General features: G+C 41.4%; 1 long non-coding RNA gene across 1 annotated transcript; it reads right to left on the reverse strand.

The window, feature by feature from the left end:
- Window positions 1-8157: 8157 nt before the first annotated feature.
- LOC116972835 lies at window positions 8158-21327 on the reverse strand. Its single transcript, XR_004411908.1, has 3 exons — window positions 21317-21327; window positions 17372-17375; window positions 8158-8270 (listed from the first exon to the last, which is right to left on the reverse strand). It is a non-coding gene; the product is annotated as an uncharacterized LOC116972835 (long non-coding RNA).
- Between the last annotated feature and the right edge of the window lie 50762 nt (window positions 21328-72089).

A 72089-nucleotide genomic window follows, 5' to 3' on the forward strand; every position in this document is an offset into this window, starting at 1 on the left:
CTTTACATTAAGTTAAAAGCTATCTACTGCCAACCTTTTACAGTATATGCAACTCAATGTATTATATTTATTACAAAAACCTAACAATTCACGAAGGATAGCTGGCAATAGTTTGTGAGCATATTCCTCCATCTGCTGCGTTCTTTCAAAGTTTAGAATAAGTTCTTTCACATGTTATGGATTAGTAAAGGAATTATGTCGTGGTATTAAAGGGATCAGTATAAAGTCTAGGTCAATGTTTCTTCTACTCAAAACAGGAAAGTTATGTTATCATTAGGTATTTCATATTTAATACAAAACAACCCTTCACATGAATTGACTTGATCTTTTGGCGGAATTGTTTGTTTAAGTTATGGAGGTATATTTGATCAGTTTGTCCCTAAAGACATTCCCTGTGATGTTTGCCATGTAGTATATTATAAAGAAAAGTGTTTTCATTTTTCTTATCTTAAACATGTTTCTTACTAAACAAAATCAGGACTGTTGGAATGTTTAATGTTTTCTATTTTCTATGTAATTTTTTACTAAGTATAACCACAAGTGAAAATCTTTCTTGGGCTACCGGTAGTTTGTCATCATAGCAATGTTCAATAACTAAATCCTAACTTGTGCCAAATAGTGAGGTCTACTGACAAAGAAGAGTCCCGACCTGAAAAATCACCGGTCCATTCCCTCCACACGCACTGCTTGATCTGCTGAGTTCCTCCTGCACTTTGTGTTTTGCAGTGAGATCTACTCTCTTTGTATCATCATGAGGAGATTCTGCTATTGATTCGTGCAAAGCAAATATCAGTAAATAATCTGTTTCAACTTCCACTTTCAAACATTCAATGATTCAAAGTTTGTGGAAGTTGTAGCATTTGCTTATCTCAATTGCCGTGATATTTATATAAAGAGGGATTGAGACTGAATAAGATAATCTGTTGATTTTCTATCAGCCAAAGACTGCAATTGTTGTAAATCTGAAATAATAACCTAGCATTTTGGAACTTCTCACAATCAGCATCTGTAGATGAAGAAACAGAGTTAATGTTTTGAGTTAATAACCTTTATGAAGGCAGGAACGGGGTACTGATTGTGGATGATCAGCCATGATCACATTGAATGGCGGCGCTGGCTCGAAGGGCCGAATGACCTACTCCTGCACCTATTGTCTATTGTCTATCACAGTAGCACCTCATCTTTAGACTAGGTATGATTAATTACCAAATTCAGCAATTCCAGACAATAAGCCATTCAGTTTGCAGATTTGTAACTCAGAATAGGTCATCTATGACTAAACAGAAATTAACAATTGAATATAAAGCACATTCACAAAAAAGACGGGTCCTCTGCTCCTTTCTTGGATGCAGTTTCTTGGTCACTCATGCTCACTGCTTTTTTTTCAGATTTCATTAGTCTCCTCCTCCAGACACACTATTACCACCCCCTTTCAGCAAGCACAGCCACTACTTGCCTAATTTCATGTCTCCTTGGCACTGAACTTCCATTTTATTCTCCCTGTATCTCCCTTCTCTGTCTGCAACTTGAAACTAGTTTCATTTCTAACATAAACACAAAATGCTGGAGTAAGTCAGCGGGTCAAGCAGCATCCAGCAATTTGTGTCTATCTTCGGTGTAAACCAGCATCTGCAGATCCTGCCTACACTATTAATTTCTAACATACTCCTCTAGATATGTATCTTTCTTTCTCATATTCTTCAGCATTTGGGGGGAGACAAATAATGCAACCATCCATACATGTTTGATGCCATACTTCCAACATAATTGTCCCATCTGCATCTTAACCACATCGCATACAAATAACTTCCTGGCATTGCTTAGAATCCAAGCTCGCTGATAACACTTGAAAACAAATTTTAAATACTTCAACTCAAGTCAAGCCAAGACTGTTTGATTGTCACATATACTGACAAGGGAACAATGTAATTCTTACGCATCAGTATAGCAGGCCTGCAAACACAATACACGTAGAAAATATACAAACAAATAAATAAATTAATTAATGACCACAATACTAGTGCAAGAAATATAACCCAATGTCCTTAGTGCAACTAAAGACAGTTCATTGACATTCATAGATGAGGTTAGTGTGGTGTAGTGTTCAAGAGCCTGATAGTTGTTGGGAAGAAGCTATTCTTGAACCTGGTGGTCATCAGAACTTGGTCATAAAATACCTCTGATATTTTTTTACTTCCTTGTACATGAACCTAAGTGACTCAAATCTTTCTTCATATGTCAGTCAAAAAATATCAGAGGAGAAACCTATACATTTTACACAGGATGTGATGCAGAAAGGATGTTCCAAGTGGTGGATGAATGCAAGATCAGGGATCAGGAATTTCAGCCATTAAAGACTAAGACAAAGGGAAGTTATGTGTTGAACCTGTAGAATCCTATACCACAGTTACAATTAAAACCAAGTTAAATATATTCTACAAGAAATAGTTCTAATAGCTGAAGGGATATGAGGAGAAGGTTGGAAAGGGGGACTGAATGTGGATGATCAACCAGGATTGATCAGGATTCAAGGGATGTATAAAATATGTTTTACAATGAAAGAAGATACATTTATCAATTCCAAGTAACTTTCACAGAATATCTGGGCTAGAAAAGAAGAGAGCATGATCGGTAGCTAAAACAGCAAGTAGCTAAACTTTCTCACATAGAATAATTTTGTGAGGGAATCATTGTCACTAAAGTACATTTAAAGTGAAATAGTCTAGGAGGGGATTAGTTTAATTTCTGTTTCAGCAAAGAGTAGAAGAATAATGGTTGAGTAGAAAAATAAGAAACAGATTAAATTGGGAAAACAGGAACTACAGTAGATGGTGAAGTAGGAATAAGGTGGGTTAAGTTTCATTAGTAGGACTAGATGTTACAATCCCTAAGATTTCACTACAATTGGCATTCTTGGGTATGACCACTAGGTGAATTTGCTAACAATCAGACACATCTTCAGTTGTGTACCTCAACGTCACTGGGTGTTTCGGCCTTTTATCACAAGACACCCTCAGTCGAGGCAGGCCCACCGCAGGTTGATCAGACCTGGGTGTGTGTCTTATTGTTAGCCTCTAGATGGTCACATGGCAGTCCAGACACCATCTTTCCTCTTCAGCCACAGCCAGTGACTGCTCCATTCGGCGGCAATGGCAAGTTCTTTTATTACCATCCTTTGTGCCTGCCCTTTGACTCCTACTTCCCTCAGGAGCCTTGCGGTAGAACTGGCTACAAAGCCCCTGCACCCCACCTCCACTGGACACACCCTTACACTCCAACCTCTCTCCTCTGCCTCTGCTGCAAGGTTTGAATATCGAAGCTTTTTCCTTTCATAAGCCTCGTCCACAGCCTCCTCCCATGGGACCGTCAGCTCAATGATGAAAACACGCCAACAGGAGTTGGACCAGAGAACGAGGTCTGGTCGCAGGTTGGTAACTGCGATTTCAACCAGGAACGAAAGCCTCTGGCCTAGGTCAACACGCATTTCCCAGTCCCTGGCTGCGTTCAGTGGGCATGAGTTGAGAGGCGAGGGGCTAGTCCTCTGTTTCTCTCCTTCCCGGATGAAGGATGGTATTTGCGGAATGTTATCTGGGCATTGATAGGCATGGCGTTGGTGGTAACTCACCTGCACTCGAGTTCAGCTGCCAAACACCTCAGCACCTGATTGTGTTGCCAGGTGTATCTGCCGTGTGTTAGGCTGGTCTTACAACCGACCAGGATGTGCTTGAGGTTTGCTGGAACTGCACACAGGGGGCAGGCTGGATCCTCTCCCAGCCAAATATTTAGGTTTGTGGGAGAGGGAAGGACGTCATATGTGGCTCTGATAATGAAGCTCAACTTATTTGACTCCATGGTCCACAGCTCTCTCCATGTGATCTTTCTCCTTTCAACACCATCCCACGTCATGCTGCTGGAGTCCATTTCTTCCCTGTTGCTAGGGTTGGAGCGACACCTCTTATTATTGGGTCCCGGGATTCTGTTAGTGTCATGTCCAGCCTCACTTTGGCACATTTGTATTCCTCCATCAGGCTTGAGTGGCAGTGAGAGGGCTCCATTCCCATAGAGCCCTATGCTGCTGAGGCATCTTGGTAGCCCAAGCCACTTCCTCACTTGTGAGTTCACCAGTCTCTCCAGCTGGTTGACATGGGATAAAGTGACCTCGTAGATGGTAATTGGCTACATGAGTCGGGGCACTAGACCAAATTGAAGGCACCAAAGCTTCAGCTTCCCTGGGAGAGCAGTGTTGTTGATTTGCTTGAGGCCACTGATTGTATCATAGAAACATAGAAACATAGAAAATAGGTGCAGGAGTAGGCCATTCGGCCCTTTGAGCCTGCACCACCATTCAATATGATCATGGCTGATCATCCAACTCAGTATCCTGTACCTGCCTTCTCTCCATACCCCCTGATCCCTTTAGCCACAAGGGCCACATCTAACTCCCTCTTAAATATAGCCAATGAACTGGCCTCAACTACCTTCTGTGGCAGAGAATTCCAGAGATTCACCACTCTCTGTGTGAAAAATGTTTTCCTCATCTCGGTCCTAAAAGATTTCCCCGTTATCCTTAAACTGTGACCCCTTGTTCTGGACTTCCCCAACATCGGGAACAATCTTCCTGCATCTAGCCTGTCCAACCCCTTAAGAATTTTGTAAGTTTCGATAAGATCCCCCCTCAATCTTCTAAATTCTAGCAAGTACAAACCGAGTCTATCCAGTCTTTCTTCATATGAAAGTCCTGCCATCCCAGGAATCAGTCTGGTGAACCTTCTCTGTACTCCCTCTATGGCAAGAATGTCTTTCCTCAGATTAGGAGACCAAAACTGTACGCAATACTCCAGGTGTGGTCTCACCAAGACCCTGTACAACTGCAGTAGAACCTCCCTGCTCCTATACTCAAATCCTTTTGCTATGAATGCTAACATGCCATTCGCCTTCTTCACTGCCTGCTGCACCTGCATGCCTACTTTTAATGACTGGTGTACCATGACACCCAGGTCTCGTTGCATCCCCCCCTTTCCTAATCGGCCACCATTCAGATAATAGTCTACTTTCCTATTTTTGCCACCAAAGTGGATAACCTCACATTTATCCACATTATACTGCATCTGCCATGCATTTGCCCACTCACCCAGCCTATCCAAGTCGCCTTGCTGCCTCCTAGCATCCTCCACACAGCTAACACTGCCCCCCAGCTTCGTGTCATCCGCAAACTTGGAGATATTGCATTCAATTCCCTCGTCCAAATCATTAATATATATCGTAAATAGCTGGGGTCCCAGCACTGAGCCTTGCGGTACCCCACTAGTCACTGCCTGCCATTCTGAAAAGGACCCGTTTACGCCTACTCTTTGCTTCCTGTCTGCCAGCCAGTTCTCTATCCACATCAATAGTGAACCCCCAATACCGTGTGCTTTAAGTTTGTATACTAATCTCTTATGTGGGACCTTGTCGAAAGCCTTCTGAAAGTCCAGATACAACACATCCACTGGTTCTCCCCTATCCACTCTACTAGTTACATCCTCGAAAAATTCTATAAGATTCGTCAGACATGATTTACCTTTCATAAATCCATGCTGACTTTGTCCAATGATTTCACCACTTTCCAAATGTGCTGCTATCCCATCTTTAATAACTGACTCTAGCAGTTTCCCCACTACCGATGTTAGACTAACTGGTCTGTAATTCCCTGTTTTCTCTCTCCCTCCCTTTTTAAAAAGTGGGGTTACATTAGCTACCCTCCAATCCTCAGGAACTACTCCAGAATCTAAAGAGTTTTGAAAAATTATCACTAATGCATCCACTATTTCTGGGGCTACTTCCTTAAGTACTCTGGGATGCAGCCTATCTGGCCCTGGGGATTTATCGGCCTTTAATCCATTCAATTTACCTAACACCACTTCCCGGCTAACCTGGATTTCACTCAGTTCCTCCATCTCATTTGACCCCCGGTCCCCTGCTATTTCCGGCAGATTATTTATGTCTTCCTTAGTGAAGACAGAACCAAAGTAGTTATTCAAGTGGTCTGCCATGCCCTTGTTCCCCATGATCAATTCACCTGTTTCTGACTGCAAGGGGCCTACATTTGTTTTAACTAATCTTTTTCTCTTCACATATCTATAAAACCTTTTGCAGTCAGTTTTTATGTTCCCTGACAGTTTTCTTTCATAATCTATTTTCCCTTTCCTAATTAAGCCCTTTGTCCTCCTCTGCTGGACTCTGAATTTCTCCCAGTCCTCTGGTAGGCTGCTTTTTCTGGCTAATTTGTACGCTTCATCTTTTGTTTTGATACTATCCCTGATTTCCCTTGTTATCCACAGATGCACTACCTTCCCTGATTTATTTTTTTGCCAAACTGGGATGAACAATTGTTGTAGTTCATCCATGCAGTCTTTAAATGCCTTCCATTGCATATCCACCGTCAACCCATTAAGAATCAATTGCCAGTCTATCTTGGCCAATTCACGTCTCATACCCTCAAAGTTACCTTTCTTTAAGTTCAGGACCCTTGTTTCTGAATTAACAACGTCACTCTCCATCCTAATGAAGAACTCAACCATATTATGGTCACTCTTGCCCAAGGGTGTCCTGCCTGAGTTGTTCCACCTGCTCTGCATACCATCGACCGAGGCTTTTGACAGGCTTCTCCAGGACAGTTGGTTTTGTCTCGTTATTGATGCGGAACCTTTCGTCAGTGAGCCGGCGATGGAAATACTGCAGAATTTTCTGGGTATAATCTCCATTCGTGCCCATTTGATGTTTTCCTGGAGTTTATCCAGCAGGTGTTTGGTGCATGCTTTTGTTGTTGTTATTGTGGTCATGTCATCCATGTACGCCCTGATTGGAGGAAGACGCAGCCCACTCTTCAAGCGTTCCCCTCCGACCACCCATCGTGATGCTCGAATGATGAGCTCCATTGCCATGGTGAAAACCAGAGGAGAAACGGTACAGCCTGCCATTATGCCTACCTCAAGGTGCTGCCAGGCGGTGGTGTTGTCCTGTGTTGTGACGCAGAACTGGAGGTCCTGGAAGTAAGCTTTTACCAGCTTTGTGATGGCCATTGGGACCTGGAAGAAATTAAAAACTGCCCAAAGAGTCTCATGGGGCACCGAACCAAAGGCATTGGCAAGATCTAAGAAAATCACATGCAGCTCTATCTTTTCCTTCTTGGCAGTTTTTATCTGGTGCCAGATGACATTTGCATGTTCCAGTCATCCTGAGAAACCACGTACCCCTGCTTTCTGCACTGACGTGTCAATGAAGTTGTTGCTCTGCAAAAATGCTGAGAATCTTTGGGCCACCACTCCAAAGAACATCTTTCCTTCCACGTTCAGAAGGCTGATCTGGCGGAATTGGCTAATGGTTGAGGAGTTCTTTTCTTTGGGAATTAAGATCCCTCCTGCCCTTCGCCATGCCATAGGTATGATTCCTTTCCCCCATGCCACTTTCATTAACTTCCAAAGGTATTTCAGGGCACCAGGGGTGTTCTTATAGAGCCTGTATGGAATGCCATTGGGCCCTGGGGCTGATGCTGTTCTTGCCCGTTTGACTGTGTTCTCCACCTCCTTCCTTGTAGGAGGCCTTATGTCCATCTGGTGCTCAGGTGGGTGGATAGGTGGTTTGTCATCTAGAATGGTGACTGGCTCATGCCTCCGGTTGTCAGAGTACGTCTTCCTCAGGTGCTCCTCCAGTTCCCTTACAGGTACTCTCAGGATCCCGCTCTTCTTGACAAAGAGGCTTTTGACAAACTTATACGGATCTCTGTAGAAACTTGTCCTCACCCGTTCTTTCTTCTTGTGTTGCTTTCTCAAGCATTCTGCTCTTCGCAGGATTGCCAGGCGCTGCTTTATTTCTGCCTCGAGTGCCTCGAGTCCTTTCCTTTTTTAGCCTCTGTGGCCTTCCTCCACTGTTTTCTCAGCTCCATTCTTTCACCAGTCTTTTGATCTCCTGCTACCTCCTGGACTTGTACTGGAGTGCTGGTTCCTTCTGTGTCTTCTGTTTCATGACCTTCACCCCAAATCATAGTTGTATATGGTGTCTCCCATCTTCTCCAGTTTTCTTTCCACACATCCCTTCAATCCTTCCAGAAGATGAACGAGGTCAGTGTTAATGGTCTCCCACTCTTTCCTCTGGCAGGATTTAGGCCACAAGATTTGAGGCTTTTTTCCTTCCATTTTCTTCTCTACCGCTGACTGTGGCTGGTTGGGCTCTGGACTCGTGTCCGTTGGTGGTACTGTACCTGGTTGAGCTTCGCCTGGGGTGCTGATACCCTGTGGACTGTGGTGGTTATCCTGCCAGTGGGCTTCACTCGACTGATTTGGCCTACCTCTTAGAAAGTAATGGTCAATGCGAGGCCCCAAACCAAGCTCTCTCAGGCACTTTTTCCTGCCCTGGTGGATCTTGAGACCCTTCTCTGATGTTATCTTTTCCCAGCCACAGATACAACTTCGTAGCTTTTGTCCTGCCGGTGCTGCTGCTCTGTCAATTGCTGTGCTAGTTCTAATAGTCATAGTCGATTCCGTTCCTAGGTTTGTTGCCGTGTGGTCTGTCGATGAGTCATCTTGCGCCCCGCTCTCGCAAACTCAAGGGGTATTCTTCATCTTGTCTTTTTCGTAGCAATATACGAGTGAATCCAAAACGCTGATTAGCGATGGATCCTGCTGGCATGAGGAGCTAGCCTATGCCAGCCCCGGTGGGGTCTGTTCCCTCCGGTTGGCAGTCTCTCCAGGCCGTCACTAGGTCTTTCCCTGGTTGTCAGCTGTCCTTTCGCAGCGGTCACTGATTTGATCCAGATGTTCAGATTAATTAGTAGGATTGGGTGTTACAATCCCTAATATTTCACTACACTTGAAAAGGGATAAAGCTCCTACGATATGATTTTACTGAAAAGGTTAATTTAAGTTCAAAATGACAAATCTTGACATATAATCATGATATCTTTTTGCTAAATTACCAACTGGGGAAATTTCACCCCCTAGATGGCAGACTGTTAACATGCTGCTTCCACCTCTTGACTTTGTTTAGTTTTAATTGATTTATTTTGCACAATATCTTTTTGCTACATAAGCAACTTAATTTTTTTTTAGAAAACCCTGTGACTTCTGCTGGTGCACAACTTTACTCCTCTGTTCTGGGTTTCATAATTGCTGACTACTGTTTCGTATCTTCTTTCATTGTATTTTTGTTACAACCTTCAACATACTGCACCGTCTTTGGTCTCACCGTCTTGTCAACTTCTATCCACTGTTTAAAATTATATAGATCATGATTCTCTATATACAGAATGATTATTTGCCCTTGGAATTGATGCCCCATGACTTGATAGTTAATTTGCCTTTGAATTATATTCTTAAGTTCATTTTTATCACGTTGAACTCTTTTTGTTCCTGAAAATAGAATGTTTGCCTTACTTCAGAGTCCACAATCAGAACCTTCCAATCAGCTACATGTGGATTAACCAACGGAAATAAAATATTGCAGGTTTTGGAATAACCTGAAATAAAAACAGGAAAAACCCAGAAAATGCTAGAAAAACTCAGTAGATTAGGCAGCAGAAACAATGGGCGGAGGAACAATGATAACCTTTCAAGTCAATAATATGTCAGGAGAATAATTAGAAATTAAAGGAGATTTCAGCTGCAGGACGAAGTGGGATGATTGAAGAGAATAAAAATGAAGATCTGTGATGGAGTAGAGACCAAAAGAGATTGCGTGATACAAGTTGTCATGGTTCCTTAACCTCCAACCTGTCAAAGCTCCCTCATATGCAGTATAACCCAACAATGAAACATACATTCTTCTGACATTAGTTGCTTTGTTGCATGACTTGAGGAGCAGTTGACCTGGTAAAGCAGTTTGAAAATATCTTTGCTTGCTCTTGTCAAGAAGGGATTCCCAACAGGCTCTATGTCAGATGACTTGGAGTGAGTGAAGCTTGGGACAGAAGATTCCCAAGATCATAACAAATTTTATAACAAATATTGGAGGCTGGTGTAACTAGTTTACAAAATGGTGAATGTGGTCCTATAGTGAGTGACACTGAGAAGGGGAACTTTTGCAGTAGAGGGAGACAGATTGCTTGAGATTGCTAGCCTTCAGAATGTAAGGATTGAACTAAATCATGGGATTACTCCCTTTACATGGGGGAAACAAGTACAGGAGAATTGTGTAGGAAGGAACTGCAGATGCTGGTTTAAACCGAAGATAGACACAAAAAGCTGGAGTAACTCAGCGGGTCAGGCAGACTAGAGATTGTAATGGGTCCAATAAGACACAGGACATCAAATCTGAAGAAGGGTCCTGACCCAAAACATCACCTCAACATGTTCTCAAGGGATGCTGCCAAACCCACTGAATTACTCCAACATTTTGTGTCTTTCCTTGGTAAATCAGCATCCGCAGTTCCTTATTTCTACACCAGGCCATCAGTTCACTGTTGACGGCTTAGATACTTAGTCAGGTAAGAATGTGTCTGAGGTGAACTACGTGGTTCAACAGAGGGTGTGATTTTGGAAAGAAAACTGCTGGGAACTCTATTATGACATTTTGGGGATCCAAAAGCATTAAATTGTCTTTTTAGACTTGTTCAGCAGGAGCAAATACAGGGATGTGCAGGACTGGTGAGATATTCCCTGTTAAAATTAAAAGATGAAAATCCAAGTGCAATAACGTGCAATATTCTGCCATGTAAGATTCGCTAGCCAGCGGAGTCTAGATTTACAGCAGCTCACTTGACACATGAATGATGGCTCTCACCATCAACACACCAGAATCGACGGGAAGTTCTTCAATCTAGCAAGGTTGAAAGCCAAGACAAAAGTAAGAACTGTGCTTATAAGGGAATTCCTGTATGCTGATGATGCTGCACTCATCACCACAATGGCAGGAGGACGTCAGGGACTGATGGACAGACTCATGCTTGAAACGAATACCGATTAAAGGGCCTGTCCCACTTCGGCGACCTAATCCGCGAGTTCTGGCGAGTTTGCCCTCGACTCATACTCGCAGCATGGTCGACACGAGGTCGTAGGAGGTCTTCGTAACTCTCCTTCATGCTCGAGAGTGGTCTCCGCGTACTCGAGGCCTCAGCTAGGTCCCGGCGTTTTTTTTCAATATGTTAAAAAATGCCCGCATGTAAAAAAAGGTCGCCATGGAAAAAATGGATACTTTTTTTACTCGTAGGTTTAGTCGTAGTAGGTCGTAGTAGGTCGGCATGTTAGTAGTAGGTAATCGAGGGTAGTCGAAGATAGTCATAGATAGTCTTCATCATAGTCGAAGGGATGTCGAAGGAGATCGAAGGAGGTTGTTTTCATTCTCCACTATTCTGTGTCCAATTTTCCCGAAGTTAGTCGAAGCTAGTCTTCAACATTGTCGTAGGAGATTGAAGGAGGTCTTCTACATAGTCGAAGGATGTCTTCAACATGTCATTTTTTTAAACTCTTCTAAACTCGCCAGTTAGGTCACCCAAGTGGGATAGCCCCTTAATAATCAGCATTCAGAAGATTGTTGTCATGGGTCAGGGCACTCCATTCCACCTAGAAATCACCTTAAATAACACACTGCTGAAAATTGGCAACTAATTTGGGTGGCACTGTGGTGAACGGGCATCACAGTGGTAGAGTTGCTGCCATACAGCGCAATAGACCTGGGTTTGATCCTGACTGCGGGTATTGTCTGCATGGAGTTTGTACGTTCTCCCCATGACCTGCGTAGGTTTTCTCCAAGAAGCTCCAGTTTCCTCCCACACCCCAAAGACGTACAGGTTTGTAGGTTAATTGGCTTGCTATAAATATAAATTGTCCCGAGTGTGTGTAGGATAGTGTTATGTGTGGGGATCGCTGGACGGCATGGACTCAGTGGGCTGATGGGCCTATTTCTGCGCTGTATCTCTAAACTAAACTAAACGAAAATCCATCGACCTATGATCTACGGTGACAGATAGCCATTCTCTGGTTGAGGAAATCACTTCACGTACACGAAAGGCAGCAACCACCTTCGGAGGTTAACCAATCAGACTTGGAAGAACAGGAAACTCACAATCAAGATCATGATAACCAAAGCATGTGTCCTCAGCACATTAATGTGGCAGTGAAGATTGGATGACTAACCGACATCAACAATGGAAACGGAATAATTTTCATTCCCGTTGTCTTTGTCACACCCTGGCAGTTTCTTGGCAGGACAAAACCCAAATAAATTTGTCCTCTCCCTGACCAACATGCTGAGCATCCCTGCAATTCTCAAGCAGAAGCGTCTCCACTGGCTTGGACATGTACACAGGATGGAAAATGGTGTGCTCTACGGGGTGGTCGCCAATGCATGCTGGCCATGAGGAGGGCCAAAGCTTCAACTACAAGGATACGATTAAAAGAGATATGACATTTTAATATTGATGCTGACATCTGGGAAGTGGCTGCTGAGGACCAAGGAAGGTAGAGGAAGGACCTCCAGGAGGGTGTGAAGCACCACAACATGACCCTGGAGGCCAGGAACCAATGTCACAAAATGATTAACAATCAACAGAAACACACTCCCCAATCCAATGGCCAGGGATTACTTCACCTGTTGAAACTGTGGGAGGGACTTCCTGTCAAGGATAGGCCTAGTCAGCCACAGCAGACAATGCAACCCAGATGAAGCATTCCCCTCTCCAAACCGGACAACATCAAAGCCACACTATCATCACTAGCAGATGGATGAATGCTAACTATTCTACTATGTAAAATTTACTGGATAAATGATGGTTCGTTCAGTTTTTATGAAACCTTTTGACCTTTCAGGAAGGACAGGTATTAGCTACAGCAAATATTTTACCAGCTCATTCAAAAGATTGTCGCCTAGCTGTGGTCTAACCCTCATTTAATGAACTCTAGTTATAGAAGATCACTCCATATTAAATTATAGAATGTTTCAACTTCCCGGACTCTTCAACCTGCAGAGTAATGGGTTGCTGCCGTTTAGCACAAAGAAAGTTCTCTTTGAGTGTTTAATGCAAAGATGACATTCTTTCCATTAGTGTGAAATGATGTTGTTCTTCTTACACACCAGTTAATTCTTGTAGATGCAATGTGCGGTTGTTTACCAATTCTAGCAAAATTTTAAAAATAGGAATACTTTACTGTCACATGTGACTAGGCACAGTGAAATTCTTTGCTTGTATACCCAATGTATACAAATAGCGGCCACCTATGGCGCAGACAAAGTTACAAAGCACGCCGGCTCATCTTTTTGTTCTCCACCTACCCCCTCCCCCCCCACCCCCCGCCACAGCAGTTCCCCCACGTTGGGTCCCCAATGTCCTTTGTCGTCGTCCCCCCTATTGTCCAGTGTTTTTCCCCCACCTCAAAATTAGAGCTAATGTGGTTTAAAATTCTGAAGTGAAACCTTCCGTGGCTCAAATGGTCCAGACATTTGACCAGAAGCCTCTGAGCAAATTTCCCAGGGCTGACTGTTCTCATGGTAACTGTTCAAAAATGACAGCCTACTTCAAAAGATGATGAAAATGAGCAATCACATCACTGGTGGTATTCTATTTCTTGTCAATTGTTACTGGACTGAGATGTGATAGATTTCTTGACAAACTAATGTGACATAGAGTACCATGATATGGGCACCAACAAATACAGTTCCCAGTGAGAGTGGAATTTAGGATAAAAGTAGATAATGGATCATGTGCAATCTTATTTTGGATCAAAGATGAAATTTAAAGGAATGAAACATATTACCTATTGATTTAATTTAATTTTTAGTTCAATTGCAGTGTAAAATTGATTAAAATATACACTTGAGATGTTGAAATGTTGGATTAGTTATTTCCCTACATGTAGTGTGTATACATATAAGAAGGATGTCTGGGCACTCAACTGTGACACCAATTGTAATGAAGTGAACCTTTGACCTAGTTGTTGCCACATATGTCTGTGTAAATGCAACAATGAACCAGTGTGAGACATGAACAGAAAAGCAAGCTCTGACAGACGGAAGGAATTCTGCTGAAGCTTGACTTAAAGAGATGCAGCTCTACTCACATTTTAATTTTGGTTTTAGTTTATTTAATTTAGTTTAGAGATACAATGCGGAACCAGACCCTTTGGCCCACTTAATCCGCACCAACCAGCGATCCCCCGCACATTAACACTATTCTACACACACTAGGGACAATTTACACTTATAATAAGCCAATTAACATACAAACCTGTGTGTCTTTGGAGTGTGGGTGGAAACCGAAGATCACAGAGAAAACCCACGCGGTCACGGGGAGAACGTAAACTCCGTATCAACTGCGTCGGTAGTCAGGATTGAACCCGGGTCTCCGGCTCTGCACTACCGTTGCGCCACCATGCCTTATTCTGAGGTCCATTTGAATAGAAAGCATTGGAATATAATCAGCTGTAGTGAAGTGTTCTGCTACTGTAAGAGGTCCAGACATTACATCACATGGCGCACATACGTTTATTGTGGGACTGATGATTAATGTGTACTGCTGCGGATATGACCATGAGCTGCACATATAGTATGCATAGAGCCTTGCATGTGCCACACTGGAACAAACTAGCATGAGCCCCTCTCGCACCACCATTTTAGTGCATTTTTTCAAACAGGAATTTCAAACTAGGATGGTAGAACTTGGAGCAAAAAGCTGCTGATGGTGTTAATCTGAAACAAAAATAGAACATACTGGAAGGGCTGGCAGCATCTATGGAGAAAGGAACCGAGAAATAGTCAATGGTTTATTGGAATAGCGTTGACGTGAAACATTAACTATTTCTAACTCCACATATGTTGAGTTCCCTCATTATATTTTCATTAGGGTGGTTGAACAATGTCTTATAAAATGCAATCTTGGCCATTGATGAAGGTGATGCTTCTCGGCAATGCATAAAATAATAGGATGGTTCATCCTGGAATTGCCCACATAGCCTCATTTGATAGGATTTGATAATTGCTATGAATTTCCTTTTCAGTCTTCTCTTTACTAATAATTAGTATCTCAGCAAAGACTGAGGGATCTCGCCATCTCCATCATAACCTAGACCAAGGAAATAATGTACACACTCATCTTTGGCAAGTATATGATCACACCAGACCAATAGAGGGCTGAACCGAGCTGACTAATCGACAATGGTTGTGAAGGGAATCTAATCGATCAGCCATTTACACTTCTGATAACCTCAGATTCTATGCATACACATTGAAGTCTGGGTTGAGATGAGATGAGATATCCACTGATGGACTCGGCATTAAGTCCAAAATGAAAGCATGACATCCCAAATAGACTGTTCGATGGACTACGCATCAACTTGTACCTTAAACTAGGTAGAGGTAGTGTGCAATTGATAACGCCACTTATTTGACGCATAAATAAATATAACTGTTTGGGGTATTTTACTTTATTGTTTAATGTTTATTATTATTTGCGCTAAAGGCCAGGAGAACACGGAAATTTCATGAACATCTTTTGGAGAAAGGATGAGGAGAGGAAAATATTTGAAGAAATAATGTTAAAATTACTTGCGATCTTTTTAAAATTTAAAATCGTCACTAATTGGGAGATAGTGTTTCTAACTTTTGCTGCATTTCTGTTCCGACCCCATTATTCTTTACTAACGTTTTTATCATGTCCTGAAACTTCAGTCTATCGAGCTATTAGTCACAAGGAACTGCAGGACATGGGTGGTGGAGCACCAGAACAAACCCAACCAGGGGTTAGTTTAATCTCTGCTTGGTATAACATCGTCTGTCTGACCCTTGGCCTGCTGTATTAGATCCTGAGAAAAAAGCATTATCTGTACTAATGTAGAGGTTGTTTATTTCTGATAAAACAGCGGGAATCTTGATCCATGGATATCGCTTTTAGTTCTTTTGCAACTCTGTGTTGGGAACACTGGACAGAAGCAAAGAGAATATCACTCCAGGATACTCTTGCACACCTCCCAATTACAACTTCAGGAGCTCCATGAATAGAAGCCTGGGAACAGATTATTTTCTCATCATCACAGCTGGGTAATAGTATCCATTCTGAAAAACATCCATGAAAACATTTTTTTTAATGATGTTATCCCTTTTAATTTATTACATTCTGTAGGAAATAACACCAATTACATATTGAGTGGGACATTTTCAGCACTTAGCAGCAGTGATCACAAAAAGGCTGCAATCAGGTTGGATAAATATATTTTTTGTGTTGCCAATTATATTTGCCGTCAAAGCATGATGTATAACATCTAAAATAAGTTGCGTTCAGAAGAAAGCCATTTTAAACATCTCTCAGGTGGATCCGTAATGGTACATTTTGTATTTGAGGCCATGGTCTTCACTATTGCAATAAACTAACCAATTGTGAATCTAAACTTTTGCTATCATCTTTTGTGGTAAAAATATTGCATTAACATGTTTAAAGTTTGAGTAAAACCAATAATTACAGATCATACATTGGGAAACTGAAACCCGTCTCTGCTCTTTGCTTTTTCTTATTTGAAATATTGTAAGATTAATGTTTGTTATACTATTCTGTAATGTTTTGCTCTTAAATTTCTTGATTGTTGCATGAATTTGGAAATTGGGCCACTTGCAATTAAAATGGAATCCGTTTCTATAATTTTCTGTTATTGCCCATGAGAAATTCTGCTCAAGGAAGTGTGTATATTTCTAAGCTAAATCAGGTGTCTGGCCAGTTTGCCCCTGACTCATGCCCACATTGTCTGGCCTGCTTTATGTGCTAAAGGACAGAAGAATGATGGTCTGAGGTGGAGGGAAAGAAAGACAGTAATTATGGGAAGTGCCTGATTAATGTGGTAGCCAGAGCAATTAAACCAGCAGCCATAAGAATCCTTCTAGCTGTATGCTACCTGGGGAGGAGTGAGAATAGATGCTCACCGCAGTGTTCGGCTGGAATCCACTCCCCACCAGTTTGGCTTGATTGCTTTTTTGGATACCCACTGTGGGCTTGAGCTCCTCGATCCCCCTCCTAGTATTATGAACACATTGTCTCATAATGAGGAAAGGATAGATCTGGAATTTACCCAAAATCCCTTTGTCAGGGACATTTGACAGGAGTCGAGGTTATCCTAATTTATCACACATTTTCTTGGCTTTTATCCAGGTTTTCTCAAATTTAGTTGACTTGTATGTAAAATGTTAACCAGTGCTTCACTAACTGGATGTCATTGAGAATTTTCCCAAAGAATACAGACAGCTTTAAGACTTCTCTGGGGTGGCAATAGGACTTGTCAGGAATAATTTATCAAGTTTGCAAGTAGCTACATAAAACAACACCATACTGGAATTATCCAGTGGATATAACCCAGCTTACCCTTTACTAAACTTTCACAGTAATCCTTCAAAGAAATGTTATACTAAACTCTGTATGCACAAAACTCTGAGTAGAAGCTACAGTAATAATGCAAATATGTATGAGAGCTTGTTAACATAAGGAGCTGAAAAAGTAATTGTTATAAGAAGTGACCAAAGTATATTTAGGTAAAATCCACCAGCATTAAGAAAAAGTGTGAGTAGCAACTGGAATTTCGATAAAATTGTCCAGAAGGAAATATGATGGGTTGAATAAACATTATTGAACATTTTCAGTTCATTTCTGCTAGAAAATTTTGGTTACTCTCTCAGCATCTCCTGATGATTTGAAGATTTCTCAGCAGCAGGAGTTGGCTTAAAAGTCTGCAAACTAATTTGTGTCTTCGCTAATTATTTATGTTGCTTTTTTTAATATTTATATTTAAACTGTGATTGCTAATGAGATCTTCAGGGAAACTGGCTTGGAGGAATTATTGATCCCAGTGGTGCAAGTAAAATGAATTAACATGCAGGGTTGAACTGAAAAGAAAGCATACTGGGTTAATGACTATGGGAAGAAATGTATTTTCCAAGAACACTTTGGCACTGGAACAGATAGATTGTGCTATTCAGTACACCAAGGTACAGTTATGACAATTTAATTTATTCATTGACACCAAGAGCTCTTTTGCATTGCTCCAACAACAATAGAATACACAAGTACTCCTTTATAAAGTGCTTTTGACATGCGTTTGCACAGGTGCACTGGAATTCCAATGATATAAATTGTCTCACGAGTTTAAATCAAAATAAGGACTCAATTTCTACCACAGGAAAAGATAATACAACTGGAAGATTTGAAAAATCCCAAGATTTTCGATTCCTGAAAATCTTTTTGAATTCATTGAATTAACAAAAAATTAATTTGCTACATATTTCCCATAACTGGATGAAGTATATATGCAGCACAATGATTCTCCCAGAGCAAAGGACGAACAGTTCAGTTTGACTATCATTCAGTGCTCTGGATTTGCAGTGATATAGGCATGTAATTTGGTATTAACAATATCTGCCGAGAGAATTGGTACAGAATAAAACCCAAATTGCATTAATTGCATCTAGAATATCTTGAATAGAATGGTTAACATATTAATATTAAATTTCTCAACAGAAACAATTGGTTTAGTAAAGAGGAAATTTAATAGACTTCCTTATTAAAGATACAATTGACCTTTTTTGGTGTGTTTCTGGTGTATTTATGCAATGTGAAATTTATGCCTATAGTTTAGTTTAGAGATACAGGCCTTTCGGCCTACCGAGTCCTTGCCGACCAGCGATCCCTGCACATTAACACTATTCTCTACATACTAGGGACAAGTTTTCAATTATGCCAAGCCAATTAACCTACAAACCTGTTCGTCTTTGGAGTGTGGGAGGAAACTAAAGACTTCGGAGACAACCCACGCAGGTCATGGGGAGAACATTCAAACTACGTACAGACAACACCTGTAGTCAGGATCGAACCCGGGTCTCTGGCGCTGTAAGGCAGCAACTCTACTGCTGCGTCACCATGCCACCCAGGTGCCGCATATAGTTCTGACCTGCTGAGTTGCTCCAGGACTTGACGTCTATCTTTGGTATAAATCAGCATCTGCAGTTCTTTGTTTCTACAAGGATGTTTCTATTCGTTGTCTCTGGATGAACTACAGCTTTTACTGTTGTGTTGGAGGAATTGTAAAGGTGATGTGAGTGCTAGAACTTAAAGCATATATAGCAATCTTACCCAGTTACACTGAGGCGAGTCCTGGGCGATGTTGAAGTTTGACAGAATTTAGGCAGCTGGAGGCTGGCAGAGAGAAAAGAGGGTAATAGGTTCCCCAAAACCAAGGGATTAAATCATTGGGTGGAAGAAGGCCTGTATGAACATTGCGGTGACCATTCTGCACCTATTTAAAAACTCTCCTGTGCCTTGTAATTAAAATTCAGAGTTTCAACGTTAAAAGCAGCAATTGGTATGTTTGCAAGACATCACCAATTTAACATGCCCTTCCCTGGCAGAAGAATTTCTAGGCCCCCGCGTTTTCATGCAAAGTGTTATGTTTGGGTGAACAATGATTGAACAAATTAATTTAGATAGTAATGCAATTTCTTGCTCTGCCATATTTCCGCTCAAATGATAGTGCAGTCAAAAATCTAATGAAGAATATCTCAAACATTTTATTGATTTAAATTACAGTTACTTAACAGAAGCATTTTTATTTGGCTTCCCTTGTCTTTGGTGCTGTTTATTTTCTATAAGCAGTATTTTTAATACCTTGTGCTCTTTCAATTTCCATTCCACTTTATCCCCTTACTTTCAAACACTAATATAATCAATTAACAAATATTGATGTATTTGAAGTTTTTATATTTAATGAATTTTCCTTCATTCTACATGTGCCAAACAGAGGTAAAAGTCTGTTTCAACATATTTGATCTTATAATTGAAAGGGTTTAAACACTTCTATCCATTATTTTTTCCATTGTGCTTGAATTTCCTCATCCTGTTCAAGAGAATATGCCCAATAGCCTCCTTTTTGGCTCCAATTGTCTGTTTATTAATGTGCGAGTTAAGAATGAAATGAGATGATGGTAAGAGAACAGCTGAACATTCTCTCAATTTATACAGCATTCAGGATATGTTTATTTTGAAATGTTTTCTTTCAGCTGAGAGTTAACCATTTGAGGAGCAGGCGGATTTTGGCAGTTTCAGGGAGAGTACAGTATAACAAGTGTCAGATACCCAGAGCTCTGGAATGCTGCAGATGTGAGTTAATTCTGGGACTTTCTCACATGAATAAAGACCACCCAGACTTAGCAATTACTGCTAAATTATACTGTTATTCTTGATTACTTTTTATTGGTATCAGTTAGCACAGATTGTTGACGTATAACACTTTTTAACTATTAAAAGATAACATGATTTTGGACTGCATTGCAGGGAGTTTGCTTTCCTTTAAAATAAATGATTTTGTTAATTTTTAATGAAACATTGTCATGACAACACCAGTTTAATTTGGTGTATATTTCAATTCATTATTTCAGAGTTAGAGAATCAAACCTTCCAATTGAGACAGACCCAGCTTCTGGTTCTCAGACATAAGAGACTGCAGATGCTGGAGTCTTGAGTAAAAACCAAAGTGCAGGAGAGTCTTGGCAAATGTGGGAGCATCCATGGGGGGGATACACAGATGACATTGTGGGTTCTCAGACTTTGCCTTGGCTACAGTGACACTTGTACTATGGTGCCTATCATGTTAGTTGCTCTGCCAAGCAGTCTCTGGGAAATGGTTAGTATCCAGATTAGTGAGAATATGCTGTTTTAATCAGCTCAGTCTACCTACCTTCATGATAATAGCTGGAGCACATAAACAGGAGAGCTAGAAAAAATGACAGACTTTTTAGCATCGGAGCGATTGGTGCCCATCTCCGATAACAACATATTGTAAATCTCTGTTTGGAATTTTGGGAATTTTGGAAGTGTTACATGAGAGGTTTTTGCTCAAATGATAGGGCAGTCAAAAATCTAATGAAGAATATCTCAAACATTTTATTGATTTAAATTACAGTTACTTAACAGAGCTCTCCTGCTTATCTGCTCTAGCTATTATCATCAAGGCAGCTATTTTTATAATCAGATGACTTTTTGCTCTGTTTTAGGTGTTCAGTCTGCAGGTAACAACAAATGTAAAATTGATCTTACTGTTTATGGGTACTAGATTGTGGGCACTGGTCTGCTGTTTCTCAGTGAAGAAATGTCATAGCTCCGCTGATGCTCTCCTTATCAGTGCATGTGTGCACACAATGAGCATTGTTCAGGGAAGGAAATCGTGGCCTTAGCTCCCACCACCACCCATCTCAACCACCAGATTAATTTCAGACACAAATAAAGGGCCTGTACCACTGTACGAGGTAATTCAAGAGCTCTCCTGAGTTTAAAAAAAAAATCAAACTCGTGGTAAGTATGTAGAATGTATGTAGCAGGTACATCGGAGCTCGGGATGTCTCTTAGCGGCTCGTAACGCTAACGGCAGGTACTCGGGAAATGCGGTAAGCTCGTGAAGACTCGTGAAGATTTTTCAACATGTTCAAAAATGTCCACGAGAACCCCGAGTACCTACGAGCGGTTATTACCATAATTCTCCGGGTTCAAATCAGTGGAAACTCGGGAGAACTCTTGAATTAGCTCGTACAGTGGGACAGCCCCTTTAGTCCGATTAAGTCTAATACGGCTGGAGATCAAACTTCCTGCTTCCTGTACTTCATGTTTCACACGAGCCGAGAGAGTCAAGAGTGTTTTATTGTCATATGTACCGAAACAGAACAATGAAATTCTTACTTGCAACAGCAGCACGACAGGTTTCTAAGCACAGTACTTAATAGATAACATAATTAACAAAAACAAGTTTACTAAATCAAAACATAATTCTGCCATGTAGCCAGAAATATCTGCAGTTTTTTTTAATTCAGAAGTGATTGTGCTTGTTATTAAAGGAGGGATCTTTCTTGTACAACATTGCTTTATCATTTAAAGAAAAGCCATTTAAATTATGGTAACATTTGCTTTAAATGACAGACAGTAGAAAATTTTGCAACATATCTTGTGCTTTCACCACTCTAAGATTATCGAATGATTTGCAGTGGTTACTATGCATTGTGAAATATGAGAAATGGATGAGGTTGTAGATTACATGCTCCAAGTATCTCTGCAGTTGTAAAGCAGTTTTGAGAGTGACTTTGATTTACTGCTCAATGTGTAGTCTATTTTATTGTATTTTAACTGGTCTTAAGAGGAGCTGTATGGCACACTCCAGTGCTGATTCATTAAGCACATACCTCTGTATGATAACAGTAAAGTAAAATGTGGGAAGGCATCTTGATTCATGGGCTTCTGTGCATTAAGTCTATTACTTTATTTTGACAAAAGATAAATGACAGAATTGATATATATTGAGGTGAAGGTTAAGGAGTGTTAAATTGTACTGGACATTGTTCCATTTGTGAGTGGTCAGTGGTTGGTGTTAAATTATTCTGGATATTTCCCAGTTTTTGAAGGGTCAGTACTCTGTGTACACTTAGACAATTTATGAAGACGAAGAATAGTCTGCATGCCTATCCCTGCAGGAGGCCAGTAGCTCACAGCAGTTTAAACTGCTGTGCTATAATAAACTAAACTTACACATTAGTCAAAACAATCCATCTTCGTCCCTTGGCCCATTCCTGGTAATTCTGTTCTTTATATCTCCTTGTTTCTGCTTGCAGCCTTTGACATGGTGCATTGTTCTCTACCCAAATCCTTGAGTTGATCCTTTAGTCTGTATCAGCACCACCGTGACACCAGGCCCCCAAGGCACAAGGCTGAGCTGTGCTATTCACATGTTTTCTGGCAAGTCTTTCTTCCAGGCATGGTAGGATGGGTGTCATTAGAGTGACAAATTATTTATAGCCAACTAGTTATAGGAGAGAAAAGCGTTGATCTGGAGATTGTCATTTGCTTAACTAACACAGTACCTTCTTTGTTGAACTTTGAAGCCAATGCTTTTAGCACCATTAAAAAAGTAATCTAGAAAAGAAAAAAACGTATAGCTCTACATAATAGAATAAAATGAAGAATATTATTGTTCCAAATTTCAATACTTTTTTCACTTGATTGAAAAAATACTATGAATTTTACAGTAAGTTGAATGAATATTTATTTTATGTTTGGACATTGCTGCTGTGCAACGTCATTTTCTTACATTTTGAAAAATCCTTTGAATCCATTTGTGAATTGATGTTTTTTTATACAAAATACTCTGGTGATCCATGTGATTCTCAAAATACAGCCAATTATTAGCTGCTAGTAATACAGCGACATTTTAATGAAAAATAGTTTCCACCTTTTACTTGATGAAACATATATATTCTTTTACATTTTGATATTTTCCTGAACTTCTGTAATTGCATCAGCTGTTCTCATAAGTAAGCTTCTAAGTTAACTTGATGGAGCAGTAAAAAATTGTAGTAACTTCAAACTGAAAGATTCATGAAATCTAAGGTATTTAAAAAAATGTTTTTCACTTTGTTTTGCTCATTCCAACTTTGAATCTCGTGTTGATCAAATTGAAAGAAACTAATCTAAGGGAAATGGAATTTACTTACACGATGCCTGGCCTGTGTCAAGTACCCCTTGCTGGGTAGGTCAAAAGCTCGATGCAAAGAAACATAACGTTAATAAAGTGTCTTTATTTCAGTTGCAGAAAAAAACTTCCTACTGAATCAGTTTCCCATTTCTCTTTTTCAAACCTGCTGTGATGTCACCAAGTGCCAGTCAGTGGTTAATTGCAGCTACTTACAAAGAAATACATTGCCTAACCTTACAATGCATCTTCAGCTTGCAGAAGCTTCTCAGCAGAAGTAGATCAGCTATCAGCACATTTCATTATTGAAGACAACATTTCTTGGATGAATGTAAAGATAACAATTCAAAATCTGAGGAACAAATACAAATCAAGAACAACAAACAGGGGAACATTGTTTAGGGTAAAAATTGTGATATTTTCTGAAACATCTAATTTTGCCTTTCTGTAGAACTCAGGAATAGAACTCAACTCATTATTGTGAATATATTTTTGAAGCCTTTTGACATGGTGGGGAGGAGGAGTGACAAATGTAAGTGCAATTATTTGTCTGCCTTTAAACACAGTGCTAAATGCTAAAGAACAAAGGTAAACAGGAAACAAATTTGTTCAGTCAGTCCATGCAGCTCATTTAGCTTTTGATATTATATCGTCATATCAATTACTAGGACATCAATAGCAGTACAACAATTTTGCTCAGAGTACTTGCGTTTAAATTTAGTTGTTTTTCTTCAATTTTTAGCAGTACTTTAAACCTTCATTTATTTGAGTCTAATTGTGAAGAGCACTGTTTGAAGCCTTTTAACACAGATATATAGGCAAACAGAACTCACTGGACAATTAATAACGTTATCACACAGAGATTTATATTTAGGGAACTTTATATTTAGACTATCTGGTTCAATTTACAATGTAGTTTAGCATATTAGAGGTGACCATTTTTAATGAACTCAAATAATTAAGCCTATAAATCAACAGTGTGCTTTTGCTTCAACAACATCCATTTAATGGCTAATAAATCTGTTTGGTTGTTTATAACCTAAGCCACATTCTGGTGAAATGTTTATTCTCTCACTTTCCAAAGTCGTAAAAATATATGGAGGCAACATGTAAGCAATTGTTGAAATACAGCAACAAAGATGCTTTTTGTCAAAAGGGGAACTTGCTACAAATGGTGCTGGTGGAACTTAGCTGGGCAGGCAGCATCTGTGGAGGGAATGGACGGCATTTCCTTCAAATACTGCCTGACACACTGAGTTCCTCCAGCACTGTTTTTTTCTCAAGAGTCATCAATTGTGCTCTTAAACACACATCTGTACACCAATGCTTTAACCATATAACCATATAACCATATAACAATTACAGCACGGAAACAGGCCATCTCGACCCTTCTAGTCCGTGTCGAACACGTATTCTCCCCTAGTCCCATATACCTGCGCTCAGACCATAACCCTCCATTCCTTTCCCGTCCATATAACTATCCAATTTATTTTTAAATGATAAAAACGAACCTGCCTCCACCACCTTCACTGGAAGCTCATTCCACACAGCCACCACTCTCTGAGTAAAGAAGTTCCCTCTCATGTTACCCCTAAACTTCTGTCCCTTAATTCTCAAGTCATGTCCCCTTGTTTGAATCTTCCCTACTCTCAGTGGGAAAAGCTTATCCACGTCAACTCTGTCTATCCCTCTCATCATTTTAAAGACCTCTATCAAGTCCCCCCTTAACCTTCTGCGCTCCAAAGAATAAAGCCCTAACTTGTTCAACCTTTCTCTGTAACTTAGTTGCTGAAACCCAGGCAACATTCTAGTAAATCTCCTCTGTACTCTCTCTATTTTGTTGACATCCTTCCTATAATTAGGCGACCAAAATTGTACACCATACTCCAGAATTGGCCTCACCAATGCCTTGTACAATTTTAACATTACATCCCAACTTCTATACTCAATGCTCTGATTTATAAAGGCCAGCACACCAAAAGCTTTCTTTACCACCCTATCTGCATGAGATTCCACTTTCAGGGAACTGTGCACAGTTATTCCCAGATCCCTCTGTTCACCTGCATTCTTCAATTCCCTACCATTTACCATGTACGTCCTATTTTAATTTGTCCTGCCAAGATGTAGCACCTCACACTTATCAGCATTAAACTCCATCTGCCATCTTTCAGCCCACTCTTCCAACTGGCATAAATCTCTCTGTAGACTTTGAAAATCTACTTCATTATCCACAACCCCACCTATCTTAGTATCATCATAATAATCCAATTTACCACACCATCATCCAGATCATTGATGTACATGACAAACAACAGTGGACCCAACACAGATCCCTGTGGCACCCCACTAGTCACTAGCCTCCAACCTGACAAACAACCATCCACCATTACTCTCTGGCATCTCCCATTCAGCCACTGTTGAATCCATCTTGCTACTCCACCATTAATACCCAACAATTGAACCTTCTTAACCAGCCTTCCGTGAGGAACCTTGTCAAAGGCCTTACTGAAGTCCATATATACAACATCCACTGCTTTACCCTCATCAATTTCCCGAGTAACCTCTTCAAAAAATTCAAGAAGATTAGTCAAACATGACCTTTCAGGCACAAATCCATGTTGACTGTTCCTAATCAGACCCTGTTTATCCAGATGCTTATATATATTATCTCTAACTATCCTTTCCATTAATTTGCCCACCACTGACGTCAAACTAACAGGTCTATAATTGCTAGGTTTACTCTTAGACCCCTTTTTAAACAATGGAACAACATGCGCAGTACGCCAATCCTCCGGCACTATTCCCGTTTCTAATGACATTTGAAATATTTCTGTCATAGCCCCTGCTATTTCTACACTAACTTCCCTCAATGTCCTAGGGAATATCCTGTCCGGACCTGGAGAATTATCCACTTTTATATTTCTCAAAAGTGTCAGTACTTCCTCTTCTTTGAATCTCATAGTTTCCATAGCTACTCTACTTGTTTCCCTTACTTCACATAATTCAATATCCTTCTCCTTGGTGAATACCGAAGAAAAGAAATTGTTCAATATCTCCCCCATCTCTTTTGGCTCTGCAGATAGCTGTCCACTCTGACTCTCTAATGGACCAATTTTATCCCTCGTTATCCCTTTGCTATTAATATAGCTGTAGAAACCCTTTGGATTTACTTTCACCTTACTTGCCAAAGCAACCTCATATCTTCTTTTAGCTTTTCTAATTTCTTTCTTAAGATTCTTTTTACATTCTTTATACTCCTCAAGCACCTCCTTTACTCCATGCTGCCTATAATTATTGTAGATATCTCTCTTTTTCCGAACCAAGTGTCCAATTTCTCTTGAAAACCATGGCTCTTTCCAATTTTTACTTTCCTTTCAACCGAACAGGGACATAACGATTCTGTACTCTTAAAATTTCACCTATAAATGTCCTCCATTTCTCTTCCACATCTTTCCCATAAAACAAACTGTCCCAATTTACTCCTTTTAAATCCTTTCGCATCTCCTCAAAGTTAGCCTTTCTCCAATCAAAAATCTCAACCCTAGGTCCAGTTCTGACCCTCTCCATAATTATATTGAAACTAATGGTATTGTGATCACTGGTCCCGAACTGTTCCCCAACGCATACCTCTGCCACTTGACCCGTCTCATTTCCTAACAGGAGGTCCAGCACCGCCCCTTCTCTAGTAGGTACTTCTATGTATTGCTGCAAAAAACTATCCTGCACACATTTTACAAACTCCAACCCATCCAGCCCATTTACAGAATGTGTTTCCCAGTCTATGTGTGGAAAATTGAAATCTCCCACAATCACTACCTTGTGCTTACTACTAATATCTGCTATCTCCTTACATATTTGCTCTTCCAATGCTCGCTCCCCATTTGGCAGTCTATAATACACCCCTATAAGTGTTGCTACCCCTTTCCCATTTCTCAGTTCCACCCAAATAGCCTCCCTAGACGAGCCCTCTAATCTATCCTGCCAAAGCACTGCTGTAATATCTCCCCTGATAAGCAATGCAACACCTCCACCTCTTGCCCCTCCAATTCTATCACACCTGAAGCAACGAAATCCTGGAATATTTAGTTTCCAATCACAGCCCTCCTGCAACCATGTTTCACTGATCGACACAACATCATACTTCCAGGTGTCAATCCAGGCTCTAAGTTCATCCACCTTTCTTACAATGCTCCTAGCATTAAAATATACACATTTAAGAAACCCACCCTCTCTTATTCTCTGTTTATTGTCTTTTTCTTCTCTCTCCCCTACATTTTGGGTCAGAGTGCTACCATTCTCTGCCTCCTGCCTCACACACTGACTGCTAGCTTTCCCAATTTGAGTCCCTCCCCCCAACCATACTAGTTTAAAGTCTCCCCAGCAGCCTTTGCAAATCTCCCCGCCAGGATATTGGTCCCCCTCGAGTTCAAGTGCAACCCGTCCTTTCTGTACAGGTCGCACCTTCCCCAAAAGAGGTCCCAATGATCCAGAAACTTGAATCCATACCCACTGCACCAGTCCCTCATCCACTCATTTATCCTCCACCTCGCTCCATTCCTACTCTCACTGTCGCGTGGCACACGCAGTAATCCTGAGATTGTTACCTTTGCAGTCCTTCTCCTTAACTCTCTACCTAACTCCCTAAATTCTTCTTTCAGGACCTCTTCTCTTTTTTTACCTATGTCGTTGGTACCTATATGTACCACAACCTCAGGCTCCTCTCCCTCCCATTTCAGGATTTCTTGGACACATTCAGACACATCCCTGACCCTGGCACCAGGGAGGCAAACTACCATCCGGGTCTCCTGTCTGCGTCCACAGAATCGCCTATCCGACCCCCTGACTATAGAGTCCCCTATTACAATTGCCCTCCTCTTCTTTTCCTTACCCTTCTGAGCAACAGGACCGGTCTTTGTGCCAGAGGCCCGGCCGCTGTCGCTGCCCCCAGGTAGGCTGTCTCCCCCACCCTTACTCAAACATGAGTACTTATTTTCAAGGTGTACAGCCACCGGGGTACTCACCAGTCCCTGCCTCTGCCCATTGCCCTTCCTAACTGTGATCCAGTTTTCTGTCTCCCGTGGTCTTGGAGTGACCACCTCCCTGTAACTCTTTTCTATGACCTCCTCGCTCTCCCTGAGCAGACAGAGGTCATCGAGTTGCTGCTCCAGGTTCCTAACATGGTCCCTTAGGAGCCCCATCTCGACGCACCTGGCGCAGATGTGGACGTCTGGAGGGCACTCAGACTCCATGACCTCCCACATCTGACATCCAGAACAGTAAACTGCCCTGGCCCTCATTCTCCCCCTTATCCGAATACAATAAAGCCATACCCAGGATACAAGCCAATCAGCTGCTTCCTCTGGTCCTCTTTGTTTTGATTTCTCAGGGCTAGAATTCCAGAGATGACTACAATAGCTGCATTTGACATAAGGCAGTATTTGACTGAGGGCTGAGGTAGAATTGACGTCAATAAGCATCACAAGGAAAGCATTCGTATAGTTGGAATCATAACTTGCACAAAATAAGGAGGTTGTCGTTGTTGGAGGTCAATTATTCCGCACCGGAACATCACTACAGGAGTTTCTCCGGACAGTGTTTAAAGCCAAACTATCTTTAGTTGGTCCATCAATGGTCTTTCTTCCATCATAAAAACAGAAGTGGCAATGTTCTCTGCTGATTACACAATGTTCAATTCTAATTGCAACTCCACAACAAATGAACCAGTCCATGCCTGCATATTTCAAGACCTAAGCACCATTCAAGTATGGGTAAGTGATAGGTCATGCCACGCCACACAGATATGAAGCAACGCATATCCAAAAATTGTTACCAACTATTATTGACCTTCAATAGTATTATCATAATCAATTTTCCATGTTCAATATCCTTTTGATCACCAGACCAGAAGTTTTACTGGACCGTCCATGTATAGTGCCTTCAGAAAGTATTCAGAACCCTTCACACTTTCCACATTTTGTTACTTTACAGCCTTATTTTAAAATGGATTAAATTCATTTTGATTATCATCAATCTACACACAATACACCAGAATGAAGAAGCGAAACAGGTCTTTTTAACATTTTTGCAAAGTAATTAAAAATAAAAAACTGAAATATCACATTTACAGACCACTGGTATTCAGACCCTTTGCTATGACATTCAAAATTGAGCTTAGGTTCATCCTGTTTCCATTGATTATCCTTGCGATGTTTCTACAACTTGATTGGAGTCCACCAGTGGTAAATTAAATTGATTGGACATGATTTGGAAAGGCACACACCTGTCTATATAAGGTCCCACAGTCGACAGCAAAAACCAAGCCATGAAGATGAAGGAATTGTCCGTAGACCTCCGAGACAGGCTTGTGTTGAGACACAGATCTGGGGAAGGGTATAAAACATTTTCTGCAGCATTGCAGGTCCCGAAGAGCACGGTGGCCTCCGTAATTCTTAAATGGAAGAACTTTGGAACCACCAGGTCTCTTCATAGAGCTGGCCGCCCGGCCAAACTGAGCAATCGGGGGAGAAGGGCCTTGGTCAGGAAGGTGACCAAGAACCCGATGGTCACTCTGACGGAGCCCCAGAGTTCCTCTGTGGAGATGGGAAAACCTTCCAGAAGGACAACTATATCTGCAGCACTCCACCAATCAGGCCTTTTTGGTAGAGCGGCTGGACGGAAGCCACTCCTCAGTAAAAGGCACATGACAGCCCACTTGGAGTTTGCCAAAAGGCATGAAAAACAAGATTCTCTGGTCTGATGAAACCAAGATTGAACATTTTGGCCTGAATGCCAAGCGTCATGTCTGGAGGAAACCAGGCACCGCTCGGCACCTGGCCAATACCATACCTATGGTGAAGAATGGTGGTGGCAGCATCATGATGTGGGGATGTTTTTCAGCGGCAGGAACTGGGAGACAAGTCAGGATCGAGGGAAAGATGAACGGAGCAAAGTACAGAGAGATCCTTGATGAAAGTCTGCTCGAGAGCATTGTGGACCTCATACTGGGGCGGAGGTTTACCTTCCAACAGAACAACCAGCCAAGACAACGCAAGAGTGGCTTTTTGACAAGTCTGTGAATGTCCTTGAGTGGCCCAGCAAGAGGCCGGACTTGAACCCAATCGAACATCTCTGGAGGGACCTGAAAATAGCTGTGCATAGACCCTACCCATCCAACCTCACAGAGCTTGAGAGGATCTGCAGAGGAGAATGGGAGAAATTATCCAAATACAGGTGTGCCAAGCTTGAAGCATCATAGCCAAGAAGACTTGAGACTGTAATCGCTGTCAAAGGTGCCTCTACAAATTTCTGAGTAAAGGGTCTGAATACCAATGTAAATGTGATATTTTAGTTATTTTTAATTTACAAAAAATTCTTTTTTTTTTGTTTTTTTGTTTTTGTTTTTTTGATTTTTTTGTTTTGTTTATTTTATTAGAAGTTAATACAGTACAAAACAATACAGTGGAACCTAATTTTAGGTGCCAACTATGTCATACCGTAATCCATTCTATGTACAACCTCTAGTTTTATGTTTTGAGAAGGAAGTAAGCAAGACAAGAAAAAGAAAACAATGGAAAGGGGAAAAAGTGGAAAAATAGATGGTAGAGAATAGAAAAACGTGAAGTGTGTATATAAAAAAAAGAAAAAGTAGAAATAGGAGAGAAGGCCCCTTAAAAGAAAAATTTACAAATCTTTATTCGGAGATGTAGATCTATCCACGGCATGAACTGAAATCAGCAATCTTTACGGTACCGCTGCATCATATGATTCCAAAAAGTCGATGAAAGGAGACCAACTCTTTAAGAATTGGTCATATTTATCTATTAGTCGGAGTCTCATTTCTTCAAGGCGTGCTATGTCCATCATATTCCTAATCCACATTTTAACGGTTGGTATAGCTGTATTTTTCCAAAATTTAAGTATCAATTTCTTTCCAATTATTAACCCATAATTTAAAAAAACGTTTTGGTCTTTATTTAAATTGATATCTTCTACTATTATTCCAAATATAATCCATTCCGTTTTAGGTTCTATTCTTGACTTGAAAAGCTTTGTAAATATATCAAATATATCGCTCCAAAATTTATTCAACTTTGTACATCCTACAAATGAATGTGTTATATTAGCGTTTTGAAACAAACATTTATCGCATCTGGGAGAGACGTTTGGGTAAAATGTATTCAACCTCGCTTTTGAATAATATAGTCTATGTAATAATTTGAATTGAATTAAATTATGTCTTGCATTAATGGAACAATTATGTGTGTTCATCAGATACTTTTCCCATCTATCCTTCGAGATCTTTATCATTAGCTCATGTTCCCAATCTTCTCTTAGTGCTTCTGTTGAGGGTAATTCTCTATTTAATATATTATTATAAAAGTATGATATTAGTTTTTGTGAATCAGCCTTAATATTCATTGCTTCTTCTAAAGGGTCTAAAAATATAGTTTGAAATCTATGTGTATATTTCTTCATAAAGTCACATATCTGTATATATTTAAAATATTGATTATCCTTCAGTTTAAATTTTAATTTTAAATGTTGAAATGATAACAGTTTGCCCAATTCATACATATCTCCTACTTTCCTAATCCCCAGTCTATCCCATTGTTGATATGTTTTGTCGATGAGAGATGGTTTGAATGCGGGGTTGTTCAATAGTGGGGTTAGTACTGATAGATTATTTAATTTCAAGGATACTTTTATTTGTTTCCAAATTCTTATTGTATTGTGAATAATTGGATTCTTCTTATATATTATACTATTCAATTTTATCGGTGAGAGCAAGATCGTTCCTATATCGTACGGATAGCACTCCTCTTTCTCCATTCTTATCCACTCCAACTGCTGAGTGGAACTATCCAACCAGTACATTATGTTCTTAATATGCACTGCCCAGTAGTAATACATGAAGTTAGGTAATGATAAACCCCCAACTTCTTTAGGTTTACACAAATGCTTTCGTTGAGTTCTATGTGCTCTGTAATCCCATATAAAATTAGTAATAGTAGAATCTAGTTTTTTGAAAAAGTATTTTGGAATATATATTGGGATCTCTTGAAACAAATATATTAATTGTGGTAAGAAATTCATTTTTATAGCGTTATTTCTACCTATCAATGAGAGCGGGAGCGTTTTCCAAAATTTAATCATATCATTCAGTTTATTTAATAGTGGCATAAAATAATAAGATTAAACGAGAACTTACCAGTTTGAAGTTTGATCTGTATTTTATGAGGAGTTACGATGAGGGATTACGTGAAGAACCCGCTCAGTGCGCAGGCGCGGCATACTTCCAAGCAGCGGTGTGGAATCACAGATAGACACAGTTATTTTGAAGTAAACATAGTAAAGATAAGGAGACATCAATTTATTAGTTTGATCCATATAATGAAGGTGGGAGCGGAGGGCACGTAATCCCTCATCGTAACTCCTCATAAAATACAGATCAAACTTCAAACTGGTAAGTTCTCGTTTAATCTTACTATTTTACTTCGGAGTCACGTGAGTGACTACGTGAAGATTTCAAAGCTCTGTGATTTCAAACCGTGTAACAGTTTCATTTCACTCACTGCCGAAGTTCTTGAGGGAGGAAGTGTTATCGTAATGAACCAATGAGTCTATTTGTAGAAAAACACAATGGTATTTTTTAAACAATAACAACAAAGAATTAAGTTGCTCCCCTGGGCTTAAATTAAATATTTGCAGTTCGTAAATCTTTACTGCAAATAAACCAGGTTTTGCCAACGGCTTATTATAAAATTTCTGAACGGCCTTTTCCCTTCCCACCATCCTGCTGTAGCCAGGATGTGGTCTATAGGCATGTCCATTCTTTAGCCGTCGACATGGATGCTGCCCTGGTGGAATAAAATTTGTACATGTTAGTGTTTATCCCAGCAGTTTCTAGCACCTGCTTGAGCCATCTCGCAATGGTTTGGCTCGTACCCCACCATAAGGTTTTTGTGACTGACCCACAAGGCTTTTCATCTCCCTCGAATATCCTGGTTGTGTCTATGTAGGATAGTAGGTGGGTCATGGCACATAACCGTGGTTCTGGTGGGTAAGCCACGACTGGATTTGGTGTTCCTGGTCTGCTCTGTTTGACCAGTCGCTGGATAACGACAGATCTGGTCTGGAGCTGTGATCATGTTGTCCAGTCGCAATAGGTGTAGTGACTGGACCCTCTGAGCGGATACAAGTGCCATCAACATGAGCGTCTTTAGTGTAGCTTGCTCGAGGCCGGGGGATCTGGCTGGTGGCCATTCCCTGAGATATGTCAGGGCCACACTGATATCCCAAATATGGGTATACCTGGGCTTAGGGCTTGATATTGTAAATGCCCTTCATCAGTTTTACCACCAGTGGATGGGATCCCATCGCCTGTTGTCCTGGCGCTGGTTTGAGATAAGCAGAAAGAGCACTCTGCGCTGTGTTGATGGCACTGTAGCTGATCCCTACATCGTGGTGTAGATGGCCAGGAACTCCAGTATGTTGGTGGCTGTAGCTGTTGCGTATGTTGTCCATGTTTCCTGGCAGTACTTCTCCCTTTTTTGATGCTGGTTAAGTACTGCCTCTTGGTGGATGTTCGAAGGGATGCCGACATGGTGGTGATGGTTTGTTTGGACAATCCCAGTTCCAGGTAAGGTCTGTTCAAACTTGCAACCCAGGCGTTTAATTTTCTCATGGCATGGGTGTTTAGCTTACCTGGTAAGTAAGTAGCTGATAGCCAAATATGTCTTTCGACATACCATTGCCAAATCATGTTGACCAATTTGTCACATGATAATGATTTTATGCCACCCATATGGTTAATATAAGCCATCACTGTAGTATTTATCAATTTGTAACCGAACATGCAAGTGCTGCATTTTAGATACATATGCTTTTAAACCATAAAAGGCGCCCAACATCTCTAGATAGTTAATGCCCAGTGTAAGTAGTAATGATGACTCTAGTTTAGTCCATCTACCACTTGTGCTGGATATGGAGTTAGTCGCTCCCCAGCCTTGAGCACTGGCATCTGTTTGAATAACTAAAGTAGGGTTAGTGATAAAGATAGGGCTGAAACTATGCCAAACGTTTTCTGCCCACCACTGTAGCTCTGATATTGCTTCAGTGGGTAAGTTCATGACACGATCATAGTGACCTGTATGTCGTTTTATTGCCCGTACCTTTGCTCTCTGTAAATTTTTTGATAGTGCAAAGGTCCGAATTGTGTAGCCGGAAATGCTGCTACCATTTCCCCAATTACTCTTGCTACTTGTCGAATAGTTGGTCGCTCGTTGACCATTAATTTGTTGCATGATTGTGCTAATTCAACCATTTTTGCCTTTGGCAAGGTAACAGTCATATGGACTGAGTTAATTGTGAAGCCCAGGTAGTCCATGATAGTGGATGGCTTCAACTTAGATTTATCTGGATGTAGGACGAACCCCAGAGTTTCGAGGAGCTGTTTTGTAGCTGATACTGCTGCCACAGCCAATTCCATCGTTTTCCCTACTATCAGAATATCCTCCAGATATGCCATGACAATATGTTTTTGTTTTCTTAGTATTGCCATGGCTGGGTTCAATATTTTGGTGAATAATCTTGGGCTGAAGTTCGCCCATAGGGCAATGCTTTGTACCATCCAGATAAATTTTAGGTATCTGCGATGATCCTTGTATATGGGTACTAGATAGTAAGCATCTTTAAGATAAATGCTTGCCATGAAGTGTCCTTTGGAATTCAGTTGTTTGGCAGTAACATATGTCTCCATTTTGAAATGTATATACTTAACAAATTTGTTTAGTGATGTTAAGTCAATGATGATGCGACAGACACCATCTTTTTTGTTTTTAGTGAATATATTCGATACAAATTCCAAAGGTTCATGTTTGGTCTTTTCGATGACCCCCTTTGTGATAAGTCTCACCAGTTCAGCTTGTCCCTCACGTTTCTCTTTGACGGAGGGAGAAATACCCTTTGGGGCCATTGTTGAACTGGCGGCGTTTTTTCTGACATTAATTGTTTTTTATATCCTGTAATGTTGTTGAGTATATACTTGTCACTCGTGACCATACCCCATGCTTCTTTAAACAAGTGTAATCTCCCCCCTGTTAATAAAGCACCCTTATTCTCTATATGCTGGTAGGGACCAGACCCACCTACCTCCATGGTTATTGGCGATTCTGTTTCTTCATTTTCCTGAAGATTTTGTTCTGACGTGCTGGCGATGTTGGGGGGAGGCGCATTTTCCAGAGGGTCCGCTGCGGGCCCTGATCTAAAAGATCTTTGGGGATAATGTGCGGACCCCAAGCGTTCACCAGTCCCATATTGCGGACGTCGACTGGTGGATGCCGTGGGGTGCTGCCGCTTGGGTATCGGAGGTCTTGGTTTGCTCGTCCCGGGGCCTGCCCTCATTAGGTCGAAGGTTTTTGATGCTTCCTGCATCTCCTTCAGTTTTTTATTGAAATCTTTCCCAAATAGCAGCGCGTCCGTCTCCGCAGCTGGGGCTTTACACAAGCCAGCAAATTTGGGATTGAGGGCAGGTCTTATGTTTCCCTCCGGAGATTGTTGATCTCAAATTGTGTGGTACACATTAATGCCAGCACATCCTGCTGGCAGGCATCCATCTCCGTGGTCTCCACGGAACGAGCAAAGGCTGTGATGGCCGACGTCAGGAGCCTTAGGATCCGCTGTAGCTTGAGTTCTTGGGTCCGGATGTGTGATCCACATGCCCCCAGATTTGGCTGTTGACACTTTTTACTTTGAGGGCCTCACCGTTTTCTGGTGCTGTGTTGTTTCAGCACCTCAGCGAGCACCTTTTCCAGTAATGGTTGATGCTGGACGCCATTCTTGGTTCCAGCGGTGCTCCAGCCCGTGGGGTTGCTACAAGTGGTCCATCACACCCAACAGCTCTTCATGTTCCTGCACCCCTGGCATACTCCCGAATTCGTCCGCCTGCCCCTGTTCCAGACCAGCCCAGCCCTGGTCACCAATGCTAGCCTCCAGTAATGAGGGAGCAGAGGGCAGTGCATGAAGCACTGTGGAGGGGGTGCCTGACCTCCCTCCGCGAGAGCGCTCTTTCTGCGCATCTCGCTGGAGCTGTTCCAATTGCTGTTGGATGCAGCTCAGGCGGCTGTCTCTCCTCCATTTAGGTGGAGACATGTCCCCGTCCGACGAATCAGACGCCACCGGCCGGATGCCTGTTCGGATGGCTAGACATCCAGCCCGCAGTTCAGGCACTAGCGGGACTGGGCTCGGCGCGGTGATGGGGATAGCGGAGCGCCCGGTAATTGTTCCTACCGCCTTCTTCTGGAGCTTTTGTGCCTTGTAGTAGCGAGAGCGCCCCTCAAGCAGCGCGTCTCGCAGGCACCTGCTCCGTGAGCCGCTCCAGCGGCTCAGGCGGCTCTCTCTCCCCCCGTGCGGGTGGAGAGACGTCCCGTCCGACATCGGGAACACCTGCCGAATGCCTCTCGAGTGGCTATGCGTCCAGCCCGCTGCTCAGGTACTAGCGGGCTGGCCTCGGCACGGTGTCGGGGAATTACGGAACACCGGGTAACGCTCCTACCGCCTGTTGCTGCCCCCCTCCCCAACGGGAAAACGGGGGACAGTTTTGTTCCAGAGCCTTTTTCTCTGCCTGTAAAAAACACAAGCAGGAAAAGGCTCACCTGTAAAAGAAAACCCGACCTCAGGGTACTCACCTGACGGTCCGGTTCATTCTGTAACGGGAGAGCCTAACTCCCGTGGCAGCCGCTGTTGCACTGCTGGTGTAATGCCGCGCCTGCGCACTGAGCGGGTTCTTCACGTAGTCACTCACGTGACTCCGAAGTAAAATTGGCACTAAATAATGATTTGTGTCTTCTCGTAATTTGAATACCCAGATATTTGAATTTTTCTGTTGCAATTTTGAAGGGGAATTTTAGTGTCTCGAATCCTGTGGTTTTAAAGACATAATTTCGCTTTTGTTCCAATTTATTCTATAACCTGAAAAAGAGCCGAATTTCTCAATTAGTGCTAATAAGGTGGGTATACTCGTTTGTGTATTAGTAATATATAAAAGAATATCATCAGCGTATAATGAAATTTTATTCTTTGAGTCCTTAGTGTTATATCCATGAATATTCGGGTGATTTCTAATCCTTTCGGCCAGCGGTTCTATCATAAGGGCAAATAGCAATGGTGATAAGGCACAACCCTGCCTATTACCCCTTGATAAGTAACATTTTGGAGATAGCATATTGTTAGTTAATATTCTTGCCGTAGGTTTATCGTAAAGTAGTTTAACCCATCTAATAAAATTCTCTCCCGTATTAAATTTTTTGGAGTACCTTGTATAAATACTGCCATTCTACCTGATCAAATGCCTTCTCTGCATCCAGCGTAACAACTGAAATATCTTCATTGTCTTCATTGTGAGAGTACATTATATTGAAAAGCCTTCTCAAATTATTAAATGATTGTCTTTTGGGTATAAATCCTGTTTGATCCGTATTTATTAAATTGTTAATATAATTATTCAGTCTTCTAGCTAGAATCTTTGCTAAAATTTTCTGATCCGTATTTAGAAGTGAAATAGCTCTATAAGAACCCGGTTCATCTAAATCTTTATCTTTTTTTGGTATGAGCGTTATTGTTGATTCTGCTAGAGTTTCTGGTAGTTTATTTTCGGTATAAGCCTGCGTGTATAAATTGAGTAATCTTGGTACAATTGACTCCTGAAATCGTTTATAAAATTAATTACTAAAACCATCTGGTCCTGGGGTCTTCCCATTTTTCAGTGAGTTTATTATTTGTTTTATTTCTTCACTAGTAATCCGTGCTCCTAATTCCTCTTGTTCTAAACTATCCAATTTTGGGAGATTGCAATTATCTAAAAAATTTGTAATTTTACTAACATCTGTATTTATTTTAGATGTATATAAATTATGATAAAATTGGGCAAACCTCTTATTAATATCCTTTGGCAGTGTTAGAAACTCACCCTTATCCGATTTAATTTTAGTGATAGTTTTTTCCTTTTCTTGTTGCTTCAGTTGCCTTGCGAGTAATTTATGTGGCTTATCCCCAAATTCGAAGTGTGCTTGTTTTGTAATTTGGAATAATCTTATTACTCTTGCCGATAGTATTCTATTGATTTTATATTTCAATAAGGTTATCTTATTATATTTATCTATGGTTGGGTCAGTTGCGTTGTCCAATTCTAGTAATTTTATTTCCTGTTCTATCCGCTGAAGTTCTCTTTTATTTTCTTTATTTTGAAAACTTTGGTAAGAGATTATGATGCTTAAAGGTTATGACCTTAAAGGTTTCCCATAATAGCGGTGCAGAAATACCCGGCGTGTCATTTATTTCGAAAAAAAATGTTGTTTGTACTTTTATATACTCATAACCCTGCGGGTTACAAAAAATTCTAAACACCTGTTTTCACTTTTTTATTATAGGGTATTGTGTGTTGATTGATAATTTAAAAAAATAAGGCTGTAACATAACAAAATGTGGAAAAAGTGAAGGGGTCTGAATACTTTCTGAATGCACTGTAAATACTGTGCCTACAAGCATAGGTAAAAGGCTAGATATCCTGCAATGAAAAACTAATACCCTGACAACACAAATCCTTTGCATTATTGACAATATACAGATCATGCTTGGAACAGAATGTTATCTCCTGCCAGGATGATTGTAGCTCAATGTCATCAAGTCAATAGTCCACCCGACTGGAACCATATCCTATCCACCGTCCATTCCATCCACCACCAGCATACTGTAATGGCAGGTGCATCATATCTAAAGTGCATTGCAGTTACTTGACTAAGATGAAACTGACTGCACCCCTCAGTGCCTGAACTGCTATCATTAAAATAATGGGACCAACAGGTGTATGGGAACACCATCACCTCCAGCTTTCCCTCTCAGTTACACACCATCCAGACCTGGAAATATTGCACTGTTCTTAAATCATCATTGGATCTATATCCTGATGTAAAAAATGCTAAGCATTTACTTACATAACTGCTTTTATTCCAACAGTCAAGTGGGACTGTGGAGCATCCTTCTAAAATTTGGCTGCGTGCAGAAATCTGCCTCTAACAGTTGCCACATGATGGCATGTGGGCCATAATCTGACCAACAGGTTCATAACTCACCCAATTATAACAGAGACTGCTGTCAGGACTGCTCCCTTGGCCCAGCCCGTTTTAACTTCACGCTACCATTCCAGAATCAAGGTCACCCCAATTTCTGCAATTAAGTTGCGGTAAGCAAACAATGTTTAGAAACGTATAAAGTCGGAGGCCAAGCTCCGATATTGCCAACTCGGTCACAAAAACATATGAGAAAATGGAATTTACGCTAAGCATTCCTCAAAATTGCTGTGGTATTTCCAATATTCTCTTTTATTCCAGATTCCCAGCAACAGTTCTGTTCTGTCTTGCATGTTTTCAGGATGTCCTTTTGTATTTTTATTTTCTCTCCAAAATCTCTTCGCAGATGGCTCCAAAACCATTGTATTAACTGGGCAACTTTGGGTTCCACCCTTTTGCAGACGTTCCCTTTGTTCTCTCCACCCCTCCCCCGTTGTAATTTAAAGCATTCTAGTTTCCTTACTGTTCCAGTTCTTCCAATTAACATTGATCTGTAATGTTCATTCATTTTCTCTCCACACAGAATGCTTGACCTGCTGACTATTTTCTGCTTTTATACTTGCTAAAAAGGGTACTCATTCTGTACAACACTCTTTTCCAATCGTAAGAATTCCATTATGAAACTTGGGAAAATATGCATTACTTTACACTCTCAAGAGTCACCTCTTAGCAAAGTTGGACACTGTGGTGAATTTCATTGTAACCTCAATGTGCCCACACTGTCCAACTGCGGATGACGACAATTAACATGAAGGAAAAACACAATTTACTGGAAACACTCAACAGGGCGGGTAGCATCAATGGAAGGAGAAGCGATTAATGTTTAGCGATCAGAATGTTTGTCGGAACTGAGATAAAGATAACTATGTTGGTTTTCAGTAGTGGAGAGGATGGGGGAGGCATGTAGAACAAAGGAGTGTATTTGATAGGATGAATCCAAATGGCTTAACAGGTGCAGTTGCCAGTACATTAAGCTTCTTTGTCTGTTGGAAATGGTGAGGCTCTGGGACATGGCCAGCAGGCCAGTCTACATAATAACATTTTAATAAACTGAACCAACATTATGACAGGCAGTGAAGGCCAGTTTTGATACAGAAAGGAAGAGCGAGCTAATGAATATTGGAAAATTTGATCTCAGTCCAGAAGGCTACAACGTGCCAAGAAAGGAGATGAGGTGTTCTTCCAGTTTGCATTGTGCCACATAGTAACAATGTAGAATGCCAGTGACAGAGGTCAGAGTATGAATGGGATGGTGAATTAAAATGGCAGGCATGAATAATGTGAATATAATAAGAACATTGGAATAGTTTATGAAAGGGATATTTTATCCCTGTTTAACTATTAGTATGGTAATTTTGTAATCAAAAAATATGTATGAATATTGTCAGGCCAATGGTTAAAAAGCACAATATATGTGGGTGTCTTGTGAAGACTTGTGTGAACAGGAGACTACAGGATTCTAGGTTATTTCAAACTGGTATCCAAATTGAAAAAAGATTTGAAAATCACTACCTTTCACAAGTAAATAAATCAGCATCCAACGCAAACTTGCATTTTTTGCCATTGAAGAATTTGCATTCATAGAATGACATCACATTCTGTTATATTTTAGAGAGTTCATTATTTTTTGAAGAAAAGATGTATATGAAGGTTAAAAACACACTGGAAATGCTGTGTTCTATGACCTTTTTTTTATATCAAAATGAAAAACATATTAGATTTTAGTGAAATTTTTTTTGGTTAAGACTGAGCTTGTTTAGGTCCATAGATCGCAGAAGTGAAAATCAGTTTGATTTTCATTGCATCCAAACTTTGCCACCTTAACTGTTTCATTTCATTTCTTCAAACATTGTCACATAAATGAAGGGGCCATCTATTTTTCCTGCTATTTAACATCTCTTATACCTGTCTACATAATTGTTTTCCCCTTCTTCTCAAAATAAACATTATTTTCTTCCAATCCTGTTCTGAGATTGATCCCAGCTGTTTCTCCATAGACACTCTGGGAAAATCTCAAATTTGTTTTAAAGCTGCTGTCTCCTATGGCACAGCTATGTAATCCAAATATATGCTACACATTTAAACAGAAAAACCTGTCATATCTCACTCACTGGGTTTACCAGTAACAAGATCATCCCTATGGAAAATTCTACATTTTATACTAGATTTATGCAAAGTTAGTTGATCTTTATTGAGATGTCAGATACAACAACAGAGCTCAACGCAGCTAGGTTACTGAAGAAGAGTTGTTCCTGGACTCCCTGATCATTCCCCATGTGCATTTATGTGGATGTCGGGAATCAAGAGTTTATATTTGTCATAGGCATCGGATACGAACCAATACAATGAAATTCTTACATGCTGCAGCTTTAGAGTATATTAGATGCAGCAACAATAACAATAAATATACAATAAATTATAGATAGACACAAAATGCTGGAATAACTCAGCGAGACAGGCAGCATCTCTGGTGAGAAGGAATGGGTGCGTTTCGGGTCGAGACCCTACTTCAGACCCGAAATGTCACGCACTCCTCTCCAGAGATGCTGCCTGTCCCGTTGAGTTGCTCCAGTATTTTGTGTCTATCTTTGGTTTAAACCAGCATCTGCAGTTCCTACAATAAATTATATGGCATTCTAAGTAAACCAAATTGTGATAGTGGAAAATCTGAGCTAGTGCAAAGTCTATAGTTGTTCAATGTTAAGTGGGTTAGGGTTGTGCAGAGTGGTTCAAGAACACTTGTACAGCGGAGTGTGCAAAATCATAAGAGGAATAGATTGGGTAGATGCACACAGTCTCTTGCCCAGAGTAGGGGATTCGAGAGCCAGAGGGCACAGGTTTAAGGTGAGGTGGGAAAGATTTAATAGGAACCTGAGGGGTAGCTTTTCAGACAAAGGGTGGTGGTTGTATGAAAGGAGCTGCCAGAGGAGGTAGTTGAGGCAGGCACTAGCGCAACATTTAAGAAACATTTAGACGGGTGCATGGGTAGGGCAGGTTTAAAGGGATGTGCGCCAAATGCAGGCAGGTGAGACAGGTGTGAATGGGACATGTTGGTCGGTGTGAACAGGTTGGGCCAAAGGGCCTGTTTCCGTGCTCTATTACACTGATTCTAAGAACCTGACAGTTGATCGGATGTAGCTGGTATTGAAACTGGAGATAACGGTTCTCATCTCCCTGTACCTTCTTCCTGATATTAGCGGTAAAAAGATATCATGGCTAGGATAGTGTGGGTCCTTGTTCTTGATACAATGCTTCCTGTAGATATTTTCAATGGTGGTGAGGGCAGTATACTGATGGGCAGGGCAATGTCCTCCATTTTCCACAGCTTGTTTTACTTTTGAGTGTTCATATTTCCAAATCAGGTCATGATGCAACCAGCCAGGATGGTCTCCATCGCTCAATAGAGTATTCTCCGACACGCTGAGGTCCTGAGGATATCGACAAGAGGACATAGCTATAAGGTGGGAGGAGCAGAGCTTGAAGGGGATGTGCCAGGCAGGCTTTTTACACAGAGGACGGTGGGTGCCTAAACTGTGCTTCCAGAGGGGTGGTGATGAAGGCAGATCTGATAGTGTCATTAATGAGGCTTTAGGATAGGCACATGGATATGCTGGGAATAGGGGATATGCTTTGGATGCAGACAGCAGAGATTAGATGAACCTGGCATGTTCGGCACAGACATTATAGATCGTAGGGCTTGTGCCTGTGCCATACTGTCCTGTGTTCTAAGTAAAGGCATCGAGGAGATGTCTTTGTTATTGGATCAATGAGCTGGGCCCAGGACAGATCATTAGAGATTTGTATGTTCAGGAACTTGAAGCTTGTATTTCTCTTGAGAGAAATTCTATTGAACCTCTATAAATTTATGATGGAGAGCATCCTGCCAATGAAGCCAGGTGGATTCAGGTCTGAAGAAGACCCTGACCCAAAGTGTCACTTTTTCATTCATTCCTCAGATATTACCTGACCCGCTGAGTTCCTCCAGCACAGTGTGTTTTTGAATGAAGACTGGAGTATGGTCCCTTGGCTTTCCCTTCCTAAAGTCAACAATCAGCTCCTTGGTCTTGGTAAACCTGAGAGCAAGGTTGTGGTTCTGGCACCAAGATTATCAAAATCCCTCCTGTATCGATTCATTGTTTCCTGTTGTTTGCCAAGTCATTTTGGTGTCATTGATGAATTTAAAGATGGCGTTAGAGTTGTGCCTGGCTACACAGTCAAGGGGACAGAAAGAGCACGCAGCCAAGATATCCCTGTACTGATGGTCAAGGAGGAGAAGTTGTTGTTGCCAGGCGCTACTGATTGAGGTCTGCTGTTGAGGTTGAGGATCCAGTTCCCTAAGCCTGGAAGCGATGATGGTATTGAACAACAGTCAGGTGTACTTGTTCCTGTTGTCCAAGTGGTCCAGTGCAGAATGAAGAGCCGCTGTTGATCTGTGTTGGTGGAAGGAGAATTGAAGTGGGTCCAGATCATTATTGAGACTGGAGTTGTTTTGTGTTTTAATCAACCTGTTGAAGCACCTCATCGTGGTTGAAGATTGGAGTTTTGATGTATCTTCAGTCATGTAACCTTGTACCTGCACTGCCATGGCTCACATATGAAAATAGCTACAATTGAATACAAAATTGCACATGGGACATTTGGATTTAATTCAAACATTTTAAAATTAGTAAATAATTGTTTATTAATTAAAGTCTGCAGTGAATTGGAAGTGATAATCTTAACAAAAGTAAAAGGTACCAAAAGGAGTCTTAAAAAATTGAAAATTGATTTTGGGGGGAGTGTGGGACAGTTATCTTCAACACTATAGCCACGATTAAGCCATTGCTTTAGAAAAGAGAGGGAAGAAACTGAGAAGGATGCATAAAAAATAACTATGTGAATATATTAAACCTTGATGATTAATTACGTTTCTGGTAATAATATTACATTTATCCTCTGGCTTTGGATTAAAATTTAGGGCATAGTGGCCAGATCTTGCAGTCAGTAGAAAACTACACCACTGATGAACTCCAGACTAAGTTCAAATCAAGTAACCCTTGTATCCCCTCTCTCTCCATCCCTCCCCCACCCAAGTCATACCAGCTTCAAAGTAGTCTTGTTGAGTCTCATTGTCTGTACTCATTCTCATCCAGCACACAGCTAACAAAGCAGCTCCATAGATGCTGCTGCACCCGCTGAGTTTCCCCAGCAATTTTGTGTACCCACAGCTAACAATGGCCTGTTTCCTTTATCATCTGTTTTTTTGCATATCTTTCGTTCATTTGTTCAATATCTCTCTACATCACCATCTATATCTCTCGTTTCCCTCTCAGTCTGAAGAAGGGTCTCGACCTTAAATGTTACCTATTTTCTCCAGAGATGCTGTCTGACCCACTGAGTTACTCCAGCTTTTTGAGTATCAGTTTAAATCTGTTATTTGAATCTTCTGGTGAAATCTTGCCATTTGAAAGAGCTCAGACAGCATGACAGTGGCTTCTGGAACTAAAGACTGTCTGACAGGGTTGGTTAGCTGGAGTGGAGCTAGTTGAGCAGGCAGGGTGTAGAATGAACTAGCTGCACCCAGGAAGCTGATTAAAGACAACTTTTTAACAGGTAAATTAAGCAGCTGTCAAATGTGTCAAAGAATGCTGATTGTTTCTGAATATTTTGACCATTCAGAAATATTAACAAATGAAAGTATTTAAAACAAAAACCACTTGCTTAAATCCATTCATTGCTTTCGTCCAGCAAAATCATAGGATGAGAACATCCCATGTCAAGTCTAACCTTGCAACTGCAAGTAGTTCCATGCAGCATATTCCCACAAATTCCAGCTCATTGCCTTTCTCCCCATGATCTTTGTATCAATCCTGAACAACTTGTTGGTAATATAAAATTTCACACTGACATCATAATTTCATCTCCAAGTTTAATCGGTTAATTGTCTTATGCTTATGTTTGTTTTGCTTATGGAAGCATTTCTCTCCTGCTCTCTGGAGGACTCTCTCTCTCTTTATCTCCTCCTTTCAAAGATCCTCTTAAATTTTTTCTCATTAAATGTATCTTTGGCTCTCTCATTTGCATTTCCATTTCTCTCCCTTTCCCTGAGACCTGTGTCCATTGCAATCTTTCCTCCCTGGTGCAATATTGAGATATGAATGTTGTAAATGCCACTTGCTGTTCTCCTTAATAAAGATATATGACATAAATTAAACTACTAACTATTTTATAGCATTTTACAGAACAGAATGAAGTTATTCAGGCCAACCTGTCATTGCCACTATTCATGTGCCAGTTGGGACTCCTTCCACTTGACTATATTTCACTCTGCCATCTGCCCTTTTATTCCTCACTATTATTTTCTACTATTAAAATATAAATCGAGAAAAAGGAGAGGTGGCAGCATCTGCATCATGGTAAACTCTTTGTGGTGCTCAGACGTAACAGTCTTGTCCAACTCTTGCTCGCCGCACCTGAAACATCTAGAAAGTGAAGTACCATCTCTTCTACCTCCCAAGGCAGTTCACCTCTATCACCTTGACTGCAGTATACTTCTCGCCCCCTGACAGGTGTTTAGTTCGCATTATAATCGGTGCATGCCATGGTCAACAAATACCAGGCGGCTTAGACCGACGCCTTCCCCATCCTAGGGGAAGGCTAATTTGTAGAAGTCACTTCCAAGCCATAAACAGCACGATTCCGGCAGCACCAGAGGATCGTACTCTAGACCACTGCTACTCCACCACTAAAGATGCCTAACCCTCCATCCCTCACTCTCACTTTGCAAATTCTACCACCTGGCTGTGCTCCTTCATCCTGCATACAGATCATTGGTAATAATAATGCCAAGGAACTTGAAGCTCTCAACCATTTCCACTTTGGCACCATTGATGTTGATTAAGGCATGTAGCCAACCATTCTTCCCAAAGTCGATAAGTAGCACCCTTCATCTTACTGACTAAAATATATAATTAATATAATAATTTAGTATTTTTGTTTAGAGATACAGGGTGGAAAAAAGTTATTTGGCTCACCACCCAGTGGTCACCCTATACACTAGTACTATCCAGCACACTAGGCACAATTGCAATTTTACAGAAGCCAATTAACCCACAAATCAGTCAGTGGTCTACTCTGTCGGAGCCTGTCTCGTGTTTTCTCTCTCTGTCTTATAGTTTTTTATGCTCTGCTGCTTACGCTGGTGGTCAACAGGCCAATGCATGACTGTAGAATCTGGCCAGATGCTTTTCAGTTGGAGACATGTACTAACAATGGTGAGCTGATCAAAGTATATCACATTATGTATGAATCTGAATGAACAACTGTTGTAGAAGAAGTAGTGAAGGAAATGAATATAAATGGAACACCAACAGCTTATGAATCTAGTTTGGTTTGAGGGCCACTCCCATGAATGGAGAACGTGTGACAAGACAAAATAAGGGTAAGGGTGTAATGGAGTGCTCCATCACAGAATATAGGTGAGTCTGCAACTTTGTTTATATTTCCAAACCCAGTTGAGTCATTAAAAGATTCCCTACACTGTGTCCATTTCTGCTGGTTATATCCTGGGGCATCACATTCAACATTATGGCAACAGGTGGCAATGTTACAAAATTTTGAGATTTTAAAAATCAAGTCTGCAATTTATCCCATCCAAAGAAGTTTAATTTGACAACTAATTCACTGTCATATCTTCAGTATTAACAAAGTTATGGCCATTTTCATACTAGGAAATTAGCATCTTGTTCCCTATTCCATTGCTGTGATCAAAGATAGTCAAAAGCCCATAACTTTCTTAAATATTAAGAGAACTGAATGAAATTTTCAGTTATTATAGATTGAAGCATTCTGAAACAAACATAAAACATCTTACTTGGATGACCTGAAATTAAAGCATATAATTAGTTAATTACCTAATTGTAGTTAATTACAAAATTGACCGTTGTGACGGAAATAGTAATAAACACCCAGACTGCCTTGAAAATTCAAAAATGTGATATTCTCAAGATCCAAACTGTAATATTATTGTATTATATGCTGTAAATCCATAACAGATAGGTAATTAAATTACAATTTCTAGCAATAGACCAAGTCTATTGTACATAGCTGGTACATTGGCATATCATAATCAGTGACATCATCATACTCCTCGGATTGTAACCAATAAGCAACTCTGTACACCTTGTTTTTCCTCAACTTTTCAATTTTGGCATTGTAATCTACAAGTTTTTGCTCCCCAAACCATGCATGACATGCCTTTCTGCCCACTACTTTCCCATTAAGAATGTCCTGTAGATTCCATTTCTTAAGAAAAGGATTTTTTTTTTAATAGCCTAATTATCCAAATAACAAACTAATCCCATTCACACAAGAATTCACAATATAACATGATTTTTAAATCTCACTGTCATTAATTTATATGCCAGATGGAAAGGATTTAATGTTGGTTTGAGAATGCCAAAGTTACCTTGCCTAATTCAAAAGTTGGATTGAGAATGCAAAAGTTGCCTTGCCTAATTCAAAAGTTGGATTGAGAATGCCAAAGTTACCTTGCCTAATTCAAAAGTTGGATTGAGAATGTAAAGTTGCCTTGCCTAATTGGAAAGTTGTTTTGAGAATGCAAAAGTTGCCTTGCCGTCTATATAAATAAAAGTCTAATGTTGACCACTTCCTGTTAGCGCTGTATATTGATTTTAGGAAAAACGCTACCATGTACGGCTGTGATTTTTGGCCATCTTACTCAGAGTCACCCTCCGCTCATCAGGTGCTGAGGATTGTTCCCATCGATGAAAAATAAAAGAGTTATTAGTGTTTAAAAAATGTTGGGATTCTCTCTCCAGTCAATCACGCCATGAAGGCCATGCCCCTTCTGGTGGGCTGGGGGTGGGGCTATAAACCGAGAAATGTGGGCGTGGCTCAGTCTGCAAGATGGAGGAGGGAGAGGTCATGACTCGCTGTCTTTAGTGGCCTTGCACCCTGCTTGAAATGGTATGAAACTGCACTTGAATTTGGTGGCCTTGCACCCTGCTTGAAGTGGTAAGAAACTGCACTTGAATTTGGTGGCCTTGCACCCTGCTTGAAATGGAATTTCAAGGAATAGCTGTGAGTCAACTGCCAGCCCACCAGCCGTGAATGAGTGAGCTGCCAGCACAACAGGTTTGAGTGACTGAGCTGCCAGCCCAAGAATTCATCCGGCCCACAATGTCCATACTAGCCCTCTGGAAACCAGTCCCTTCAGCCCACAACACCCATACTAGCACTCCAGAAAGCCCCCCCCCCCCCCCCACTGGCCACGAATATTGGAATTGTTGGAGAGGTGGAATATTGCATTGGGGGACCAGCCCTCCCATGCGATACTGGGACACAACGGGTCCCACTTTAGTTTAGTATAAAAATATTGACTATGGATAGACAATAACACAAAATGTAGTGAATTTAGATGCTCTTATGACATGATTGTCAAAAATAAAGAGCATTTAAATCATCTTGCGAATGGGTTTTTCTGGAAAACGATCGATTGGAACGTTGCATTTGCGGTGAATTTGAACTCCATATCGGCAGGAAAAACACTGCCCGTTCGTATGGGGCCCAAATAACATTTCAAAACGTAAAATTAGATGAAACCATCCCAAGAATCAAGTTTATGTGTAAAATAGACGACTTACCCTTGTTTTGTCCCGTTCTTGTGATCCGTCACATTGATGGCATTAGAAGTAGCTTTTTAGTTTAATATAATTATTAAATTGTCTCGCGATTTTTTTAAAAAAGAAGAAAAATCAGGAACAGAATTTCGATCGATTATTCTTCAGCAGCTAGCAGCCCGAGGAAGTCCGTCTCCGATAAGCAGTAGAAAACTGGACTTTAATCCCGCCCCCTCCACTCAAAGGCACCAAAGTCGTGCACACGGCCAATGGCAGAACTGCAGCGCCGCTGAAGGTAAGTTTTGTAACATCGCTACAACAGGTATTAATTTCTCTTGACTTCCTGCTCACCCTTGCTGCCGTAAAAGGCATTGAATCAAATGCAATCCTTGCCTTCCTTGATTTCATTTTTCATCTTACATTTTGTACTTTATAGACAGGGTACATCAATCCTGTTTCTGTGAAGCCGTGCTGTGAATATTTGAGATGAAATCTAGCCATGCAAGTCTGCATCTTGCTGCCTGCATGCGATGAAAACGGAAACACAGGAATTGAATAATATGGAGGCCTCCCTGTTGATATCAGACATTTCTGTTCATTCAATGACACACCCATTTATCATTGCCATCACCCCCACCACAAGCTCCCCCCCTCTTCCCCCGCCCCCAACAGTTACACATTTGCAAATCCCTTCTATGCATCAATTATGGCCCAGATGCTTGAAAGACCAAAGGAGAGTCAGTGATGTTCAGAATAAAGATTATTCCTTGAGTGTGAAAGGCTGTGGAGAAGTCTGCTAGAACATGAGAGCAGTGATCCTGTCTCGAACGTTTATGCATGATATTCTGCTGCAGGTGATTCCTCACGTTCCTTATATCAGAAGGTTTAAAATCAGCCTTCAAAAATCCAAAAAGGAACATTTAAAAAATAACAAGCAATGAGTGGGGGTGTTTGTAGGTCTCAGAGTTCAGCTGATAGTTCAAATCACTCAGGCATTTCTCTCACTGTTTGTAATGTCAGCCAAACCACCCCAGCATATTTCAGATTTGTAATACAATCCAAACATTCTTAAGTCTCTGTTTAGGTTTTTGTTTGACAGGTTAATACATTGTAACTGCAAAGGTAATAGCTTTGTGCAAAATCTAACTGTCATTAGGCTTAAGTATCTCCATTAAGTATGCTCTGTGTATTGTGAGCTAATGGTGAATGTTCTGTAAGCTGCACGAGCACATTCTATTTATTGGAACCACAGGATAGCTTCTCCTCCAGCCTTTAAGGGGCTGTCCCACTGCGGCGACCTAATCAGCAAGTTCAGACGAGTTACCCTCGACTCGTACTCGTAGCATGGTAGACATGAGGTCCTAGGAGGCCTTTGTAACTCTCCTTCATGGTCGAGAGTAGTCACCGCAAATTCGAGGCCTCAGCTCGATCGTGGCGTATTTTTCAACATGTTGAAAAATGCCCGCGAGTAACAAAAGGTCGCCATGGAAAAAATCGATACTTTTTTTACTCGTAGGTTTAGTCGAAGTAGGTCGTAGTAGGTCGGCATGTTATTCGTAAGTAATCGAGGGTAGTCAAAGGTCATCGAAGGTAGTTGAAGGTAGTGGTAGATAGTCTTCAACATAATCGAAGGGAGGTCGAAGGAGATCGAAGGAGGTCGTCTTCACTCTCCACTATTCGGTGTCCAATTTTCCCGAAGCTAGTCAAAGCTAGTCTTCAACATAGTTGAAGAAGGTTGAAGGAGGTCTTCTACATAGTCGAAGGAAGTCTTCAACATGACACTTTTTCAAACTCTTTTAAACTCGTCAATTAGGTTGCCGCAATGGAACAGCCCCTTTACTGATTATACATGTATCCGTTGTCAACATACATATGTTGTGTTGAACTATATAACTATCTGTTATTTCAGAGAAAAATCTTCCAGGGTGACTTGCAGGAAGAAAATTTTCGGTTATGCACCCAACTTGGTGAAATTATAATTCCGTTTAACAAATCATGCTTTATATCTCACCCGTACCCGTGCCAGGAATCTTATCCCAGCATCAGATCAAATTTCACAGCATTTAATGAGAATGCAATATTGTTGTTTGATGTTTGTTGTTTGACAAAATATTCAGTATTTGAATGCATTTCTGATAAGTTTTTTAAAAGTCTGAGAAATGGTTTGTCAGAAATATTATTTAATTGTTCTGTTTCTTAGCCATACATGAAAGCAAACTCATGAATGAGAATATGATGCAATGTGCAAAAGATATATATTTATTGAGTTGCAACTTATTACTAATGGCAAAGCTACTTTGTGAATGTTGAGCAGGAGGCAGTTGACGCATGCACCGTCTATCACTATCTAGTACTTTCATGATGGGGCACATCATCTCTGATTTTACTAAACTAAATTAAGAGAGGCAGACAACAGTGGGAAGAGAACTTTGGAGCCCTATGTAGGAGTGAGGATCCTGGGTTTACTTGGCCTCAAAGTTATTACCTTAACAACGTCTCTGACTCAGAGCACCAAATTATATGTTGTTAGTTTTGCAATTATTTTGCTATTCAGTGTCAATCACTAGAGGGCTCTGTGTCAGTGAACAAGATTAGCCATCTGATACTATTCCAGCTCACAACACACTGCTGCAATAAGCATGGCATTTCATCTTTTACAAAATAATATTTAAAACATGTTAAATACAAATTCCCTTTAGAAGGTTTATGCAGGACATTACAGTTACTTTGAAAGGTTATTAACAATTGAATTTTGCTTGTGGGTGGTTATGGAGAAAACACAGCTCAGCAGACAAAATAGGCATAATGAACATCAGCACATCACAGCTTACACTGTTAAATGTAATTGCTTTGAAATAGCATATAACAAAACAATGCAATAATAATGTATTTTCTGAAATGATAGTAATTCGACCATATGCACCTGGTGCTTTAAGCTGTTTCTGAAAGAGGTGGTCAGGTGTAATTAGAAATGCAAGCAACGTTCATGGTTCACAGCAACTTCACTCATTCACAATCTCTCCTGGCTGTGTCTTGCCTTAGAATTGCTTAACTGTAGCCTGCATTGTGCCGAGTCACTGAAAGTTCTGTCATTTGTTTTCTCTAGTTCAATCTTGTTTAGGTTAGTGTATTATTGTCATGTGTACCGAGGTACAGCAAAAAGCTTTTTTGTTGCGTGCTATCCAGCCAGTGGAAAGACTATACACGATTTGGGCGGCACAGTGATGAAGCGGTAGAGATGCTGCCTTTCAGCGCCATGGACCTGGCTTCACTCCTGACAACGGGTGCTGTCTGTACTGAGTTTGTACATTCTCTCTGTGACTGTGTGGGTTTTCTCCGGGTGCTCCAGATTCCTCCCACACTCTAAAGCCATTCAGGTTTGTAGGTTAATTGGCTTTGGTAAAATTGTAAATGGTTCCTAGTGTGTAGGATAGTGCTGGTGTACAGGGTGATTGCTAGCTAGTGCGGATATGGTGGGCCGGAGAGCCTATTTCCGCACTGTATCTATAAAGTCTAAAGTATCTCTAAAGGTTACAATCAAGCAGTCCACTTTGTACAGGATAAAGAGAATAACGGTAAGTGCAAGATAAAGTCCAGTAAAGTCCAATTGAAGATAGTCCGAGGGTTTCCGAGGTAGATGGTAGGTCAGGACTACTCTCTAATCATTGGAAGGGAGGTTGGTTTGTGTGATGGCCTGGGCTGTGTCCACAATTCTCTGCAATTTCTTGCGGATTTGGATGGAGCTGTTCATATATCATGCATCTCAATAAAATGCATTCTACAGCGCACCTGTGGAAGTTGGGGAAAGTTGTTGGGAATATGCCGAACCCCCTCAGTCTTTTAAGGAAGTAGAGGCATCAGTGTGCTTTATTAGGTTGGGCAGCACCATGTAGAGAGGAACAGAGTTAATTTTTCACACTGATGATCCTTCGTCAAGACGGAGGAAGATATAATACAAGGGGTCTGAAGAAGGGCCCTGACCCAAATTGTTAACCATCCTTTTTCTCTAGAGATACTGCTTGACCCACTGAGTTACTCCAGCACTTTGTGTCTATCTTTACTATAAATCAACATCTGCAATTATTTGTTTCTACAAGATATAAGACGCTAGTTTTACTTTTCAGAGTTGTTGGGGGAGAGGTCTCATGGTTATTTCAAATCAGAAGGGTCATTTAGTCCATTGAGTCTCCTGGTTGAGGAATCCTGTCAATGCCATGGTCTTTATCCATTTCCCTGCAAGGCCTGCAGCATAATCAAGGACGACTCGCACCCGGGCCACTCCTTCTTCTTCTTCTTCTCTCCCATCAGGCAAAAGATATTGAAGTGTGCAAACGCACACCATTAGATGCGAGGACAGTTTCTTCCCTGTTATCAGGCAGCTGAATCATCCTACCACAACCAGAGAGCAGTGCTAAACTACTATCTACCTCTTTGATGACCCTCAGAGTATCCTTGATCAGACATGCTCACTTTACCTTTCACTAACCGTTATTCCCTATTATGTATCTATACACTGTAAATGGTTCGAGTGTAATCACGTATTATCTTTCTGCTGACTGGTTAGCATGCAACAAAAAGCTTTTCACTGTACCTTGGTACATGTGACAATAAACTAAACTAATACCTATTCTCCCTATCCAATTTAAGCTGTGGGCCGAGGAGATTTTTCATTCGGGTTCGTGACCCAACTCACGGAACTACCTGAATTTTTAACATATTGTGTGAAAATATTATATAAATCATACCTGAATCTCGTCAAGAACAAAACCTGCACATTTTGTTTAAATATGACAAAAACTTCCAATTTTCCGAGTAATAATTGTCCAATCAATACACATTTGACATTGAGGTCGGACGCAAATTGGCCAATCCCGCCCTTTGTTATATGGTCACTAGGCAGCGAGGACTCTGGGATCATGGTTGCAAGGTTTACAAGGATAAAGGTAATACTAAACTTGCTGATCATTTTGTTTTTCAATTGATTTATCTTTATAAAGTTATGATGTGAACTGTTAAATAAAAATGATAAATAACAAACGTACAGTTAGGGTCAACGTCAGGGTCAGGGTTAGGGTTGCGGTTAGGGTCAGGGTTAGGATTAGGGTCAGGGTTAGGGTCAGGGTGACCAGGGTTAGGTTTAGGGTCAGGGTTAGGGTCAGGGTCAGTCGTTTGGTCGGGCTTGTCGGTAGGCCGATGGATGCTGTGGAGGATCGGTCGGGCTGTCGGAAGGCCAGTGAGTGCTGCGAGGGGTCAGTCGGTCTGTCGGCCAGCCAGTGGATGCTGCGAGGGGTCGGTCGGGCAGTTGGTAGGCCGGTGAGTGCTGCGAGGGGTCGGTCGGGCAGTTGGTAGGCCGGTGAGTGCTGCGAGGGGTCGGTCAGGCTGTCGGCCGGCCGGTGTTGCAGCAAGTGGGTGGACTGACTGAGCCGGCACTATGGGAGTGCTGAAGGCAGCCCGGGTGGCGTGCAAGGCAGTGCTGCTCCCCACCATCATCACCACGATGATCCAGAATGGCATGCTGGCCGAGGTGGACGAGCAGCGGGGCCACACGTACGGAGCCCGCAGCTGGTCCCAAAGTGGCACCAGCTCCAGCCGTGGGCAGCTCTGGAAGGCGGGCGAGTTAGGGTTAGTATAGGGTTAGGCATTTTCCTCTCAGTGGAAGATGCCTTAGCCTTCCCCCAGCCTGGCACTGCCCCAGTTCCACTATGGCCGTGACCCCAACTCTGCACACTGGCAGTCAGTGGGGTTCAGTAAACGGGGGAACCCAGAAGAACTGCCCTCACCCATTAATTAGGCTGGTTCAGGAGCCGAACCTCTGCGGCAGTCTCATTCAAAAAAACACACTCCATTATATTAATTATCTTATTTTTATATAATATAATTATACATAATTATATATGATTACAGTCATATTCACAAGTCATATATATTATATAGATGGTATAATAATATATAGTTTAAATAGACTGCAACACAGAAATAGGCTCCCCATGGTGTAATATGGGCATTGGACACTAGATGGCGATTACTTTTTTGATCTCATTTTCTACTTAGTTTAATTCATTAATGTGCAACTTTCGGCACTGACATGTTATGACGTCCTTCTCAATTATATTTTATCTAAATCTGTGCAAAATTTCATGTAGTTCTGAGACATGGGTCACAAAAGTTGATTTCTAGACACATTTTGATGCTTGGCCCACAGCCTAATTCCCTTTTAAAGGTCCTGAGAGATTTTGATTCACTATTGCTACAGGCTGTGAATTCCATGTCAAATCTACTCTCTGATAAAGGAAAGGCACAAAATGCTAGAGCAATTCAGAGGGTGTCAGAGCATATGGGGAGAAGGCAGGAGAATGGGGTTAGGAGGGAGAGGTAGATCAGCCATGCTTGAATGATGGAGAAGACGATGGGCCGAATGACCTAATTCTGCTTCTATCACATTATCTTATGATCCCTGGAGAACATGGATCCTTGTTCTCCAGGAATGCTGCCTGATCTGCTGCGTTTTTGTGTCTTTCTTTGGTAAACCAGCATCTGCAGTTCCTTGTTTCTACTCACTGATAAATATAGGTGTTTCCTCATATTACCCTATAATTTTTATCTTCCACTAAATGATTTCCCCTGATCCTTAAACCATCCACTAATGGGAATAACTTCCCTAGTGCACACTATCTCAACTAGTCGTTTACCCCACTCTAACAAATTTCCTCTTAACTTTTTGTTCCATGGAGGGCAATCTTCGGTTTAACCTTAGTGTCACAGTTCCTAAAATTGTCCTTGTAAATCTTTTCTGTAAGCCCTCCAGAATCCTCACAACTTCTCTTCATGTAAGTGACTACAATATGATCAATATTTCAGTTGCGGCACAATAACGTGAGCGTGGTAGTTATATCAATCATAGTTCAATTGTAGCATGCTTGTTTCCAAGTCAAAAGGTTGTTGGTTCAAGTCTTGCTCCTGAATCCTCAACCCATATGTTCAAGTTGACATTCTAAATCAGTGGTAGACAAAAGTGCTGGAGAAACTCAGCGGGTGCGGCAGCATCTATGGAGCGAAGGAAATAGGCAATGTTTTGGGCCAAAACCCTTCTTCAGACAGAGTTCTGTTCTAACTGAGGTTCTGCCTTACAGATGAAACATGAAATTGAGATCCCATCTATCCTCTCGTGTAGATGTAAAAGATCACATGAGTTTTTTTTTTTTTTTAAAAGACCAGAAACAATCTCTGATATTTTTAGAAATGTTTATTTCTGAATCAAGATCAGTAAGAACAGACTAACAAGTTATTATCACATTGTCATTTGTGGGAACTCTGTGTAAATCAATTACTCTGTTCATATCACAACAGTGGCCTCACTTCAAAGCACTATGTGAATTCAACTTTTCTTCCATCACTGAAATCTTGTTGAAAGAAACTAGTCAACATCAAGGAGATAAAAAAAAACACATGAGATCTTCAATTAACTAACAGTTGTTTAGGTCACAGCAACTGAAGTGCATTAATAAAAGCAACAGGATTTGCTAAAAAATTATCATCTTCAGTTCTACCAAATTACTACTGCATCTTCAGTGGAAGTTCAGCAATCACTGATAACAATAATGAATTATGACGTGGATTCATGAACACTGTTAAGACCAACACACAAAGGTCATCCTACTGACTGCCAAGAATGGAGGAGGGCTTATTGATGACAAGAGTAGCAGTCTGTGATCAGCAGAAGCACTTGACAGAACTCCTCAACCAAGAATCTCTTCTTCACGCAGCACCCTATCCAGTACAGTTTTTCCTGGCCAACCCAAGATCCAAGAAATGGCAGAGAGAATCTCATCCATCTGATGACATACCGAGAGAGAGAGAGAGAGAGAGAGAGAGAGAGAGAGAGAGAGAGAGAGAGAGAGAGATAGAGAGAGAGAGAGAGAGAGAGAGAGAGAGAGAGAGAGAGAGAGAGAGAGAGAGAGAGAGAGAGAGAGAACATGTTTCTAAACTACAGATGCACGATTTGAATTGTATCAACGTTTCATCTTTTTGCTTCATTGTAATGACTGCTTATTTTACAAATCATTGAACTTAACACACATACAAAGACAGAACGTAGCCTTCTGCTGAATTGGGGAACACAGCTGATTTGTAGAGGGAGGTGCATTTGTACAGTGCAATCACGATCTCAAGATGTTCCAATATGTTCAAAGACAATGAGGTGCGTGTTTGAAGTTTAATCACTCATCTTATAGAATTTATTTGTATATTTCTCCAGAAAATGATTTGCCAGTTCCACATTTTTATCAACGCCATTGTTCCATGTTGCTTCTTCTTATCGAGTCGACATCACAAGATTAGAAATTGTTCAGCTAGAGCTGAACACACTTCTCGGCATCTGTATACAATGGCATCTTAAGCTTCTTGTGCATAGTGGTGGAAAGATTGGTGGAAACAGGGCCACGACGTGAATGCTCTTTTTCTTGACTCCACCATGTTGCTGGAAAGGGTATTTAATTTTTTTTTACAATAACTTCAAACCTTTTAAGTTCTAGTAAAAAGTAAATGTATAGCAGGTTGTCTGTTTAAATCCCCAACATTTTGATCTTGTTAACATATAACAAGTGCAGGCAATAAACATTGCAGAAATTTTGAAATGGTTTGGACCATTTTCTTTTGAAGATGAACCTTCCGTTGCTGAAGAGATGAATAACATTGATAATATTTCCCTCTCTCATTTAACCTTGCTTAATGTTGATCATTGAAACACTTTTCAGTTAGGGGTGGCACAGTGGCACAGCGGTAGAGTTGCTGCCTTACAGTGCCAGGGACCCGGGTTCGATCCTGACTACGGGTGCTGTCTGTACGGAGTTTGTACATTCTCCCTATAACCTGCGTGGGGACCTCAGAGATTATATAATTACATTAAGTACTATTCTTGATTAGTACAGGTGTTTCTTGATTAGTACAGGTGTCATAGGTTTTGGGGAGAAAGTAGGAGAATGGGGTTAGGAGGGAGTGATAGATCAGCCATGATTGAATGGCGTAGACTTGATGGGCCGAATGGCCTAATTCTACACCTATTCCTTATGACATAAAGTTGAATCATGACTTCCTGACTCTTATACTTAATGCCCTGACCAATGAAGGCCAGCGCACCATATGCCGCCATTACCACTCTATCTACTTGTAAGTAAGTTTATTGGCCAAGTATTCACATACAAGGAATTTGCCTTGGTGCTCTGCCCACAAGTAACAACATGACATACAGTGACAGTCACGAATCTCAGAAAACACTAAACATTAATAATAATAAAAAATTAATGATAAAACACCGTTGACCAAGCATGTGAACCAACAAAATACCAGATCAAAGGGAGGCTACAGATTTTCAGCTGTTGAGTAGAGCAACTACTCATGGATAAAAACTGTTTTTATGTCTGGCTGTGGCAGCTTTGACAATCTGGAGTCGCCTTCCAGAGGGAAGTGATTCAAAGAGTTTGTGGCCAGGGTGAGAGGGGTCAGAGATAATCTTGCCCACTCGCTTCCTGGCCCTTGCAGTGTACAGTTCATCAATGGAGGGAAGGTTGCAGCCAATAACCTTCTCAGCTGAGCGGACGATTCGCTGCAGCCTCCAGGTGTCGTGCTTGGTGGCTGAGCCAAACCAGACCATGATGGAGAAGGTGAGAACAGACTCTACGATGGCCGTGTAGAATAGGACCATCATTGCCTGTGGCAGATTGTGTTTCCTCAGCTGCCGTAGGAAGTACATCCTCTGTTGTGCCTCTTTGACTGTGGAGTCGATGGTAGCTCCCCACTTATGGTCCTTGGAGATGATTGTTCCCAGGAACTTAAAATAGTAAGATTAAACGAGAACTTACCAGTTTATAGTTTGATCTTTATTTTATGAGGAGTTACGTCGAGGGATTACGTGAAGACCCCACCAGCACGCATGCGCAACATTCTTCAAAGCAGCGGTGTGAAATCACAGACAACAGTAAGTGAAATAAACATAGTAAGATAATAAGAACTAAGATACCAGTTGACCTTTGTAATAGAGGGTGGCCGTGGAGGGCACGTAATCCCTCGACGTAACTCCTCATTAAAATAAAGATCAAAGTTCTCGTTTAATCTTACTATTTTACTTCGGAGTCACGTGAGTGACTACGTGAAGATTTTAAAGATCTGTGATTTCATGCCGTGGAACCAGTCTATGCTTCACTCACTGCCGAAGTCTTCCAAGGGAGGAAGTATGTTATCGTATTCAGACATGAATCAAAATTCAAACAATAACAATTTATTTTAAACAAAAATAATGCTCCCTTGGGCTAAATTATATTACAGAATTCAAAATTGTTTCTACAAATACCGTAGGTTTGGTTATTGACTTATTATAAAAGAGTTGGGAGGTCTTCTCTCAAGACCACTCTGCTGTTGCCAGGATATGATCCATAGGCACTTCCATATCTCTAGCTGCTGATGTTGCTGCTGCCCTGGAGGAATGAGATTTAAAAATGTCAGTATCCACCCCAGCAGCTCCCAAAACCTGTCTGAGCCATCTAGAGATGGTCTGTGCTGATACCCGGCCATGAGGCTGTTTATAACTGACCCATAACGCCAATTCACTACCAAGGTTTTAGTAGTCTTAAGGTATAGTAGAAGGTATGTCATTACACACAATCGGGTGTCAGATGGGTATGCCTGGAATTCCAAATTCAGTCCTGATGTTCCTGGTCTATTTTGTTTAACCAGCTCCAAGATGCGAAAGTTTATCTTATCTGTAGATACCATCATATTGTCCAGTTTCAGTTTATGTAGGGACTGAACCCTTTGAGCTGAGACCAGTGCCATCAGCATTACTGTTTTTAATGTGAGCTTTTCCAGGGACAGGGACATTGCTGGTGACCAACCCCTTAGCAATGTTAGTACAACACTGGCATCCCAAATCTGGGAGTACCACGGTCTGGGAGGGTTGGTGTTGGAAATACCCCTCATAAGTTTGGCAACTAGAGGGTGGGATCCCATGGAGAGCTGTCCTAAGTGCCTGCCATAAGTAAGCTGACAGGGCACTCCTGGCGCAATTGATAACGCTGTAGCTCAGTCCTTCATCAAAATGAAGGCTGGACAGGAATTCCAGGATGTTGGTGACTGTAGCTGTATTATACGCTACACCAATCCTTGAGCAATATGACTCCCATTTTCTTATGCTGGAGAGGTACTGCTTTTTTGTTGACTCTCGATAGGCCGCCGTGATCATGTTCATGGTCCTGTCCATCAGTCCCAGATCCAGCAATGGGCTTTTTAGATTCTGCAAACCAACAGATTGATCCCGTCATGGCACGGATGACTCTCGCCCGTTACAGGATGGACCAAGAGATCTGGTCGTTTAGTAATGGACATATATGGTTCAGAGACCATGGCAAGGACCACAGGGAACCATGTGTAGGCCAATCGGGTACTACCAAAATACCCGATGCTGAGTCCAATTGTATTTTGCGTAGGACTCGACTGATGAGGCAGAAGGGGGGGTAAGCATAGAAAAACAATTTTCCCCAATTCAGCGAGAAAGCGTCCATCGCTGCTGCCCCAGGGTCTGGTTCCCAAGTGACATATGTTGGTAACTGGTGATTGAGTCTAGATGCAAATAGATCGATATCTGGTGTACCATATCGCATAGTAATATCAGCAAATACTTTGTGGTCCAACATCCATTCGGTGCTGTCATTAAATTTTCGTGACCTGGTGTCTGCCACTGTATTGAGCTTACCTGGTAGGTAAGTTGCTGATAGCCAAATATGTATGTTAACATACCATTGTCAGATTGTATTGGCCAAATTGTCACATGATATCTATTTTATTCCACCCATATGATTAATATATGCCACCACTGTGGTATTATCAATTTGTAGGCGGACATGCAGATGGTGCATTGTTGAACAGTAGGCTTTTAGCCCATGAAACACACCCAACATCTCTAAATAGTTTATACCCAGTGTTTTTAGTAATGATGATTCCTGTATGTTCCATCTACCACCAGTACTGGATATAGTGTTAGTAGCTCCCCAGCCATGAGCACTGGCATCCGTTTGTAATGTGATTGATGGGTTACTAATAATGATGGGGCTGGAACTATGCCAAATATTTTCCTTCCACCATTGTAACTCCGAAATTGCTTTGGCTGGTAACTGCATAGGTCGATCAAAATGACCTGCATGGTGTTTTAGCGCTTGCACCTTTTCCCTTTGTAAATTTTGATAATGCAAAGGTCCAAACTGAGTAGCTGGAAATGCTGCTACTAGCTTCCCAATTACTCTTGCCACCTGTCGAATAGATGGTTTATTTGTAACAATCAATTTGTTGCAGGCTTCCACCAAGTCTGCTGTTTTACTCTTTGGCAATGTTACACACATGTGGATAGTGTTAATTGTGAATCCCAGATAGTCCATAGTTGTGGATGGCGTCAACTTAGATTTATCTGGATGGATGATAAACCCCAGTGTTTCAAACAAATGTTTGGTAGCTAAAACTACTGATTTAGCTAGTTCCAGGGTTTTCCCCACAATTAATATATCACCAAGAAATGCCATGACAATATGTTTTTGTTTCCTAAGTATTGCCAAGGCCGGTTTTAATATCTTGGTGAACAGTCTTGGGGATGATGTTCAGCCATTAGGCAACGCTTTATACTGCCATAGTTGCCCCATCCAGTTAAATTTCAGGTATCGATGATGATCCTTATGTATGGGTACTGAATAGTATGCATCTTTTAGATCAATGCATGCCATAAAGTATCCATCTGAAACTCATTGTTTGGCAGTAACAAATGTTTCCATTTTGAAATGAGTATACTTTACAAAAGCATTCAGTTTTGTTAAGTCAATGATGATGCGACATCCACCATCTTTTTTGGTTTTCGTAAATATATTGGATACAAATTCTAGAGAGTCATGTGCCGACCTCTCTATTACACCTTTGGCATATAACCTCTCCAGTTCAGCATGTCCTTCCAATTTCTCCTGTTGTGAGAGTACAAACTTTCCATTAGGCACATGTTGAACTGGTGGTATATCTTTTTGGATGAACTCAATTTCGTATCCCTGAATATTTTGTAGTATATATTTATCAGTGGTAATAGACCTCCATGCTTCCCAAAACAAGTGTAACCGTCCCCCTGTTAGTACAGGTCCTACACCTTTTATGTTCTGGAAGGAACCAGACCCACCTACCTTCATGGTTACCGGTGGTACGTTCACTTCTTCGGCTTCTGCCTCTTCTGCGGACGAGGCACTGGAGTGCGGGGTTGGCGCATTTTCCATGAGGGTCGCTCTGGGCCTTGGCCTAAAAAAGACCTTTGTGGTTGCTGCGCGGCCCTCATGCTTTCACCAGCATCCTGGTGTCGATGTCTACTGGTGGATGCGTAGGGGTGCTGCCGTCTGGGGTGTGTGGTCTTGCCCATTCCTGATGACGCCCTATAGATGACGCTCTTCATCAAGCCCTTTTACTTGTTTGGACATGTTTCCCCCAAACAGCAGTATCTGTGGTTGTGGTCCAGCTGTTTTGCACAACCCTGCAAATTTGGGGTTTAGGGCAGGTTTTATTGCACTCTTTCGCAAGCAATTAATTTCATACTGGGTATTGCAGAGCAATGCCAGTGTGTCCTGCTGAGTGTCCGTCAGCTCAGTACCATCGACTGAACGTGCAAACGATGTTATGCCCGCTGTCAGAAGTTTTAGAATCTTCTGTAGTTTGACCTCCTGGGTTCTTATGCCAGTCCCAATGTACCCCCAGATTGCACTGTTTACTGCAGGTACATTTAACGAAATGCAGTTTGCAGGAGGCATATATTTCTCTGTAGTTTCATTAACTACCTGTTCCTGCAGAGGATGGAAGGACAGGTAGTCGAAGCTGGCCGCCAGCTTGGTCTGCAATGGTATTCCCGATTGCGGTAGTACCGCAAATTTGGTGACCACTCCCAGTAGCTCCTTAGGATCCTGCACCCCCAGCACACTGCCGGTATCTTCAGCCATATCCCCTTCTTCAGGACCAGCCCAGCCCTGGCCCGCAATGCTCCCCTCTGTCAAAGGAGATGCATTGGACAGCCCTGGATAAGGTGCTGTTATGGGAATCCGAAGTCTCCTATATTGAGCTTGCTCCATCTCCTGGAGTAAGTCACGTTGGAACATCTGCTCCATCACCCGCTCCATGCGGGAGAGGCGGTCACCTCCACTGCTCTCGGGCAGCGAGTCCTCCTGGCCCGACTCATCCGAGTCAACCGGCCGGACCGACTTCTGCTTTGCTTTGCCTCCAGCCCGCTGCGCTGGTTTGGGCTGTGCAGGTCGCGGCGCTGGGCTCAGCTGAGCAGGGTTGACGTCGGTGACTGTGGACCGCAGCCACATGAGACGCGACCCTCTTTGTTTTCTTCCCCTTGTCCATAGTGCTATAACACAAAGCACAACAAGGGCAAGCAATGCGACCTCAGAATAAGAAATTCTTACCTGTAGGTCCCGTTTTTATACTTTGCCGCGGGAGAGCTCTTCCCCCGCCCGTCGCTGGTGCAATGCGTGAGACGATATGTCGCGCATGCGTGCTGGCGGGATCTTCACGTAGTCACTCACGTGACTCCAAAGTAAAATACTCCACAGATGTGACTGTGGTGTTGTTGATGGTGAGGGGAGGGGGAGCTCTCCTAAAGTCTACAATCAATTCCACTGTCTTAAAAACATTGAGCTCTCCGTTGTTGCGATGACACCAGGATGCCAGCTGTGACACTTCCTGCCTGTAGGCAGATTCCTCCCCAGTTCCCACTTTCAGGGTGTTATGGACTTGGACCCCAAGATCCCTCCAAAATTCAAACTGCATGCCCTTTGAATGAAGATAAAATGCCTTTAACTTCTTAATTATTTGTTGGACCAGTCTACATTTGTTTTGTGAATCATGCACTTGAACTAATGGATAGATTGAGTGAGCAGGCGAAAGTCTGTTAAACAGTGTTTAATGTGGGGATTTGAGAGGTCATGAACTTTGGTAAGAGAACTCAAAAGACAGATTATTATCTGAATGGAGATATATTGCGAGTGAGTGAAATATAGAGGGATCTAGGTGTTCGAGTGCATGATTCACAAAAATATAGTAGACAGGTCCAACAAGTAATAAAAAGGCAAATGATAATTTGGTCTTCATTTGTAGGTGGCTGCAGTTTAGAAACAAGGAGGCTTTGTTGCAATGACGTAGGTTGACGGGTTAGGATTAGAGTTAGATATTGGAGGCAGTACAAAGACGATTCATTGAGCCATTTCCTGGGATAAGCAGGTTGTCCTGCCAAGAAAGATGACATTGTTTGGTCCTCTATTCCTTGGAGTTTAGAAGAATGATGGTGACTTTATTCAATATATGATCCGAAGGAGATTTGACAGGGTAATGTTTTCACTCATGGGAGAGTATCAAGCAAGAGGTCATACCCACAAGATAAGGGACGTCATTTAAAACGGGTAGGTAGAAAATTCTTCTCGAAGTAGGTGATGAATCTCTAATTCTTTGCCCCTGCATATGGTTGAAGCTAAATCATTAGAAGTATACAAACCGGAGGTAGATAAGTATTTGACAGATTGAAAAATAAAGAGGTATGGAGAAATGACACAGCAAAGGAGTTGAGGACAGCATAGGTCAGTCATGCTCATATTAAATGGTGAGGCAAGCTTGAAGGGCCTAACGGCCGGCTCCTATTTTCTTGTGCTCTTGTGCTGGATTTTGGAAGGCAAAATCTGACATTATCAAGAGACAAGAAACACTGTAGCATTTTTATCTTCACTTTGTCAAGTACAATATTCCTTGTTTGACTGAACAAATTATGGCTCTAGATTGTTAGCAGAATTGACAGAGATTTTCATGAGTTTAATTCCCACTGTTGCAAGACTATATATGAAGCCACTGACTCATGTTGATTCTGTTACTCACGGCAGGAAGCAAAGCTGTTAACAGCTGCCAACTCATCTTGATGCACTTATTCAATCAGTCAATACTTTCTGCTTAGCAATGCCAGAGTGTTAGCAGAGGCGTCTTACCAGCATCACTATCACTTGTTTATGTTCTGTCTCTCTCTCTCTCAGTGAAATTGTTTATTCTCTCCAGACACTTTGAATGCCTTGGATCTTGCTAAATGCCCTGATGTTCTCTCTCTCTCTGTCTTTTGAGCTTTCCTGAGGCTGTACGCCAACTGTGTCTTCCTGTTTCTAAGATAACACTGTTTCAGTAGTTTACAGGACACACGGGCAGCCACCTCTCAAGCACACTTCAAAAAGCATTTTTAAATTAGCTGGCCACGCGTCAGAGACCATTGTAATGTTTTTTTCATACTTGATTTAGAATTCAGAATGTCCACCATTAAACTTATGTTGAATTAAAGTAGATGAACAAAGCAATCTTTCGCTCTGAGCATTATATACAAATAGCCTTGATCAAGAAATGATCCTTGCTATAATTATGGATTTACTTGCAAGGTATTTTTTCTTCACCTGTCTTATAGGAAATATAAGACTGCCGGGCGGCTCATCAGCTGCCCTGCAGCCTCAAGATTCTGAACACCCGAATTTGATCCTGACCTGTGGATGCTGCTTGTGTGGAGTTTGCATGTTTTTCATGTGACTGATTTCCTCCAGATGCTCTGGCTTCTTTCCATATTGCCAAAGATGTTTGCTGGTAGGTTAGGTAGCTACTTTAAATTATCCTTTGTGTCGTGAAGGAGTTGATGGGGAGGAAAGAGGAAAAAGATGGTTAATATGGAGAGGTGCTTGAAAGTCAGTGTGAAGGGTCTGTTGTGCGATATGACTCTGACAGTTACAATTAATGTATTGTACAATGTAATGTATTAATCTCGTGCTCCATCCTTGTATATTTCTGTAAATAAGAGAGAGACACAAAAAGCTGGAGTATGCAGAAAGCTTGCAAGTACACATATTATTGAGTTCCCCGTTTTAATGCAAGAGGAAAAATCATGTCATCTGCATTTGTAAAGCCCTCAACGTGTTATTACACGTGTTAATGTGACAACCACATTATATCATAATGCTGATATATGGGGCTTTGAGAATCCTTTATTGGGAGAAGGCAGGATACTTGTTCCGAGAGTTGAGAAGCAGGAATTTAATGTGAAGCTTGGTTCTGTTGGACATCTGTCTACTTATTTTGGTGCTATCATTTCCAATCAAGCAGTCAATTGAAAATATCTGTGATCCCGTTTCAAGAGAAAGGTTTTAAAAATTCTGAAAGCAGGAAATGCTGAAGAGGAAGCTTATATTTATTATAAAAAATGTAGTTATCCCCTATGTTGAGTCATATTGTGATTAACCATAGGTGGGCAAGTGGAAATATTAATTATTCTGCTGTGCAAGATAATAATGGAGAATCCAAGCATTGAATAAAAAAGAGTCTTTCTTTCAACATGTTTCTAAACTGCAGATGCACGATTTGAGTTGTAACAATGTTTCATCTTTTTGCTTCATGGTACATTCTAATGACTGCTTGTTTTACAAATCATTGAACTTAATGGGCCTGTCCCACTTAGGCGCTGTTTTGAGCGGACTGCCGGCGACTGGAACGGCGACTGTGAGAGTGGAACACACACACACACACACACACACACACGAACACACACGAACACATCGCTTCCTTCACCAGCCTGTTATGCAGGTGGGGGACAGGGCAAGCGGGGGGAGCACTGTCTAAAAAAAAATCACACGGTACAAAGCCAAGGTGATACAGACACACACCGCGATGAACAGGAAGGTTGGCGCTGTAATTAAGATGGCTAGCGCAGTGTACGGTAAGTCCTTAAAGAGAGGGGGAGAGAAGGGGGGAGAAGGAGTGGAGACAACTTTTAATAAGCCAGAGATGCACGGCTGTGAAGCTCGGCGGATATTACTGGTCGATTATCCTTGGTTCTGAAAACTACTGCTTAACTTTTTTTTCCCAATGAGCCAATGAAATTCACCGGTCAACACCGGCTACAACCTACGAGAACCTCCGAGAACCTTCGACTTCCTGGCTACCCACTAGGACCTCCTGGCGACCCACCTACGGCACGAGAATTCTCTCTACTCTTCATGGCGGCTTCATTCTAGTCGTTGAAAAATTCACGGCGACCATAATGAGGCCGCGACTAGTTCCCAGAATGCGGGAACTCCTCGCAACCATGAAGGCGACTCCCAGGCAACTACCCACGAACATGTGGCGACCATGTGGTGACTGCATAGTCTCCTGCAGCGCCTAAAAAGACGCCCAAGTGGGAGAGGCCCATAACACACATACAAAGACAGAACGTAGCCTTTGTGACTGTGGTTCTGCTGAATTGGGGAACACAGCTGATCTGGAGAAGGAGGTGCATTTGTACAGTGCAATCACGATCTCAAGATGTTCCAATATGTTCAAAGACAATGAAGTGCATGTTTGAAGTTTAATCACTCATCTTATAGAATTTATTTGTAAATTTCTCCAGAAAATGATTTGCCAGTTCCACATTTTTATCAATGCCATTATTCCATGTTGCTTCTTCTTATCGAGTCCACATCACAAGATTAGAAATTGTTCAGCCAGAGCTGAACACACTTCTCGGCATCTGTATACAATGGCGTCTTGCGCTGCTTGCCCTTCTTGTTTTCTGGTGGAAAGATTGGTGGAAACAGGGCTGCGATATGAACGCTCTTTCCTTGACCCCACCATGTTGCTTGAAAGGGTATTTAAAATCTTTTTTTTACAATGACTTCAAACCTTTTATGTTCTGATATAAAATAAATTTATAGCAGGTTGTCTGTTTAAATCCCCAACATTTTGATCTTGTTAACATATAACAAGTGCAGGCAATAAACATTGCAGAAATTTTGAAATGCTTTGGACCATTTTCTTTTGAAGATGAACCTTCCGTTGTTGAAGAGATGAATAACATTGATAACGTTTCCCTCCCTCATTTAGCCTTGATTATGTTGATCATTGAAACACTTTTCAGTTAGGGGCGGCACGGTGGCGCAGCGGTAGAGTTACTGCCTTACAGTGCCAGGGACCTGGGTTTTCTCTGGGAACTCCGTACAGGTTTGTAGGTTAATTGGCTTGGTAAAATTGTAAATTGTCCCTAGTGTGTGCAGGATTGTGTTAGTGTGTGGGGATCGCTGTTTGGCACGGATTCAGTGGGTCGAAGGGCCTGTTACCGTGCCGTATCTCTAAACTAAACTAAAAAAAAACTAATTAGTTTAACCATGAACTATCAGTGCCACTACACTTCGGCTAATGAATTGAATATCATAAATCGTCTATGCCTGAGAGGAAGAACCTTATCCATGTACCTCCTAGCTGCAAATAAATCGCACTCAACACGGACTAGGATTTTTTTTGTTGGCCATGTTGTCCTTCTTTCTTCCACTGGATCCGAATGTGATCTACAATAAAACAATTCTGTTCTAGACACATCACAAGATAGGGATTCACTGTGAATCAATTGAGAAATTGCATCGCCGAATCTGTAATGATTACCAGATAAATAACAGTGAATAACAGAATAAACATCTGACAGTGCCAACAGGAAATCCAAAGTAAATATGGCCAGTGCAAGTCCAGGCTTGAATATTTGTAACAACTCATTAAATAGGGACTTGTGTGTTATCTTATTTTTGTGGAAGTGCTGAGAGTTTATATTAGAGCATTGCTTCAAATGACCAGTGTAGCATGTACAGACTTGCCTGAATTTAGGCTGGCACTTTGATTATTATCAGTTTTGGGTGCAGTTTTGGGCCAGACTGATAATGAATAGGAAAGGAAAACAAGTTCAAGGCAAAAGAGAATGTAATAGCAATAAAATCTCAACCTGAAGAAAAAATGAACAAACTTGAGTTTTTAGTTTAGTTTAGTTTAGAGATGGCCCTTCAGCCCACCGTGTCCGCACCAACTGATGATCACCCATTCTGTGTTCTATCCTAGAGATATCTAGTTCTACCCTCGACATTAATGATAATTTGCAGAAGCTAATTAACCTACAAACCTGCACATCTTTGGAATATGGGATGGCAGCATGAGCAGAGAGACAGATGGGTGTAAAATGAGGGTAGAAGCAAGGTGAAAAGTAAAAGTGGCAGGCAGACAAATCCAGGGCAAAAATCAAAAAGGGCTGCTTTTCAACATAATTGTATAAGGGATAAGAGTTTTGTAAAAACAAGCCTGAAGGCTTTGTGTCTCAATGCAAGGAGCATTCGTAATAATGTGGATGAGTTGAATGTGCAGATAGTTATTAATGAATATGATATAGTTGGGATCACGGAGACATGGCTCCAGGGTGACCAAGGCTGGGAGCTGAACATCCAGGGATATTCAATATTCAGGAGGGATAGAGAGAAAGGAAAAGGAGGTGGGGGAGATTAACACAATAGAAAGGAAAGACATTAGCTTGGAGGATGTGGAATCGATATGGGTAGAGCTGCGAAACACTAAGGGGCAGAAATCGCTAGTGGGAGCTGTGTACAGGCCACCTAACAGTACTAGTGGTTGGGGATGGCATCAAACAGGAAATTAGAAATGTGTGCAACAAAGGTAAAACAGTTATAATGGGTGACTTCAATCTACATATAGATTGGGTGAATCAAATTGGCAGGGGTGCTGAGGTAGAGGATTTCTTGGAATGTATGCGGGATAATTTTCTAAATCAACATGTAAAGGAACCAACGAGAGAGCAGGCTATTCTATACTGGGTATTGAGTAATGAGGAAGGGTTAGTTAGCAGGCTTGTTGTGCATGGCCCCTTGGGCAAGAGTGACCATAATATGGTTGAGTTCTTCATTAGGATGGAGAGTGACATTGTTAATTTAGAAACAAGGGTTCTGAACTTAAAGAAAGGTAAATTTGAGGGTATGAGACGTGAATTGGCCAAGATAGACTGGCAATTGATTCTTAAAGGGTTGACGGTAGATATGCAATGGAAGGCATTTAAAGACTGCATGGATGAACTACAACAATTGTTCATCCCAGTTTCGCAAAATAGTAAATCAGGGAAGGTAGTGCATCTGTGGATAACAAGGGAAATCAGGGATAGTATCAAAGCAAAAGATGAAGCATACAAATTAGCAAGAAAAAGCAGCCTACCAGAGGACTGGGAGAAATTCAGAGAAAGGCGGAACTGAGTGAAATCCAGGTTAGTCGGGAAGTGGTGTTAGGTAAATTGAATGGATTAAAGGCCGATAAATCCCCAGGGCCAGATAGGCTGCATCCCAGAGTACTTAAGAAAGTAGCCCCTGAAATAGTGGATGCATTAGTGATAATTTTTCAAAACTCTTTAGATTCTGGAGTAGTTCCTGAGGATTGGAGGGTAGCTAATGTAACCCCACTTTTTTTTAAAAGGGAGAGAGAGAGAAAACAGTGAATTACAGACCAGTTAGTCTAACATCAGTAGTGGGGAAAATGCTAGTCAGTTTTTAAAGATGGGATAGCAGCACATTTGGAAAGTGGTGAAATCATTGGACAAAGTCAGCATGGATTTATGAAAAGTAACTCATGTCTGACGAATCTTATAGAGTTTTTCGAGGATGTATCTAGTAGAGTGGAAAAGGGAGAACCAGTGGATGTGTTATATCTGGATTCCTGGGATGGCAGGACTTTCATATGAAGAAAGACTAGATAGACTCGGCTTGTACTTGCTAGAATTTAGAAGATTGAGGGGGGATCTTATAGAAACTTACAAAATTCTTAAGGGGTTGGACAGGCTAGATGCAGGAAGATTGTTCCCGATGTTGGGGAAGTCCAGAACAAGGGGTCACAGTTTAAGGATAAGGGGAAAGTCTTTTAGGACCGAGATGAGAATTTGTTTTTCACACAGAGAGTGGTGAATCTGTGGAATTCTCTGCCACAGAAGGTACTTGAGGCCAGTTCATTGGCTATATTTAAGAGGGAGTTAGATGTGGCCCTTGTGGCTAAAGGGATCAGGGGGTATGGAGAGAAGGCAGGTACAGAATACTGAGTTGGATGATCAGCCATGATCATATTGAATGGCGGTGCAGACTCGAAGGGCCGAATGGCCTACTCCTGCACCTATTTTCTATGTTTCTATGAAACTTAGGTGTTCAATCATAATCCCACGGATGGTGGTTTTGCACCACACCTCAGCAAGCACATACACTGAATGTCCGAACCTGCAGTTCCTCTCATACTGAGCAGGATTACTTGTGCAACAGCACACCTTGTAGCGTTGTCAGAAGTGTCTGTCTGTAACGTGTCTGAATTTAGGAAGTGGGTTATGAATACACAGTCCACTGACCTGTGGCAGGAGTGGTAGGTACCACTATACAAGGCAGACCCTTCCCAGGCACTAGATCACTGATGGGGTATCACACAGTGCCTGACTTATTTGCAGATTCCTGCTGCACCATGCATAATTTTCTGATAAACTTCTTGCTGCGTATCACTGTTTTGTTCCCATCTCGCTGCTACCATCAAGTTTAGCACTGATCTGTGCTGTTCTGTATTTATTTATGCCTACTATATTCTGTTGTGTTGAAGCAAAGCAAGAATTTCATTGTCCTATCTGGGACACATGACAATAAACTCTCTTGAATCTCGAGGGTACAGGAACCTGAGAACAATTATCTTCAGTTTCCAAAACAGCTGCTGTCATTTTATGGTATATTTATTTATTGTGTTCATGTGTTAATATGCCTGTAAAGCTTCAGCAAGTAAAAATTTCATAGTTCCATTTCCAGTGCAATATGTAACGAGACTTGGCTCTAACATGAGAATAGTAACACATCCGCGAGTTTGTGAAAGTTTGTAGAATTATGTAACTTTGCTGTTCATTGATTGATGTAGCAGAATTCTGATCCTGTGACATAACACATGTATAAATTTGTGAGATCTTGATATGATATATCAATCCGTGTTCCTTCAAATGGCCTGCA

This window comes from Amblyraja radiata, chromosome 5, assembly GCF_010909765.2.
Source record: "Amblyraja radiata isolate CabotCenter1 chromosome 5, sAmbRad1.1.pri, whole genome shotgun sequence".
Taxonomy (NCBI): Eukaryota; Metazoa; Chordata; class Chondrichthyes; order Rajiformes; family Rajidae; genus Amblyraja; species Amblyraja radiata.